Source organism: Gobio gobio, assembly GCF_949357685.1.
Source record: "Gobio gobio genome assembly, chromosome: 22".
Taxonomy (NCBI): Eukaryota; Metazoa; Chordata; class Actinopteri; order Cypriniformes; family Gobionidae; genus Gobio; species Gobio gobio.
In genome coordinates this window covers 82,625-140,716 of record NC_137118.1, presented here as the reverse complement: position 1 = coordinate 140,716, position 58,092 = coordinate 82,625, and the positions used below count along the sequence as shown (strand labels likewise).

The window sequence follows — 58,092 nt, the reverse complement described above, 5'->3', positions numbered from 1 at the left end:
CCCCCACATACTCAAACCTCACCTACTCAAACCCCCACAAACTCAAACCCCACCTACTCAAACCCCCACATGCTCAAACCTCACCTACTCAAACCCCCACATGCTCAAACCTAACCTACTCAAACCCCCACAAGCTCAAACCTCACCTACTCAAACCCCCACATGCTCAAACCCCACCCACTCAAACCCCCACAAGCTCAAACCCCACCTACTCAAATCCCACCTACTCAAACCCCCACATGCTCAAACCTCACCTACTCAAACCCCCACATGCTCAAACCTCACCTACTCAAATCCCACCTACTCAAACCCCCACATGCTCAAACCTAACCTACTCAAACCCCCACAAACTCAAACCTCACCTATTCAAACCCCCACATACTCAAACCTCACCTACTCAAACCCCCACAAACTCAAACCCCACCTACTCAAACCCCCACATGCTCAAACCTCACCTACTCAAACCCCCACATGCTCAAACCTAACCTACTCAAACCCCCACAAGCTCAAACCTCACCTACTCAAACCCCCACATGCTCAAACCCCACCCACTCAAACCCCCACAAGCTCAAACCCCACCTACTCAAATCCCACCTACTCAAACCCCCACATGCTCAAACCTCACCTACTCAAACCCCCACATGCTCAAACCTCACCTACTCATACCCCCACATGCTCAAACCCCACCTACTCAAACCCCCACAAGCTCAAACCCCACCTACTCAGACCCCCACCTGCTCAAACCCCACCTACTCAAGCCCCCACAAGCTCAAACCCCACCTACTCAAATCCCCATATGCTCAAACCTCACCTACTCAACCCCCCCCCCCCCCCACATGCTATAACCTCACCTACTCAAACCCCACCTACTCAAACCCCCACATGCTCAAACCCCACCTACTCAAACCCCCACATTCTCAAACCCCACCTACTCAAACCCCACATGCTCAAACCTCACCTACTCAAACCCCCACATGCTCAAACCCCACCTACTCAAACCCCCACCTGCTCAAACACCACCTACTCAAACCCTCAACTACTCAAACCTCACCTACTAAAACCCCCACATGCTCAGACCTCACCTACTCGAACCCCCACATGCCCAAACCTCACCTACTCAAACCCTCACATGCTCAAACCCCACCTAATCAAACCTCACTTACTCAAACCCCCACATGCTCAAACCTCACCTACTCAAACCCCCACATGCTCAACCCCCACATGCTCAAACCTCACATGCTCAAACCCCACCTACTCAAACCCTACCTAATCAAACCTCACCTACTCAAACCCCCACATGCTCAAACCTCACCTACTCAACCCCCCACATGCTCAAACCTCACCTACTCAAACCCCCACCTACTCAAACCTCACCTACGCAACCCCCCACATGCTCAAACCTCACCTACTCAAACCTCACCTACTTAAACCCCACCTACTCAAACCCCCACCTACTCAAACCCCCACATGCTCAAACCCCACCTAATCAAACCTCACCTACTCAAAACCCCACATGCTCAAACCTCACCTACTCAAACCTCACCTACTCAAACCCCACCTACTCAAACCCCCACATGCTCAAACCTCACCTACTCAAACCCCACCTACTCAAACCCCCACATGCTCAAACCTCACCTACTTAAACCCCAACATGCTCAAACCCCACCTACTCAAACCCCCACCTGCTCAAACACCACCTACTCAAACCCTCAACTACTCAAACCTCACCTACTAAAACCCCCACATGCTCAGACCTCACCTACTCAAACCCCCACATGCGCAAACCCCACCTAATCAAACCTCACCTACTCAAACCCCCACATGCTCAGACCTCACCTACTCAAACCCCCACATGCTCAAACCTCACCTACTCGAACCCCCACATGCCCAAACCTCACCTACTCAAACCCCCACATGCTCAAACCCCACCTAAAAAAACCTCACCTACTCAAACCCCCACATGCTCAAACCTCACCTACTCAAACCCCCACATGCTAAACCCCCACATGCTCAAACCTCACCTACTCAAACCCCACATGCCCAAACCTCACCTACTCAAACCCCCACATGCTCAAACCCCACCTAAACAAACCTCACCTACTCAAACCCCCACATGATCAAACCTCACCTACTCAAACCCCCACATGCCCAAACCTCACCTACTCAAACCCCCACATGCCCAAACCTCACCCACTCAAACCCCCACATGCTCAAACCCCACCTAAACAAACCTCACCTACTCAAACCCCCACATGCTCAAACCTCACCTACTCAAACCCCCACATGCCCAAACCTCACCTACTCAAACCCCCACATGCCCAAACCTCACCTACTCAAACCCCCACATGCTCAAACCCCACCTAAACAAACCTCACCTACTCAAACCCCCACATGCTCAACCCCCACATGCTCAAACCTCACCTACTCAAACCCTACCTACTCAAACCCCCACATGCTCAAACCTCACCTAATCAAACCTCACCTACTCAAACCCCCACATGCTCAAACCTCACCTACGCAACCCCCCACATGCTCAAACCTCACCTACTCAAACCTCACCTACTCAAACCCCCACATGCTCAAACCCCACCTTCTCAAACCCCCACCTGCTCAAACACCACCTACTCAAACCCTCACCTACTAAAACCCCCACATGCCCAAACCCCACCTAATCAAACCTCACCTACTCAAACCCCCACATGCCCAAACCCCACCTACTCAAACCCCACCTAATCAAACCTCACCTACCAAAACACCCACATGCTCAAACCTCACCTACTCAAACCCCCACATGCTCAAACCTCACCTACTCAAACCCCCACATGCTCAAACCCCACCTAATCAAACCTCACCTACTCAAACCCTCACATGCTCAAACCTCACCTACTCAAACCCCACCTACTCAAACCCCCACATGCTCAAACCTCACCTACTCAAACCCCACCTACTCAAACCCCCACATGCTCAAACCTCACCTACTCAAACCCCCACATGCTCAAACCTCACCTACTCAAACCCCACCTACTCAAACCTCACCTACTCAAACCCCCACATGCTCAAATCCCACCTATTCAAACTCCACCTACTCAAACCCCCACATACTCAAACCCCCACATGCTCAAACCTCACCTACTCAAACCCCACCTACTCTAACCCCACCTACTCAAACCCTCACCTACCCCACCTGAAGTGTGGGTGGAACAACTCAAACTGACGTAAAAGCTGAAGCGGTTATTACACATTCCACTGTAATAAAAGCTGTGCTGTGAAAAGCTGCCTTTCCTGTTAGTCGATGTTCCAATGTAAAGAGATAAACCGCACCACAGGAGCCACAGAAACTTCTGTCTGTGAAGAATATACAAATGTATTATTTATAAAAAAACATGAAGTGTCTTAAAATAGCGTTCATATTCTCTGCTGTTGACTCTGCCGGTGTGCTTAAGATATGCATTAAATACATGTGTACTGAAAAACATGATTATTATAATCATCATTTATAATGTATTTTTTAAATAGAGTTGATATGCAGCTGTGCCGGCGGGGACGTGTATTACCTGTGCGCGGAGGCTGGGCGTGTGTGTGTGTGTGTGTGTGTGTGTGTGTGAGTGTGTGTGTGTGAGGCTGGGTGGTGCTCATAACTCAGTGTTCTCTCATACACTGCTCCACACAGACTAACCTGACCGTCCAGGCACTAACACACTCCTGAAGGCTTTCGGACAGGTTTCACAGAAACTCTTCCTCATGGGTCGTGTGTGTGCCGGTCATGATGTGAAGCTCAGGCTGTCCACAAGGTACGTGTGTGTGTGTGTGAGTGTGTGTGTGTGTGTGTGTGTGTGTGTGTGTGTGTGTGAGTGTGGACTGGTAATCCCTACATTATGGGGACAAAATGTCCCCACAAAGATGGCAATTTCCGAAATCCTCGTCCTTGTGGGGACATTTTTTGGTCCCCATGAGGAAAACATCCTATAAATCAGACTAAGTGATGTTTTTTCAAAATGTAAAAATGCAGAATGTCTCCTGTGATGGGTAGGGGCAGTGTGTGTGTGTGTGTGTGTGTGATGGGTAGGTTTAGGGGCAGGGGCAGTGTGTGTGTGTGTGTGTGTGTGATGGGTAGGTTTAGGGGCAGGGGCAGTGTAGGGGGATAGAATATACGGTGTGTAGGGTATAAAAACCATTACGCCTTTGGAAAGTCCCCATAAAACATGAAAACCCAACATGTGTGTGTGTGTGTGTGTGTGTGTGATGGGTAGGGTTAGGGGCAGGGGCAGTGTGTGTGTGTGTGTGTGTGTGTGTGTGTGATGGGTAGGTTTAGGGGCAGGGGCAGTGTGTGTGTGTGTGTGTGTGTGTGTGTGTGTGTGTGTGTGTGTGTGTGTGTGTGTGTGATGGGTAGGTTTAGGGGCAGGGGCAGTGTGTGTGTGTGTGTGTGTGTGTGTGTGTGTGTGTGTGTGTGTGTGTGTGTGTGTGTGTGTGTGTGTGTGTGTGTGTGTGTGTGTGTGTGTGTGTGTGTGTGTGTGTGTGTGTGTGATGGGTAGGTTTAGGGGCAGGGGCAGTGTAGGGGGATAGAATATACGGTGTGTAGGGTATAAAAACCATTACGCCTTTGGAAAGTCCCCATAAAACATGAAAACCCAACATGTGTGTGTGTGTGTGTGTGTCCGTGAGAGAATTCATGTGGAAAATATTGTGTGTTCATTTAATGATTGAGCTGAAAAAAGAGCGTCTGGCTTATAGTTAACTGGTTTACACATGTAGGAGAGTTACTAGGATATTTGAATTAGGTTATTCAATATCTTTATTGTTAATTACAGGTGTCCGTAATAAAGTTGAGATTTCAGTATAAATTATAATACATTGTATTTTATTAATGTTATTATTATTGTTGATATAAAGTTAAATGAAGTAGTTTCATAATCAAAACAGTCCATATTAAAAACAGCATAACATTAATTTCCATGGTAGGAATAAAAATAATCATCAGAATCCTGTCAAATATATATCATATTCAATGTACACTAACTTTTTTGAAAGAGATTATTACTTTAATTCAGACCAAAATTGAAGTGACAGTATTATGTTACAAAATATTTATATTTCAAATAAAAGCTGTCTTTTGAACATTGTAATGATGATCTATTTAAGATTCCTACAAAACATGTCAGCAGCTCAACTGTCCAACTCTGATCATAATCATAACTGTGTGTTGATCATCAGCTCCTCAAATGAGGATGATGAGTGAAGGGTCATGTGACACTGAAGACTGGAGTAATGATGATAAATTCAGCTTTGATCACAGGAATAAATCACACTTTACTATATATTTACATAGAGAACAGCTGATCTACAACCCCAAATCAGAAAAAGTTGGGACAGTATGGAAAACGCAAAAAAGAAAAGAAAAAAAAAAGTGATTTCTAAATTTACTTTGACTTGTATTTCATTGCAGACAATATGAACACAAAATATTTAATGTTTTGTCTGGTCAACTTCATGTCATTTGTAAATATGGATCCTTTCCTGTCATTCAGACCTGCAACACATTTCAAAAAAAGTTGGGACAGGAGCAATTTAGGGCTAGTAATGAGGTAAAATGGTTAAATAATGATGTGATTTGAAACAGGTGATGTCAACAGGTGATTGTAATTATGATTTGGTACAAAAGCAGCATCCAAGAAAGGTCTAATCCTTTAGGAGCAAAGATGGGCCGAGGATCGCCAGTTTGCCAACAAACACGTGAGAAAATTATTGAAATGTTTAAAAACAATGTTCCTCAAAGAAAGATAGGAAGAGATTTGGATATTTCACATTCAACAGTGCATAACATAATTAAAAGATTCAAGGAATCTGGAGGAATTTCAGTGCGTTAAGGACAAGGGCGCAAGCCTAAGCTGAACAACCGTGATCTCCGATCCCTCAGGCGGCACTGCATCAAGAATCGTCATCATCTAGAAGCCATATCACCACATGGGCTCAGGACTACTTTGGCAAACCTTTGTCAAGTACCACAATACGTAGTTACATCCACAAATGCCAGTTAAAACTGTACTGTGGCAAAAGGAAGCCCTATGTTAACAGTGTCCAGAAGCGCCGTCGACTTCTCTGGGCTCGAGGCATCTGGGATGGACCATCACACAGTGGAAACGTGTACTGTGGTCAGATGAAGCAGTATTTCAGGTATTTTTTGGGAGGAATGGACGCTGTGTGCTCCGGACCAAAGAAGAAAAGGATCATCCAGACTGTTACCAGCAACAAGTCCAAAAGCCAGGGTCTGTCATGGTATGGGGTTGTGTCAGTGCCCTTGGCAAAGGTAACTTGCACTTCTGTGAAGGCTCCATTAATGCTGAAAAGTACATCGAGATTTTGGAGCATAATATGCTGCCTTCAAGAAGACATCTTTTCCAGGGACGTCCATGCATATTTCAACAAGACAATGCAAAAGCACATTCTGCACACATTCTGCAGTCCTGTCTGCGGAGGAAGAGGGTTCGGGTACTTGACTGGCCTGCCTCAGTCCCGACCTGTCTCCAACAGAGAATGTGGACAACGAAGACCCCGAACTGTTGCCCACCTTAAGACTTGTTTGCAGGAAGAATGGGACAAAATTACACCTGAAACACTTCATCACTTGGTGTCTTCAGTCCCTAAACGTCTTTTAAGTGTTGTGAAAAGGAATGGCAACATTACAAAGTGGTAAATGCTTTACTGTCCCAACTTTTTTTGAAATGTGTTGCAGGTCTGAATGACAGGAAAGGATGCATATTTACAAATGACATGAAGTTGACCAGACAAAACATGAAATATTTTGTGTTCATATTGTCTGCAATGAAATACAAGTCAAAGTAAATTTAGAAATCACTTCTTTTTTTTTTTTTTTTGCGTTTTCCATACTGTCCCAACTTTTTCTGATTTGGGGTTGTACACTGTGTGTGTGTGTGTGTGTGTGTGTGTGTGTACAGCTGATCTACATTGTGTGTGTGTGTGTGTGTGTGTGTGTGTGTACAGCTGATCTACATTGTGTGTGTGTGTGTGTGTGTACAGCTGATCTACACTGGAGTGTGTGTGTGTGTGTGTGTACAGCTGATCTACACTGGAGGAATATTTCACTGATGTACAAAATATGTATCATTATTTAGAACTTTTTAGAGTCAGATTTTAAACACTGCGCCAAAAAAAGAAGAAAAAGTTTTGTTATTAATTTACTCTTCATCAATAATCAGTCATTTCCTCCCAAAGGCGAATCTGTGATAACATTCACGTTTCTTTACTGTACGTTAGATCTGCTCAGCTGTGTGTAACTGCACACACACACTATTGATTTTACACGTTTCTTTACATTTTATTCATTTGGCAGACGCTTTTATCCAAAGCCCTTATTACAGGGACAATCCCCCTGGAGCAACATGGAGTAAAGAGCCTTGCTCAAGGACACACTAATGGTGACCGCTGGGATTGAACCAGCAACCTTCTGCATATTAGTTCAGTGGTTTAACCCACTGGACCACCATCTCTCTTTACTGTACTTTAGATCGGCTCAGCTGTGTGTAACTGCACACACACACACTATTGATTTTACACGTTTCTTTACTGTACATTAGGTCGGCTCAGCTGTGTGTAACTGCACACACACACACACACACACACACACACACACACACACACACACACACACACACACTATTGATTTTACACGTTTCTTTACTGTACTTTAGATCGGCTCAGCTGTGTGTAACTGCACACACACACAGTATTGATTTTACACGTTTCTTTACTGTACTTTAGATCGGCTCAGCTGTGTGTAACCGCACACACACACACACACACACACACACACACACACACACACACACACACACACACACACACACACACTATTGATTTTACACGTTTCTTTACTGTACTTTAGATCGGCTCAGCTGTGTGTAACTGCACACACACACACTATTGATTTTACACGTTTCTTTACTGTACTTTAGATCGGCTCAGCTGTAAAAAGCACACACACACACACACACACACACACACACACTATTGATTTTACACGTTTCTTTACTGTACATTAGATCGGCTCAGCTGTGTGTAACTGCACACACACACACTATTGATTTTACACGTTTCTTTACTGTACTTTAGATCGGCTCAGCTGTGTGTAACTGCACACACACACACTATTGATTTTACACGTTTCTTTACTGTACGTTAGATCGGCTCAGCTGTGTGTAGCTGCACACACACACACACACACACACACACACACTATTGATTTTACACGTTTCTTTACTGTACATTAGATCGGCTCAGCTGTGTGTAACTGCACACACACACACTATTGATTTTACACTGAAAGCTCCAGATAAAGCAGGAAAAGGTTAAGCCAATGTTTGTGACTGTTCTGTTGGTTTAGTCTTGTGGATTTACGAAATCAATGTAAAAGTGAAAGTGTGACATCACTACAGCTAGATTTTGTAAATGTTGTTATGTTTGAGTCATGTCTCTGCGTGTGATGGCGTGTGTGTTGTTTGTGTGTGTTTCAGACGGTGGGGATGGAGCTCCGGCCTATGGTTCCTCCTGCTCCTGCTGGCCCATCCAGGTAAAGTCTCACACCTGGGCTCATTGTTCAGGGATTGTCCTCCTGTTTGCTCACCTATTATGTCACAATACTAACTCACATGAGACTTTATAGAACAAAGGTAAAACGTCTGTTTGCACAGTGTGGTAACATTAAACAATGGCTTGAGTAACTTCTAATGGAGAGCCACTGGTCTTCTGCACCTGGACCAAAAGAAAAAGAGAACCAAAAATCTCATTTCGTAGACATTTATTATTAGTTATCTGTTAACCTCTCGGTGGAAGAAATATGACAAGAATTGTTCACATGATCCGATTACCTTGAAATACTGCAGATCTGTAAATATTTCCAATTCATTTTACATCATCATGTTTTTGGCTGCAGATTTGTTTTTAAATCCTAACATTTTATTTCCAGGTTTTGAATCCTAACCCATTATAACCCATATATTAACATATTTCCCCTGTGTATTGAGGCTGTGTGTAAGCAGCAGTTTGTGTATCAGTCTCTCCTTGTGTAAAGAGGAACATCTCAGAAATATTGTTCTCTGTTCCTGTAATGGGAGTTGTATCTGAGTCACTTAAAATATGGGCTGTGATCGCTTTTAAACACAATAGCGTCCCTGAACCGACTATACAAACACAGCTCAGTCAACCTGCTCGACACGTCTGGCAGAAAACAAAAGCCAATCTCAGCCTACATACGTGTATAGTGTCATGAGAGAAATGGACAATGAAATCTTATTCTCTCTCTCTCTCTCTCTCTCTCTGTCATAACGTGATATGTTGTAAGGATATATTTGATGTGATTGAATGTTTTCTGTATTTTCCCTACAGTAACGTCGAACTCGACAGCAAACACTGAAGGAACCACGACTAACATGACCAGCGCTGATTTATCTACAACTCAAAGCAACTTAATGACAACACCATCAACAATAACTGGGCTAAATACCACAACAACGACAGAAACTTCAGCCACATCTTCTAACATAAGCACGACAATCCCAGCAACGGCTCTTACGACGAAATTACACAGCGCTGACAACCAAACTACAGAAACCACACCATACACATCCACAGAAAACACAACCTCTTCAGAAACCACACCATACACGTCCACAGAAAACACAACCTCTTCTAAAACCACACCATACACGTCCACAGAAAACACAACCTCTTCTGAAACCACACCATACACGTCCACAGAAAACACAACCTCTTCTGAAACCACACCATACACGTCCACAGAAAACACAACCTCTTCTAAAACCCCACCATACACGTCCACAGAAAACACAACCTCTTCTGAAACCACCACTAACTCCACTGCATTCACAACAACAGTAAGTATAGACCATTATTAGCAGTGTAATGTGTAATGTACTGTATGTGATCAGACACCATATTAATAGACTCATCCCCAATATCATCTTCAAGGCCGAACCATCATCCTCTGCCTCCACAAATGACACAACAGCCCTAACCCAATGGCCTGGCCCCAGCGGGACTGGTGAGCTCTATCTCTGTGTGCCAAACCAGTTTCTTTCTGTCTTATTTTACTCTTTTATCTAATCTTAAATTATTCTGGTCACAGCACCCACAGTGTGTAACGTTTCTCAAAGCTGTTTAAATGGTAAATATTACAATTCCAACAAACATAATGGCAAATTTTTTCTGTTAAATGGAAGGAATATAATGTGTGACTGACTCTTTTTGTCTCAGCATTTTACTGGATGACTGTAGAGGTGACCGGAACATCCCAAAGTGAAGAGAACATCAAAGCACAGGTGCATTCATCAAGGGTTATTGAATTATTGATTTATTTTTTATTTTTTATTTTTTTTGCCTGGTTTCACAGATATCATTACAGTTTTCTGTCATTCTTTGAAAAGCAGTAATTTAACTATTCTATTCTATTACAACCCCAAATCAGAAAAAGTTGGGACAGTATGGAAAACGCAAATAAATAAAAAAAGAAGTGATTTCTAAATTTACTTTGACTTCATTGCAGACAATATGAACACAAAATATTTCATGTTTTGTCTGGTCAACTTCATGTCATTTGTAAATATGCATCCTTTCCTGTCATTCAGACCTGCAACACATTTCAAAAAAAGTTGGGACAGTAAAGCATTTACCACTTTGTAATGTTGCCATTCCTTTTCACAACACTTAAAAGACGTTTAGGGACTGAAGACACCAAGTGATGAAGTGTTTCGGGTGTAATTTTGTCCCATTCTTCCTGCAAACAAGTCTTAAGGTGGGCAACAGTTCGGGGTCTTCGTTGTCCACATTCTCTATTGGAGACAGGTCGGGACTGAGGCAGGCCAGTCAAGTACCCGAACCCTCTTCCTCCGCAGACAGGACTGCAGAATGTGTGCAGAATGTGCTTTTGCATTGTCTTGTTGAAATATGCATGGACGTCCCTGGAAAAGATGTCTTCTTGAAGGCAGCATATTATGCTCCAAAATCTCGATGTACTTTTCAGCATTAATGGAGCCTTCACAGAAGTGCAAGTTACCTTTGCCAAGGGCACTGACACAACCCCATACCATGACAGACCCTGGCTTTTGGACTTGTTGCTGGTAACAGTCTGGATGATCCTTTTCTTCTTTGGTCCGGAGCACACGGCGTCCATTCCTCCCAAAAAATACCTGAAATACTGCTTCATCTGACCACAGTACACGTTTCCACTGTGTGATGGTCCATCCCAGATGCCTCGAGCCCAGAGAAGTCGACGGCGCTTCTGGACACTGTTAACATAGGGCTTCCTTTTGCCACAGTACAGTTTTAACTGGCATTTGTGGATGTAACTACGTATTGTGGTACTTGACAAAGGTTTGCCAAAGTAGTCCTGAGCCCATGTGGTGATATGGCTTCTAGATGATGACGATTCTTGATGCAGTGCCGCCTGAGGGATCGGAGATCACGGTTGTTCAGCTTAGGCTTGCGCCCTTGTCCTTAACGCACTGAAATTCCTCCAGATTCCTTGAATCTTTTAATTATGTTATGCACTGTTGAATGTGAAATATCCAAATCTCTTCCTATCTTTCTTTGAGGAACATTGTTTTTAAACATTTCAATAATTTTCTCACGCATTTGTTGGCAAACTGGCGATCCTCGGCCCATCTTTGCTCCTAAAGGATTAGACCTTTCTTGGATGCTGCTTTTGTACCAAATCATAATTACAATCACCTGTTGACATCACCTGTTTCAAATCACATCATTATTTAACCATTTTACCTCATTACTAGCCCTAAATTGCTCCTGTCCCAACTTTTTTTGAAATGTGTTGCAGGTCTGAATGACAGGAAAGGATGCATATTTACAAATGACATGAAGTTGACCAGACAAAACATGAAATATTTTGTGTTCATATTGTCTGCAATGAAATGCAAGTCAAAGTAAATTTAGAAATCACTTCTTTTTTTTAATTTGCGTTTTCCATACTGTCCCAACTTTTTCTGATTTGGGGTTGTAGTTATATTAATAACTTTTATCATCTGCAATGTGTTTTTCAGCTTGAGGAGCTTTTCAAAAATAAACTCAATGTGTGTAAAGAAGCGGATCCAACATCCCTGAGCAGCTTCACTGACACACCTGTGCTTTACACCAGCCCCAGGTACAGTGACCTCACGGACACACACACACACACACACACACACACACGCACATACACACACGCGCGCACACACACACACACACACACACACACACACACACACACACACACACACACACACACACACACACACACACACACACACCTGTGCTTTACACCAGCCCAGGTACAGTGACCTCACGGAGACACACACACACACACACACACACACACACACATTGGATTACTTTCTTTAACTATGTATTTTATCATCATGCATTACCGGCTGTCACAAAGAGAATTCCTGCATTTAGCGGGGATGTTTAAAGAGCTTTCGGGTGCCATTATCTGGTCGATTCACACACACAGGCCAAGAGTGACGCCAGCTTTACTGTACTCTTACTGACCCTCCTTCTGTCTGTCCTGCAGTCCAGTCTCAGGAAACCTCAGCCTGTTTGAAGTAAGTGCTGAATCAGACGCTATTTCATCAGATCTCATATAATAGACACACATAACATTTACTCTTATTTTCCACTATTAGGCCTTGGAGCTCACATGTGATTCAAAAAACATCACAAAGTCAGTATCAATTGCTTTTGTCCTGCATATCCCTCCTCTCTGAGCAATAGCTTGTGCTTGTGCTGCTCTAATGCTGTGTTTTCCGCCAGGCTGACTCCGTGCGGTGTTCTCGTGAAGCTGAGAGCTCCAGTGGATGTGTGCTGCGTCAGGAACACTGTGATGAACTCCAGCTTCAGCGTCCTGGGACTCATCCGACGAGTGGGTCCGTACACTCAGCAATGCTGGCCTTTTAATACCAATACTAATTATTATATGTCAAGTTTTTGATATATATATACATATAGAATTTTTCCATCTTTTAAAAGGTTGACAAACTGATATAGTGTGATTGTTTTAGTGTAGAAATGGACTTGGTGTTAAGACTTAATGACTTAATAAAACGGAAATGATGTTTCTTACTGATGTTTCCCTTCCCTTCCCTTCCCTTCCCTTCCCTTCCCTTCCCTTCCCTTCCCTTCCCTTCCCTTCCCTTCCCTTCCCTTCCCTTCCCTTCCCTTCCCTTCCCTTCCCTTCCCTTCCCTTCCCTTCCCTTCCCTTCCCTTCCCTTCCCTTCCCTTCCCTTCCCTTCCCTTCCCTTCCCTTCCCTTCCCTTCCCTTCCCTTCCCTTCCCTTCCCTTCCCTTCCCTTCCCTTCCCTTCCCTTCCCTTCCCTTCCCTTCCCTTCTGGGTATAAATGAAGGGGACTTGACTTGACATGACTTCACTATTTGCTTACAAGAAGAGGACAAAAAATGGGAAGATGCCTGTGGACGAACAAAACTTCCTTAAAAAATAGTCTTAAAAATAGCAACAGTAGCGCCAATCACTTGTCTAGCGCAGACATTTGACGTCATCGGCTGCGCACCTAAACAAAATGGTCGCCGCCCTTTGTCCAATATATAAAACGATGTGGTTTTTTTAAAATAATGTAAATCTTTCATGGGTTTTCTACTACATATTTCAGTAAGAGACTTATCTGAACACCAGGGGTTCCCTTCTCTACTACAAATAAATTGTACTATTTTAAAATCACACAATGTAAAAGATATGAGTATTTGAGTGAGATGGATGTGTTTTTGGGCAGGTGTGTGTGGAGATAACATGACACTCATCTCAGCTGGACAATATGACAAATGCAACCAATCGGTCAAACTGGAGGAGTGTGGAACAGCATCACTGAACATCTCGTGGTAAGGGTCGGGGTCAGGATCAGGGTACAGCCTATATTTTTTAAATGAAAAATTTTATATCCTGTGTCATTTTATTGTAATTATTTTCATAGCGGAAACAGAACCAATGTGATGTTCCCGTTTCACACCAGCGCTGCGGAGGACTGTCCTCGCACACGTAAGGGTTTATCCTCTGATAAACCGCCGTGTTCTTCAGAGTCATTACATTCAAACGCTCAGAAATGTTTTTCATTATTCTTCTGATTATTTATGCTCATGAAATACTAGGCATTTATGATCTTTTGTGTGTCATGATTTATTACGTTGTCTTTTGTTTGTCCCTAAAGCAACGGCAGCGTGTAATTGTTCTTCACACTGCAATGGCTCGGGTAAGACCGGTTTATCATGTAAAGAGTAACTGCTCATAAGCCATAAGGTCAAAGGTTATATTTACACGTCTTCCTCTGTTTCAGATTTTTACTATTACAGTAACATTACTTTGATTGGTGTAACGGAAGGCTATGAACTTGTAAGTAACACGTCTAGTGTTGGATTCTGATGTCTTGAGTCACATCTTGATTTGTCATAGTATTCAGTTTTTTATTTGTCAACAGATTTCAAAGCTTTTGAAGGACTGGGCATGCCAGAACACGTCGTGAGTTTCACTAATCTTACTGTATATTTTTCCTTTCAAATAAAAATGTAAATTTTTTTGCCAGATTATATAATCCAAGCTAATTTACGGTGCATTATCTGTGTGTGTGTGTGTGTGTGTGTGTGTGTGTGTTCCCTGATAATCGAACCCACGACCTTAGCACAATAATATAGTACTTTAACACTCCTCTTTCTCTTCTCCATTTTAGATCTGTTTGTAACATTACACAAACGTTCTTAGGTCACATTCAGGTAAGATCAATAATGAAAGCTGTGTTCAGTCCTGGAATGGTTCAGATCTCCTAACTATTTGTCATTTTGATTCCTGTAGAACTGGAACGTGACTTGTAAACACGAGTATGTTGAGTCTCATTACAGAATTATGTTTTATTAAAGTTAGTTTTTAAGTTGCCAGGTGGTTAATGTACTGCTCCTTCTTCTCCAGAGTGTGTAGAGTTATAGTTCAACTGGACACAGACATGGACTTGTGTGATATTACCACGGCTATAAACTCCATCTTAGAATCACAAAAAAACATTTCTTTCTTTGTCGGAGTTGTGAGCAGATTGGGTAAGTGTCTTCTGTAAACATACTTATATAAATCTAATGTGTATATGAATATATCTGATGATATGGTTATGTTGATTTTCAGCAATCTGCTATAATACTTCATATCCTTTACAACAAACGCTCAGATGGGAGCCGTCTCTGAGTAGAAACTTCAGTTCTGAAGACTTCTGCATGGACCCAAACAGAGAAAACTTTGATGGGTTCTGGTTAGTAGAGATACCTCAGTGCTTGTCTTTGCATATAATGTGTCATATATGTGAGTTTATGAAAATGTGTTATTTGTTTTATACATATAATATAGTAATATACCAGTAATATACATCCTACACACACATACATGTAACATTGTACACATGCACATTGTGTATAATCTAAAAGGGTTAAAACATTTTTGTGAACAATGCTTTTTATTTATTATCCATTGCTCAGCTCAGAGGGCAGTACAGTCATTCCCCTGGACGGCAGGTGTAATGTCTCTATAACGCCTTTCCAAAACACCACCACAACTCCTCCATCACTCTCAAACACAACCTCCACAAACTCCACCAACTCCACCAACTCCACCACCGCCACACCGGCGTCAGCGTCTGGGAACGGAACCACCTCACCGGCAAATGCAACCACCGCAGGTACTTCAGCACAACAGGATGTGTGTGTGTGTGTGTGTGTGTGTGTGTGTGAGAGAGTGTGTGTGTGTGTGTGTGTGTGTGTGTGAGTGTGTGAGTTTGTGTGTGTGTGAGTGTGTGTGTGTGAGTTTGTGTGTTCATGTGTGTGCGTGTGTGCATGTGTGTGCATGCTTGTTTGTGTTAGTGAGTGTGAGAGTGTGTGAAAGAGTATGTGTGAGTGTGTGTGTGTGAGAGAGAGATTGCATTCTTTTATACACAGTCTATTTTTAGAACATGAAGTTTTTTATTATATACTTTGTGACATTATTGTAATGGCATAAGCCAAATTTGATGCTAAATAAATAAATGTAAAAAAAATATTATTATACATTTAATATACAATATATATTTTATTATTATGTAAATATAGTTATATAGGTTATAATTGTTGTATATGAATACATATTTCTTCATGAAGAAAATGACATTTTTGTGGCATTATTGTAATGAGATCACTGACAGGTTCAAGAGAGAGTCCTAAAATGGCTGTGTGTCTTTCCTCTTGGATCAGGGACAGTGGATGCCGATGGCCTGTTGGGTCTGAGCGCGAACGCCTCCTCTCTGAACGCCTCTCAGGTGGAGCGGATCATTCTACAGCTGGAGGCGCTTCTGTCTGGACCCAATGTCAGCCTGGCTGTGGCAAACACGTCCGTCAAGATCGTCAACAACCTCCTCGACGTTCCTGTCGCTGTAATCAGACCCTTCTCAAAGAGGTCAGAAGAGTCTTTTATTAGGATATAACAATAAAAGAGTTGAGTGAAGTCTTATAATGTCAACCTAGAAAATACAGTTTACCTAAATTATTGACTTGTTGTTTAGCGGCTCATAGAATACAGTAATAATATGCCTGTGGTCACTGTAGGGTCATTGGGATTGTGGACGCAGTGGGTCTTAAACTGGTGGTGTCAGAGACGAGTCAGTCTGTACTTTCCCAGTCACTCGCTCTGGCGGTGAAGAAAGTCAACGGGACCAACTTTCAGGAGACGTCCTTCTCCATCATAGATTCATCTAGCCTGCAGGTGACATCATTCCTTCTGATTCTTCTGAGGGTTCTGTGTGACTTTCTTTCATATTTACCATGGCCATATTTACAACACTACACAAATGAAGCGACAATAAATGTTGACGAGTAAAATGTTTTGTTCAAAGTACCCGATTTGGTCATGCTGTGTTTGCGTTGCAGATTCGAAGTAGCCCTGTCCCAGAGACTGAGGACGTTGTGGTCAGGGTTGTGTCCAGTCCTCTGGGTTCAGTCGTCCTCCCAGCGTCCCTCACGCAGAACCTCACCATAGACCAGCAGCAGCTCGCCTCCAGAGTCCAGTTCAACTTCTTCCAGAAGGACACCTTCTTCCAGGTCTGGGACTGAGCAATGCTTCTGATTTAAACTGGTTTGCTTTCTATTAAACCGACTGCCTCATATCTGAACCGCTGATGGTGAAGAGTGAACATAAACAATCTGCGGCAAAGTCTCGCTAGCAAATCTCAGAACAACATCTGCTTGTGTGACTCTAGCTACATAGGAAGCTTTAATTCAGCTGAACAATAACTGAACCATATCTGAACAATATCTGATCAATATCTGAACAATATCTGAACAATATCTGAACAATAACTGATCAATATCTGATCAATATCTGAACAATATCTGAACAATATCTAAACAATATCTGATCAATATCTGAACAATATCTGAACAATATCTGAACAATATCTGAACAATATCTGAATCAATCTCTGAACAATAGCTGAACAATATCTGAACAATATCTGAACAATATCCGAACAATATCTGATCAATATCTGAACAATATCTGAACAATATCTGAATCAATATCTGAACAATAGCTGAACAATATCTGAACAATATCTGAATCAATATCTGAACAATATCTAAACAATATCTGATCAATATCTGAACAATATCTGAACAATATCTGATCAATATCTGAACAATATCTGAACAATATCTGAATCAATATCTGAACAATATCTAAACAATATCTGATCAATATCTGAACAATATCTGAACAATATCTGAACGATTTCTGAACAAAATCTGAATCAATATCTGAACAATATCTGAACAATAATTGAACAATAGCTGAACAATAGCTGAACAATATCTAAACAATAACTGAACAATATCTGAACAATAACTGAACAATATCTGAACAATATCTGAACAATATCTGAATCAATATCTGAACAATATCTGATCAATATCTGAACAATATCTGAACAATATCTGAATCAATATCTGAACAATAGCTGAACAATATCTGAACAATATCTGAATCAATATCTGAACAATATCTAAACAATATCTGATCAATATCTGAACAATATCTGAACAATATCTGAACGATTTCTGAACAAAATCTGAATCAATATCTGAACAATATCTGAACAATAATTGAACAATAGCTGAACAATAGCTGAACAATATCTAAACAATAACTGAACAATATCTGAACAATAACTGAACAATATCTGAACAATATCTGAACAATATCTGAATCAATATCTGAACAATATCTGAACAATAATTGAACAATAGCTGAACAATAGCTGAACAATATCTAAACAATAACTGACCAATATCTGAACAATATCTGACCAATATCTGAACAATATCTGAACAATATCTGACCAATATCTGAACAATATCTGAACAATATCTGATCAATATCTGAACAATATCTGAACAATATCTGAACAATATCTGAACAATAACTGAACAATATCTGAACAATATCTGAATCAATATCTGAACAATATCTGAACAATAATTGAACAATAGCTGAACAATAGCTGAACAATATCTAAACAATATCTGAACAATATCTGACCAATATCTGAACAATATCTGAACAATATCTGAACAATATCTGACCAATATCTGAACAATATCTGAACAATATCTGAACAATATCTGAACAATATCTGAACAATATCTGAACGATATCTGACCAATATCTGAACAATATCTGAACAATATCTGAACAATATCTGAACAATATCTGAACAATATCTGAACAATATCTGAACAATATCTGACCAATATCTGAACAATATCTGAACAATATCTGACCAATATCTGACCAATATCTGAACAATATCTGAACAATATCTGAACGATATCTGAACGATATCTGACCAATATCTGAACAATATCTGAACAATATCTGACCAATATCTGACCAATATCTGAACAATATCTGAACAATATCTGAACAATATCTGAACAATATCTGACCAATATCTGACCAATATCTGAACAATATCTGAACAATATCTGAACAATATCTGAACAATATCTGAACAATATCTGAACGATATCTGACCAATATCTGACCAATATCTGAACAATATCTGACCAATATCTGACCAATATCTGAACAATATCTGAACAATATCTGAACGATATCTGAACAATATCTGAACAATATCTGAACTCTTTCTGTGTTTCTCTCTAATCCAGGACGCATTACTGGGAAGGCGTAAACTCAACAGTGGGATTCTGGGTAGCAGTGTGTCTAACCTGAGCGTCTCTGGTCTCCAGAAGGAAGTGCTGATAACCCTGAGGAACACGGAGCCCATTCCGGTAAACATTAATAACATTCATGAAATAATCATCTAACAATCACAATAGCTCCTGGAGATCCTTCTTTGACTCTATCCCAAGATTCATTGCACGCCAGATTAGACAAAATTAAACAAAATGCCGGATTACACTTTAAAATGTAAGTATTGTTGCTCAAAAATCGAACAATACTGTTAAAAACACCAACCTTGAAATCTGTTCAAATGTTGAGGCTCTACTCTATTCCCATCGGAAAGACATTTATCTCCAATAAAAACTGAGAGCATTCGAGAAGTGGATATAAAGCGCTTAACGTGTGTTTAATAATGAAGGGTTTATCGGTTTAGGGTTAGGGAGGGCTTTATTTTCCCAATCAGGCGGCATCCATTTTGATAAATATAACCAATTTACAGTGTTATTATTGCACACCGTTTAATGTACAACAACACCTACCTATAAAGAGCATCTAATTATTATTTACACTTATTGAAAAGCTATTTTCCCGGTTAACAGCGCTCAGTCCTCCACGGCTCAGCTAATAACAGATTTACACTTCAATACGATGTTGTTTGCTCGTCTTACTCTCTCTTTCTTCCTCCACAGGCTAACTATGAAGCTGCGTGTGTATTCTGGGACTTCAGCTTCAATGGTATAAGTGTGTGTTAGTGTTCAGAATGGTCTGGTGTGGTATGTTCTGTTCTGAGTGTGTTTGCGGGTCTGCAGGTGGTGCGGGCGGCTGGAGTGGCTCTGGGTGTCGAGTGCTCAACTCTTCCGCCATGGAGACCCAGTGTGCCTGCAATCATCTCACCAGCTTCGGCATTCTGCTGGTCAGTCACAGCTCCAGCTATCACTCAACACTTCCTGGGGTTTAGATTCTTTGGGATGCCATAACTGTGTTTGGTTCTTGCCTGACAGGACATTTCTAAGACGTCCATTCCTCCGGAGCATCTCAACATCCTGACGTACATCACATACATCGGCTGTGGCGTCTCGGCCATCTTCCTGTCCGCCACCCTGCTCACCTACCTGGCCTTTGGGTTCGATTTCACTGCCCCTTCACTTTCATGTTCGGTCTTGTGTTTGAATGATTTCATGCTTTACATAAGACCTGCAATATAGACTCCCACTAATAATATTTCATTAATATTTGAGTAAGAATTCTGCTTTTATTCTATTGTCACAATTCAAAAGAACAGCATCTATTTCAGTCTTTACCGTCACTTTTTAATGCATCCTTGCTCAATGATTGATTTTGACCACACTTTTGAAAGGTACTGTCTAAAAGATAACATCTTAATCTCTACAGTAAACTGCGCAAAGACATCCCGTCTAAGATCCTCATCCAGCTGTGTGTGGCCCTGCTGCTGCTCAACCTGGTCTTCCTGTTGGACGCCTGGCTGGCTCTGTTCCCAGATGCCGTGGGTCTTTGCATCTCCACTGCTTTTTTCCTGCACTATTTCCTTCTGGCGTCTTTCACCTGGATGGCACTGGAGGCCGTCCACATGTACCTGGCCCTCGTGAAGGTGTTCAACACCTACATCTCCCGCTTTATGGTGAAGATCGGATTCGCTGGATGGGGTACGTGACTGGTCCGTTTCTTTCGTTTCATCAGCACAAGTTTTGAAGGCTGCTTTGTTCAGATTGTTTTGTCCGTCTGACATATGGCATCATATTTATTTCCTTTAAAGGCATTCCTCTCATCATAGTCATAATTGTCATCGCTGTTAACAAAGACAACTACGGCCTTGTGTCATACGGGAGGTATGCAGACGGAACAACAGATGATTTGTGAGTAACAATTCCTATATTTTTTTGGTATAAATTATATATTTATTATTTTGCTAACACTTTACAACAAGGTTTCCTTAATGGACATGAACAAACAATGAACTGCACTTCTACAGCATTTATTAATCTTTGTTAATGTCATTGTCAACATTTACTAATACATTAGTAAAATTAAAAGTTGTATTTGTCAACATTAGTTAATGCACTGTGAACGAACATGAACAGCTGGAGTTTTATTAACTAACTTGAACAAAGATGAACAAATACAGGAACACATGTACTGCTCATGTTAGTAAATACATTAACTAATGAGGCCTTACTGTAAAAGGTTACCATTAGTTTAGTGTTAAATCAACCCTCCTCTTCCAGCCTAAGGAAACCTTACAGTTTTCTATGTTTTCCCTTCAGTTGCTGGATAAGAAACGACACTGTGTTCTATGTTGCCGTGGTGGCGTACTTCTGCGTGGTGTTCCTGGTGAACTTCACCATGTTTATCGTGGTGATGATCCAGCTGTGCCGCATTAAGAAGCAGAACCCTCACAATGTGCAGAACCGCAGCGGCTGGCAGGAGCTGCGCAGCGTCGCCGGACTCACCGTTCTCCTGGGCCTCACCTGGGGCTTCGCTTTCTTCGCCTGGGGTCCTGTTCACCTGGCCTTCATGTACCTGTTTGCTATTTTTAACACTTTACAAGGTTGGTCTCAATTTGCCATTTACCATTCCACAATTACTTTCTTAATACATACCCCTGGTATTATTCTGCTCGATTTATCTTTCTTTCTTATTTATCTTAATTATTTTCTTTAAGTAAAAAAGAAAAGTGAATAGTGCATTTTCAAAATCTTGTATCAAAATATATGAACTTTCTCCACTTCTGAAGTGACTTTACAGCCAGTGGCTTTTAAAATGTGGCCTGGGGAAAAAGTGTCATTAAAAAATTTGAGGGGAAAAAAGATTTGGAATGTCAAAGATAACCACAAAACTGCAATACAAATATATTTTAATTAAATTAAAAATGTTTCCCTTTAGGTTTATGCATCTAACATTAATATTGGAAATAAAAAATATACACTTAATAAAAATTCAATATTTTGCAGATTCTATTTTTATTTAATTTAATGTTTTTTAATTCATTCATTGATTTCATCAGTTTGAATGACTTTATCTCTGTAATTGTATTTTAATTGAATGTTCATCATCATTACTCCAGTCTTCTGTTTCACATGATCCTTCAGAAATCATTCTCATATGCTTAACTGGTTAGTTCCGCCAAAAGTGAAAACTCACCCTCGTGTTTCAAAACTATAAGACTTTCATTCATCTTTGAAACACAAATGAAGATATTTTTTATGAAATCTGAGCGATTTCTGTCCCTCCATTGACAGTCCACATTTGAAAGAGATCGTAAAACTAATTCATATGATTCATGTAGAAGAGAAGGGACTTGATCGCTTTATGTGATGAACAGATTTGATTTAGGCTTTTATTCACATATAAACACTGATCAGTGAACATAAACAGATGCTCAGAGTGTGGGTGTGAACTGATGTGTGTGTGTGTGTGTGTGTGTGTGTGTGTGTGTGTGTGTGTTTGTGAGTGTGAACTGATGTGTTTGTGAGTGTGAACTGAAGTGTGTGAGTGTGAACTGACGTGTGTGTTTGAGTGTGAACTGATGTGTGTGAGTGTGAACTGACGTGTGTGTTTGAGTGTGAACTGATGTGTGTGTGAGTGTGAACTGACGTGTGTGTGAGTGTGAACTGATGTGTGTGTGAGTGTGAACTGACGTGTGTGTGAGTGTGAACTGATGACGTGTGTGTGAGTGTGAACTGACGTGTGTGTGAGTGTGAACTGACGTGTTTGTGAGTGTGAACTGATGTGTGTGTGAGTTTGAACTGATGTGTGTGAACTGATGTGTGTGTGAGTGTGAACTGACGTGTGTGAGTGTGAACTGATGTGTGTGTGAGTGTGAACTGATGTGTGTGAGTGTGAACTGATGTGTGTGTGAGTGTGAACTGACGTGTGTGAGTGTGAACTGATGTGTGTGAGTGTGAACTGATGTGTGTGTGAGTTTGAACTGACGTGTGTGAGTGTGAACTGATGTGTGTGTAAGTGTGAACTGATGTGTGTGAGTGTGAACTGACGTGTGTGTGAGAGTGAATTGATGTGTGTGAGTCTGAACTGATGTGTGTGAGTGTGAACTGACGTGTGTGTGAGTGTGAACTGACATGTGTGTGTGAGTGTGAACTGATGTGTGTGTGTGTGTGAGTGTGAACTGATGTGTGTGAGTGTGAACTGATGTGTGGGTGAGTATGAACTGATGTGTGTGAGTGTGAACTGATGTGTGTGAGTGTGAACTGACGTGTGTGAGTGTGAATTGATGTGTGTGAGTGTGAACTGACGTGTGTGAGTGTGAACTGACGTGTGTGTGTGTGTGTGTGAACTGATGTGTGTGTGAGTGTGTGTGTGTGTGTGAACTGATGTGTGTGAGTGGGCATGTTTTTGTGAAATATCAGGACACAAATGTGTATAATGACATGGGTATGACACAGGTATTACAAAAAGAGGGTGAAATATGAGGACGTTCCCCATGTCCTCACTTTTCAAAATGCTTATAAATCACACAGAATTAGGTTTTTTTCACAGAAAGTGAACTGCACAGTCTCCTGTGAGGGTTAGGTTTAGGGGCAGGGGCAGTGTGTGTGTGTGTGTGTGTGTGTGTGTGTGTGTGTGTGTGTGTGTGTGTGTGAACTGATGTGTGTGTGTGTGTGTGTGTGTGTGTGTGTGTGTGTGTGTGTGTGTGTGTGTGTGTGTGTGTGTGTGTGTGTGTGTGTGTGTGTGTGTGTGTGTGTGTGTGTGTGTGTGTGTGTGTGTGTGTGTGTGTGTGTGTGTGTGTGTGTGTGTGTGTGTGTGTGTGTGTGTGTGTGTGAACTGATGTGTGTGAGTGTGAACTTACGTGTGTGTGAGTGTGAACTGACGTGTGTGAGTGTGAACTGAGGTGTGTGTAAGTGTGAACTGATGTGTGTGAGTGTGAACTGACGTGTGTGTGAGTGTGAACTGATGTGTGTGTGAGTGTGTACTGACGTGTGTGAGTGTGAACTGAGGTGTGTGTAAGTGTGAACTGATGTGTGTGAGTGTGAACTGACGTGTGTGTGAGTGTGAACTGATGTGTGTGTGAGTGTGTACTGACGTGTGTGTGTGTGAGTGTGAACTGACGTGTGTGAGTGTCAACTGATGTGTGTGAGTGTGAACTGATGTGTGTGAGTCTGAACTGATGTGTGTGAGTGTGAACTGACGTGTGTGTGTGAGTGTGAACTGACGTGTGTGTGAGTGTGAACTGACGTGTGTGTAAGTGTGAACTGATGTGTGTGAGTGTGAACTGACGTGTGTGTGAGTGTGAACTGATGTGTGTGTGAGTGTGAACTGACGTGTGTGAGTGTGAACTGAGGTGTGTGTAAGTGTGAACTGATGTGTGTGAGTGTGAACTGACGTGTGTGTGAGTGTGAACTGATGTGTGTGTGAGTGTGTACTGACGTGTGTGTGTGTGAGTGTGAACTGACGTGTGTGAGTGTGAACTGATGTGTGTGAGTGTGAACTGATGTGTGTGAGTCTGAACTGATGTGTGTGAGTGTGAACTGACGTGTGTGTGTGAGTGTGAACTGACGTGTGTGTGAGTGTGTACTGACGTGTGTGTCTGTGAGTGTGAACTGACGTGTGTGAGTGTGAACTGATATGTGTGTGTGAACTGACTTGTGTGTGTGTGTGTGAACTGATGTGTGTGTGTGTGTGTGTGTGTGAGTGTGAACTGATGTGTGTGAGTGTGAACTGACGTGTGTGTGAGTGTGAACTGATGTGTGGGTGAGTATGAACTGATGTGTGTGAGTGTGAACTGATGTGTGTGAGTGTGAACTGACGTGTGTGAGTGTGAATTGATGTGTGTGAGTGTGAACTGACGTGTGTGAGTGTGAACTGACGTGTGTGTGTGTGTGTGTGAACTGATGTGTGTGTGAGTGTGTGTGTGTGTGTGAACTGATGTGTGTGAGTGGGCATGTTTTTGTGAAATATCAGGACACAAATGTGTATAATGACATGGGTATGACACAGGTATTACAAAAAGAGGGTGAAATATGAGGACGTTCCCCATGTCCTCACTTTTCAAAATGCTTATAAATCACACAGAATTAGGTTTTTTTCACAGAAAGTGAACTGCACAGTCTCCTGTGAGGGTTAGGTTTAGGGGCAGGGGCAGTGTGTGTGTGTGTGTGTGTGTGTGTGTGTGTGTGTGTGAACTGATGTGTGTGTGTGTGTGTGTGTGTGTGTGTGTGTGTGTGTGTGTGTGTGTGTGTGTGTGTGTGTGTGTGTGTGTGTGTGTGTGAACTGATGTGTGTGAGTGTGAACTTACGTGTGTGTGAGTGTGAACTGACGTGTGTGAGTGTGAACTGAGGTGTGTGTAAGTGTGAACTGATGTGTGTGAGTGTGAACTGACGTGTGTGTGAGTGTGAACTGATGTGTGTGTGAGTGTGTACTGACGTGTGTGAGTGTGAACTGAGGTGTGTGTAAGTGTGAACTGATGTGTGTGAGTGTGAACTGACGTGTGTGTGAGTGTGAACTGATGTGTGTGTGAGTGTGTACTGACGTGTGTGTGTGTGAGTGTGAACTGACGTGTGTGAGTGTCAACTGATGTGTGTGAGTGTGAACTGATGTGTGTGAGTCTGAACTGATGTGTGTGAGTGTGAACTGACGTGTGTGTGTGAGTGTGAACTGACGTGTGTGTGAGTGTGAACTGACGTGTGTGTAAGTGTGAACTGATGTGTGTGAGTGTGAACTGACGTGTGTGTGAGTGTGAACTGATGTGTGTGTGAGTGTGAACTGACGTGTGTGAGTGTGAACTGAGGTGTGTGTAAGTGTGAACTGATGTGTGTGAGTGTGAACTGACGTGTGTGTGAGTGTGAACTGATGTGTGTGTGAGTGTGTACTGACGTGTGTGTGTGTGAGTGTGAACTGACGTGTGTGAGTGTGAACTGATGTGTGTGAGTGTGAACTGATGTGTGTGAGTCTGAACTGATGTGTGTGAGTGTGAACTGACGTGTGTGTGTGAGTGTGAACTGACGTGTGTGTGAGTGTGTACTGACGTGTGTGTCTGTGAGTGTGAACTGACGTGTGTGAGTGTGAACTGATATGTGTGTGTGAACTGACTTGTGTGTGTGTGTGTGAACTGATGTGTGTGTGTGTGTGTGTGTGTGAGTGTGAACTGATGTGTGTGAGTGTGAACTGACGTGTGTGTGAGTGTGAACTGACGTGTGTGTGAGTGTGTACTGACGTGTGTGTGTGTGAGTGTGAACTGACGTGTGTGAGTGTGAACTGACGTGTGTGAGTGTGAACTGATATGTGTGAGTGTGAACGGACGTGTGTGTGAGAGTGTGAACTGACGTGTGTGAGTGGGAACTGATGTGTGTGTGAGTGTGAACTGATGTGTGTAAATGTGAACTGATGTGTGTGAGTGGGAACTGATGTGTGTGTGAGTGTGAACTGACGTGTGTGTGAGTGTTAACTGACGTATGTGTGAGTGTGAACTGATATGTGTGAGTGTGAACTGACGTGTGTGTGAGTGTGAACTGACGTATGTGTGAGTGTGAACTGACATGTGTGTGAGAGTGTGAACTGACGTGTGTGTGAGTGTGAACGGACGTGTGTGTGAGAGTGTGAACTGATGTGTGTGAGTGTGAACTGACGTGTGTGTGAGTGTGAACTGATGTGTGTGTGAGTGTGAACTGACGTGTGTGTGAGTGTGAACTGACGTGTGTGTGTGAGTGTGAACTGACGTGTGTGTGAGAGTGTGAACTGATGTGTGTGAGTGTGAACTGACGTGTGTGTGAGAGTGTGAACTGACGTGTGTGTGAGAGTGTGAACTGATGTGTGTGTGAGTGTGAACTGACGTGTGTGTGAGTGTGAACTGACGTGTGTGTGAGTGTGAACTGACGTGTGTACTGACGTGTGTGTGAGTGTGAACTGACGTGTGTGTGAGTGTGAACTGACGTGTGTACTGACGTGTGTGTGAGTGTGAACTGACGTGTGTGTGAGTGTGAACTGACGTGTGTGTGAGTGTGAACTGATTGTGGACTCATATTATCAGGTGACATGTGTCAGGGTTTATTGTTAGCGTGTTTCTGATGGAATGTACCCTTCCCTTCGCAGGATTATTCATCTTTGTTTTCCATTGTGCAATGAAAGAGAACGTCAGACGACAGTGGAGGACATACCTGTGCTGCGGCCGACTGAGACTGTCTGAAAACTCAGGTGCGAGGCCTTTGTAAGCTCATGTCTGCTTTGCTCTTATGTGGCGTATTTCTCTGATCGCCGCCCTTTTCTCCTTTACGCAACAGAATGGAGTCGCACAGCAACTCAGAAGATAAACAAAGCCTTGAAGGAAAAGACTTCATTCCACTCAACGAATTCTAACAATTCTAGGCTGTCGTTCCTGAATCATGACAGTTTGGCATCTGATGTGCCCATGGGCATCTGTGAGTATTACCTGCTGTGTTAATGATCGTTCTGACCTGCAATTCCCATTTGAAACAGCAGGTGATGCTATCTGATCTTTAAATGGTAGCACAACACTCTTCCACTTCCTGTTTTAATCTTTCTGTTTTCAGCTTGATTTACGTTTAATCTTGATGAACGTTTAAACGTTAATAGTTTAATTGTAAATCTTAATATGGATCAATATTTATACAGTTGCCAGATCAGATTGAAAGTGTTTTATTGTGAAAGATGTGCAAAATTTGATATTTTTGTCTGTAATCGCAGGCAACCCGATGGACGACAGGACCATCCGTGCAGCAGAAGAGCCCATCCCAGGTTCTGACGTGGTATTGAATGAGATCAATGACCAGTACCGGGGTCAAAGGCCATACTGAATAAACTGACCCCAGCCGGTATGAGTGTGTGTTTGTGTGTGTGTCGTATGGTCTAACGAGACACTATATTTCAATTCTGTTTTAAGTAAAGTATTGTGTGTTGTATATACAACAGAAAAGATAAATATATCTTCAAATGAAGCACTTTAATCAATGCAATTCATTAATGAAGCCACTGTCCCATAAATCCTGCAAAAACACATCCCATGGTTTGGGTTAGAATCGGCCAATTGTGTATGAAATTAATTTATACTGTTATGGTTCAATGAAATATTATTTAATGTATCTGTGAGTCTGGAATATTCAGTTCATGTATGGTTGTCATGTATGTCATATGTATTTTAATTTTTATATTTTCATATCTTTTCAAAATAATTCATTTTACACTTATGAGTATAAAAAAAGATATGCAAGTTGTGGAGTGATTTTAAGACGTTTATAGTGTTACTAAAGATTTCTGTTTAAAATAAATGCTGTTCTTTTGAACGTTCTGTTCAACTGAGAATCGGTTTCCACAAAACTGTTTTCAACACTGATAATAACCATAACTGTGTGTTGATCATCAGATCCTCATATGAGAATAATAAGTGAAGGATCATGTGACACTGAAGACTGGAGTAATGATGATATGACATTAAAATATATAATAAAATTGTAAACAGTTATTTTAAATTGTAATATTTTATAAAATTATGGTTTTTACTGTATTTTTGACCAAATAAATGAACATAAGATACTTTTTTCTCTACCATCCCCAAACTTTTGAACGGTCGTGTAAATGTTATGGCTAACTGTGATTGGTCCCGTTACATGTCACTTCCTGTTCAAGTGGGCGGTTCTAGAGAGTCAAAAGTCTTACAATACAAGACTAGGACTAGCAGGAGGATTATTTGATTTATTTTATTCACATGTCCATATAATTATTAAGCATATAAAGCAGGTTGCCTTGGTTTCCACATGGGGTGTCTTGAGAAAGAGCCCCGCGTCGAGTAGATGATGAAGCTGAAGTAGATGAAGCTGATGAAGCTGAAGTAGATGAAGCTGAAGGAGCTCATAAGAAAAGCCGTTTGTACAGGATATCCTCGAATGAGATGAACGCTCCTTGTGTTTATTTATGCCAAAAGACGTTCCTTCAGTGCTATAAGGAATACAAAATGTTTAAAACAGTTTTTCCTTCTTCTCCGAAAGCCTTTCATCAACAGGTTCACTCTGTCAGGTCACTTGTGCTTATTGGTCGTTTGTCCAGATGTCCTGCGCAGTAACTGTAGCTCATCCTGGACCCAGTAATCAAGAGTAGATACACCAGTAGATGATGTTGAAGAGAAGATACGCCACTGGGAAGAGGATTCTGGAGTACGAGTCAATCATGTAGCTGTTGCTCATGATGAACCTGAGGTTCTGGCCCACTGACCGCTTCCTCCACAGTCTCGTGCCTTCGGTGGGCGGCGGCTCGGTGGACGAGGCCCGGGCCGGGATGGTCCGTGTGGTGCTGGGTGTGGCGGGGAGCTCGGGGAACGGAGACACGTCCATGTCATCGTGAAAGCAGCCGTCGTAGGCCATGGCCTGGCTGGCATTGTAGGAAACCGGAAGCTTTGGGAGGAAGCAAAAGAGAATTTCTCGCTCATTAGACTAATGCCATTTGAAACCCATTTGATTTGAGTTGTAACAAAATAAATTAGTTTGGGTTTACCTTCAACCATTGCAAGAAGCTTTCAAAATCTCTAAATCATTTTAATTTTGTTAATAAAATTGAAAATAAAAATAAATGTATTTATATAATTTATGAATTAGTACATTTTATAATAATTATGGACCCACTTTATATAAGGTGGCCTTAACTACTATGTACTTACATCAAAACATAAGTACAATGTACTTACTGTGTTCATATTGTATTGCAAATCATCTTTGCTGATATTGAGGTGGGATAGGGATAGAGTTAAGGACAGGTGTGGTGGTGTGGGTCAGTTTAAGGGTAGAGTTAAGGACAGGTGTGGTGGTGTGGGTTAGTTTAAGGGTAGAGTTAAGGACAGGTGTGGTGGTGTGGGTAAGTTTAAGGGTAGGGTTAGGGACAGGTGTGGTGGTGTGGGTCAGTTTAAGGGTAGAGTTAAGGACAGGTGTGGTGGTGTGGGTAAGTTTAAGGGTAGGGTTAGGGACAGGTGTGGTGGTGTGGGTAAGTTTAAGGGTAGAGTTAAGGACAGGTGTGGTGGTATGGGTAAGTTTAAGGGTAGGGTTAGGGACAGGTGTGGTGGTGTGGGTCAGTTTAAGGGTAGAGTTAAGGACAGGTGTGGTGGTGTGGGTAAGTTTAAGGGTAGGGTTAGGGACAGGTGTGGTGGTGTGGGTCAGTTTAAGGGTAGAGTTAAGGACAGGTGTGGTGGTGTGGGTAAGTTTAAGGGTAGGGTTAGGGACAGGTGTGGTGGTGTGGGTCAGTTTAAGGGTAGAGTTAAGGACAGGTGTGGTGGTGTGGGTAAGTTTAAGGGTAGGGTTAGGGACAGGTGTGGTGGTGTGGGTAAGTTTAAGGGTAGAGTTAGGGACAGGTGTGGGGGTGTGGGTCAGTTTAAGGGTAGGGTTAGGGACAGGTGTGGTAGTGTGGGTCAGTTTAAGGGTAGAGTTAGGGACAGGTGTGGTGGTGTGGGTAAGTTTAAGGGTAGAGTTAAGGACAGGTGTGGTGGTGTGGGTAAGTTTAAGGGTAGGGTTAGGGACAGGTGTGGGTTAGTTTAAGGGTAGGGTTAGGGACAGGTGTGGTGGTGTGGGTAAGTTTAAGGGTAGAGTTAAGGACAGGTGTGGTGGTGTGGGTAAGTTTAAGGGTAGGGTTAGGGACAGGTGTGGTGGTGTGGGTAAGTTTAAGGGTAGAGTTAAGGACAGGTGTGGTAGTGTGGGTCAGTTTAAGGGTAGAGTTAGGGACAGGTGTGGTGGTGTGGGTAAGTTTAAGGGTAGAGTTAAGGACAGGTGTGGTGGTGTGGGTAAGTTTAAGGGTAGGGTTAGGGACAGGTGTGGTGGTGTGGGTAAGTTTAAGGGTAGAGTTAAGGACAGGTGTGGTAGTGTGGGTAAGTTTAAGGGTAGGCTTAGGGACAGGTGTGGTGGTGTGGGTAAGTTTAAGGGTAGGGTTAGGGACAGGTGTGGTGGTGTGGGTCAGTTTAAGGGCAGAGTTAGGGACAGGTGTGGGGGTGTGGGTCAGTTTAAGGGTAGGGTTAGGGACAGGTGTGGTGGTGTGGGTGAGTTTAAGGGTAGAGTTAGGGACAGGTGTGGTGGTGTGGGTAAGTTTAAGGGTAGAGTTAGGGACAGGTGTGGTGGTGTGGGTGAGTTTAAGGGTAGGGTTAGGGACAGGTGTGTTGGTGTGGGTCAGTTTAAGGGTAGGGTTAGGGACAGGTGTGGTGGTGTGGGTAAGTTTAAGGGTAGGGTTAGGGACAGGTGTGGTGGTGTGGGTAAGTTTAAGGGTAGAGTTAGGGACAGGTGTGTTGATATGGGTGAGTTTAAGGGTAGGGTTAGGGACAGGTGTGGTGGTGTGGGCGAGTTTAAGGGTAGGGTTAGGGACAGGTGTGGTGGTGTGGGCGAGTTTAAGGGTAGAGTTAAGGACAGGTGTGGTGGTGTGGGCGAGTTTAAGGGTAGGGTTAGGGACAGGTGTGGTGATATGGGTAAGTTTAAGGGTAGAGTTAGGGACAGGTGTGGTGGTGTGGGCGAGTTTAAGGGTAGGGTTAGGGACAGGTGTGGTGGTGTGGGCGAGTTTAAGGGTAGAGTTAAGGACAGGTGTGGTGGTGTGGGTAAGTTTAAGGGTAGGGTTAGGGACAGGTGTGGTGATATGGGTAAGTTTAAGGGTAGAGTTAAGGACAGGTGTGGTGGTGTGGGTAAGTTTAAGGGTAGGGTTAGGGACAGGTGTGGTGATATGGGTAAGTTTAAGGGTAGAGTTAGGGACAGGTGTGGTGGTGTGGGCGAGTTTAAGGGTAGGGTTAGGGACAGGTGTGGTGGTGTGGGCGAGTTTAAGGGTAGAGTTAAGGACAGGTGTGGTGGTGTGGGCGAGTTTAAGGGTAGGGTTAGGGACAGGTGTGGTGATATGGGTAAGTTTAAGGGTAGAGTTAGGGACAGGTGTGGTGGTGTGGGCGAGTTTAAGGGTAGGGTTAGGGACAGGTGTGGTGGTGTGGGCGAGTTTAAGGGTAGAGTTAAGGACAGGTGTGGTGGTGTGGGTAAGTTTAAGGGTAGGGTTAGGGACAGGTGTGGTGATATGGGTAAGTTTAAGGGTAGAGTTAAGGACAGGTGTGGTGGTGTGGGTAAGTTTAAGGGTAGGGTTAGGGACAGGTGTGGTGGTATAGGTAAGTTTAAGGGTAGAGTTAGGGACAGGTGTGGTGGTGTGGGTAAGTTTAAGGGTAGAGTTAGGGACCGGTGTGGGGGTGTGGGTCAGTTTAAGGGTAGAGTTAGGGACAGGTGTGGTGGTGTGGGTGAGTTTAAGGGTAGGGTTAGGGACAGGTGTGGTGGTGTGGGTCAGTTTAAGGGTAGGGTTAGGGACAGGTGTGGTGGTGTGGGTGACTTTAAGGGTAGGGTTAGGGACAGGTGTGGTGGTGTGGGTAAGTTTAAGGGTAGGGTTAGGGACAGGTGTGGTGGTGTGGGTAAGTTTAAGGGTAGGGCTAGGGACAGGTGTGGTGGTATGGGTAAGTTTAAGGGTAGGGTTAGGGACAGGTGTGGTGGTATGGGTAAGTTTAAGGGTAGGGTTAGGGACAGGTGTGGTGGTATGGGTAAGTTTAAGGGTAGGGTTAGGGACAGGTGTGGTGGTGTGGGTAAGTTTAAGGGTAGGGTTAGGGACAGGTGTGGTGGTATGGGTAAGTTTAAGGGTAGGGTTAGGGACAGGTGTGGTGGTATGGGTAAGTTTAAGGGTAGGGTTAGGGACAGGTGTGTTGATATGGGTAAGTTTAAGGGTAGGGTTTGGTATAAGGGAAGTGTCAACTGTGTAATTACAAATGTAATTACAGAAATTAATTACAGATGTAATTAAATGCAGGTATTTTAAAAAATGTAAGTACAATGTAAAAACATGTATTAACACAAAAAGTGCAATGTATCAAATTATTAGTTAAAGTGTTAGTACATAGTAGTTAAGGCCATCTCTATATACCCTAACCCTAACAACATGTATTCTTATTTCTGTGCCATAGTTATTATATTGATTAATAATAGATAGTTAGCTAATCTGTGTGCATTGCATATGTGCATTTTTGAAATGCATAACATGTACAAATCAATTTAAATTGTAATGTAGATGCATTTTCTGTGCAGCTGCTTTGAAACGATATGTATCGTGAAAAGCGCTATAAAAACTAAATTTTAATTGAATTGAATTGCAGGCCACCTAATATAAAGTGGGTCTGTAATTATTATTATAATAGTATTTTGACAGAAACAATAATAATTTACCAGAATCGTTAGCAAGGTAAAGTTTTGTTAGGCCAATTAAATTGTTTTAATTTTGTTAATAAAATTAAAAAATAAACAAATATATATTTATGAATATATACTTGTATTATAATTATTATTATATAGTAATTATATTATAGTTTATTATTTATATTTAATATATTATTGTTGTATAGTATTAATCCTTTAATTTTGTTAGTAAAATTATAAATAAATGTATTTATAGTATTATTTTGTATTAAAATTGTATATTTTATTGATTTGAAAATCTATTTTTAATTTTTTAATATTAAAATTCAATAAAATATATATATTTTTAAATTTAGTTAATAAAGTGAAAAATAAAAATGTTAATGTAAATATTATATTATGAATTAATAATTGTATTATTATTATTATTAATTATTATTATTATTATTATTATTATTATTATTATTATTATTATTATTATTATTATTATTATTATTATTATTATAGTATTTTGCCAGAAACTTATGGTTACCATGGTAAAATGTTGTTAGGCCAATGAAATTGATTTAATTTCTTGATAAAATTATAAATAAAAAACAAATATTCAAATACCCTAACCCTAACCCTAACCCTAACCCTTATATTATCTTATTTATGAAGTAATATTATTGTTATTATAGTATTTTGGCAGAAACTATGGTAAACTTTTGTTAGCCCAATGAATTTGTGTTGCCTCAAAATGACCACAGGGGGCGACGTGTAACCTAAACGTGAATATTCAGTCCGGCTCACAGTTAGCCGATCAGTGTGTGACCCTGACCTTTCCTTTCTGCAGTTTCTTCATCTCCTCCACCGTAGTGAAGTAGTTCACGGCCGCATATTCGATGACCGACAGGAAAACAAAGAGGAAACTGGCCCAAAGGTAGATGTCCACCGCCTTCACATAAGACACCTGAGGCATTGATGCGGAGACGCCCGTTATTATAGTGGACATGGTCAACACGGTGGTGATTCCTGCAGGAGACCGAAGGAAAGAGAAGCGGTTCATGCTAACAGCCGTGACATGGTAAGAGGAAGTTCAAAAGTTCAAGCAAACACTGTTTCCATTTATTACACATGAGCCCCCAGATTCTGGATGGCCAAACCGTGTGTGAGGAAACGAGAGTGTGAGAAATGCCTGACATTCAGGTCGTGGGTTTTCTGAAGTAGTCACAGTTCTCCGGAAGAACACAGTGTGAGAAATCCTTCCATCCTGTTTCTAACCGCAGTATTGTGACTCTACGGGCATGTGCTGTGATGGCACTGACGTGTGTGTGTGTGTGTGTGTGTGTGTGTGTGTGTGTGTGTGTGTGTGTGTGTGTGTGTGTGTGTGTGTGTGTGTGTGTGAAAAGAGCAGCTCCTGGCTGTGTGTGTAACGCCTGCTGGCCTGAGTATCAAGGTATTTTAATTCTGTTCTCTCTAAACCGGTTTGTGCTTGTTATAACCAGAGAGCCCAATAAAACACACACAGCTCATTACAGATCCACCTGGAGCGATCTTACACAAACTGATCTAACCCGTTCAGCAGAACTCATAAACACAATGTAGTTGTTTTGATTGGTTGCTAATGGAGAGGATTTTACCTAGAGAGACACGAGCCGGGACAGCTCTCCTGTCGATCCAGAAGGACACCCAGGAGAGCATGACCATTAGCATTGTGGGAAAGTACGTCTGCAGCATGAAGAAAAATATGTGTCTCCTGAGGATGAAGTTTATGTACAGCCTGTTATACCAGCCTGATAGAAACAGAGAGTACAGGACATTTACAACACACACGGAGAACAAGGAAGACAGATATTACACATGACGTTTCCACAGCGCTGGGTGTCCAAACTCGGCCCTGGAGGGTTCAGCTCCAACTGTAGTAGCAAGACCTGGAAGATCAGGTTCAGGTGTGTGTGACTGCGGTCAGAGCTGAACTGGACCGGACTGGACACCCCTGACATACAAGAACCCTTTACGTCTTCTTTTAATAATCTAAAGAACCTTTTCCACTATCAACAAACTTTTGTCCAATAGAAACATTCCATATATGTTTAAGATTCTTTATGAAACAAACAAACAAACATGCGTTTCTTGAAACTTGGAATGTTTCACAATAGAAATGTGTGACCAGACTTTTGTCGGCTGAGGCTGATCTTTGACCCACAGCGTTTTCATGGAATATCAGGGATTATTACTTTTTTATATAAACACACTACTATTCAAAAGTCTGAGGTCAATATTCAAACGAAAGAAGCATTTTATGCTCACCAGGCTACATTTATTTGATCAAAAATATAATACAAATACTAAAACTAATATTAGTGAAATAGGGTTTTCTATTTTAAAATGTAGTTAGTCTTCAGTGTCACATGATCCTTCTCATATGAGGATTTGATGCTCAAGAGACATTTATGATTATTATCAGTGTTGCTTAATAATGTTGTGGAAACTTTTGAAATAGATTTTTCGTAACAATTTAAAAGTCTCGACTCACTTTGATCGGTTGATGCACCCTTGCTGATTAAAAATGTTAATTTCCTTAGAACACTAACCTTACCTACCGTGAACTTTTGAACAGTAGTGCATATTCACCAAAACTGAATTTACTGTTTTATATTAAAATCTAAAACATCTAAAATAACTTTTTGCATCCAATATCTACGATTAGAAATCAAAGGCTAAAGAAGGGGTTTCAGCCCAGAATGCTGGGATGTGTCATTCCCTGGGCTCTCTGTTGGTTGTCTGTGATAAAGCACATGGTCTACGGTCATGAAAGCATGCAGGAGGAAGTGAAGCAGACGTACCGGTGCTGCTGTAGAAGGCTAGCCCGTAGGAAGGGTGGAATTCTTCAATAAAAAACTGCGAGAGTGCAATCTCGTCAGTCCTTAATGAATCGTTCCCATTCTTCCAATAGAGCATGAGGTCGTTCTCATTGTACGCGTCTTCAAGAGAGCAGAGAAACGAGGGAAGGGGAGTCGCGATGAGTGAGACAGAAACTCTCTGTGAAGAGACATGGACGCCAGCCTCAGGGGAGAAAACACAGAGCACCATAACCCGGCTCCGTCCTCGCTCCTCTGAGGCTCAGGCCCATGCCGGTCTGTGTGCTGTGTGTGAGAGACTGTGTGCACGTCTGTTATATCTGCAACAATGAAGCCTGTATTACATATGACTGTTGGCAGAAGGGTAATATGACAGACCACTGCAAGCCAGAAACAGTGCCCGTTCCGGAAGTGTTTTTCCATTCGTTTCTCCTGTAGGGATTTAGAAGCCATGAACCAAACCAACCGGCTACCACAACACTACAAACTTTGATTTAAAGCAAAAAAGACAAAAATACAAAGGCACAGGACTGTGTACCTAACCAGAACTACAATCCCATGAAGCATTGCGAACTGCAAAATCAAATGAAAAACAATGGAGAAATATAAAACTATGCATTCAAAAAGGTTGATGTATATAAACAACCCCAAATCAGAAAAAGTTGGGACAGTATAGAAAACGCAAAAAAAAAAGAAGAAGTGACTTTGACTTGTATTTCATTGCAGACAATATGAACACAAAATATTTCATGTTTTGTCTGGTCAACTTCATGTCATTTGTAAATATGCATCCTTTCCTGTCATTCAGACCTGCAACACATTTCAAAAAAAGTTGGGACAGGAGCAGTTTAGGGCTAGTAATGAGGTAAAATGGTTAAATAATGATGTGATTTGAAACAGGTGATGTCAACAGGTGATTGTAATTATGATTTGGTACAAAAGCAGCATCCAAGAAAGGTCTAATTTCAACATTACAAAGTGGTAAATGCTTTACTGTCCCAACTTTTTTTGAAATGTGTTGCAGGTCTGAATGACAGGAAAGGATGCATATTTACAAATGACATGAAGTTGACCAGACAAAACATGAAATATTTTGTGTTCATATTGTCTGCAATGAAATACAAGTCAAAGTAAATTTAGAAATCACTTCTTTTTTTTTATTTGCTTTTTCCATACTGTCCCAACTTTTTCTGAATTGGGGTTGTATGTATATATATATATATATATATATATATATATATATATATATATATATATATATTGGAATATGTAAATATTTTGAGAGAGTAGAGAGATTTGATGCTTCATGGGAGTGGGCGGGGCTAAAGAGATCTTTAGATTGGTGGAATTTTCAGTCCAGCGTCATGGGTGATGTAGTTTTCCACCACATATTCAGCTGTTAAACACGGTTATTGTTGAATAATGCGGGCTGACGGCTTCAACAGAAGCAAATGCTACAGATCACTAACCCATGCTCACAGTAGGGCTGTCCTTAAAGGGTTATGAGTTATTATCAGTTTCCCTGTGGAGAAATGAATGGAGCTTTTACTTCTGGAACAACTGCTGCACTCTATTGTAGAAGTTGTTCACCCAAAAATGAAAAATCATGTCGTTCCAAACATGTAGGATGTTCTTTTGTCCATTTCACACATCGTTTTCATGAATATTTATGCTGCTCTTTTGACATATAATGGTAACACTTTATTTCGATGGTCCCTTTTGAACATTCTGTTGACTATAAGTAACTTTGCTACTACATGTCAACTAACTCTCACTAGAGTATTAGTAGACCATCTGCTTAATATCTGCTAACTATTTATTGTGATGGTCCTCCAACAGACATTACACTGACTATAAGTAACTTTGCAACTACATGTCAACTTATTCTAACCCTAACCCTACCAGTCTACTAATACATTACTAATATTCTATTGAGAGTTAGTAGACATCTAGGTGCAACGCTCCTTATAGTCAACAGAATGTTCAAAAGGGACCATCAAAATAAAGTGTAACCCATATAATGAGAGAATATAGTGACCAACCAGAGGTTGTCAAGCTACAAATGTGTTTGAAAGAAGTTTCTTATACTCAAGGCTGCATTTGTTTGGTCAAAAACACACTACAATAATATTAATATTTTAAAACAGTAATAGTTTAAAATAGTAAAGTGTGATTTATTCCTGTGATCAAAGCTGAATTTCTCATCATTACTCCAGTCTTCAGTGTCACATGACCCTTCACTCATTCTCATATGAGGATCTGATGATCAACACACAGTTATGATTATTATTAGTGTTGAACAGTTGAGCTGCTTCATATTTCTGTGGAAACTGTGATTTTTTTTAATGATTCTTTGATGAATGGAAAGTTAAAAAAACAGCATTTATTTGAAATAGAATCTTTACTCACATTTGATCAAATGGACGTGTTCTTGTTGGATTGGATAATTCATTTCTCAATGACTTAATTTCAAGCAGTGTGAACATTCATTCTTCTTTTGTTTTTTACAGAAGTTTTGGAACAAAATGATGACAGATTTTTTGTTTTTTGGGTGAACTGTCTCTTAAACTAACAGTAATTAATGATATATGTACAGATATGCTGAGAGCGTATGGCTTGGACTAAGGATTTGCTTGTAGTTTGTTGACAGTATCCCTGCTCAGTGTACATACACACACACATATACACACACACACTCGTACTCACAGCTCTCCAGCTCGAGAGAGCAGTTCTGTGTGTCCAGAGGAAACCTGCTGAAGTCCATCGAGCAGAGAGCCGTCACTGTGATCCTGCAATCATGCCAGGAAAGCCCAATCACTTACAAACAGACTGAAAATGTCCCTTTATAATTGAGACATGTGATATTGTGCTTTGCAAAACATCAAATTATAGAAACAATTGAGATGAATAGAAGTGAAAACTGATCCTGTATGTGCATGAACTGGCTCGGACACACCTGACCAAGTCTATACTTGCAGTGCACGCTGGGACTTCTTGGAAAGAAAATCTTGTCCAAGTATTCGGAAGTATTTAAAAGAAAAACACACCTTACTCGACAGGTAAAGGTAACAAAGGGAATTTGATCGCACACAAATTAACCAGTATGACTTTCTCCTGTGGAACACAAAAGTATATTGTGATCAGTGTTGATACCCTAACTAAACTAAAACTATTAAAATATTTTTGTTAATTGAAATAATGCTGAAATGAAATAAATATAAACATTATATTAAAATTCTTGACTAAATACAGAAATGAATTGAACACAAAACAAAAACGAGAACAAAAACAAGAACTCTAATAGTATATAAACAATAATAAAATAATTTTTTTATTCCAACCTCATCAATAAAAATATTGGAAATTCTAAGCAGCTTTTCCTGAAGCCGAAGTCTTCTTCATCCACTGAAACCACAGTGGAGCGATGCAACAGCTTCATTGACTTTTTTAGATCTAAAGTCAATAGCATCCGCTCTTCAATATCTGGCTCTTCCTCCCTGTCTTCCCCGTCCTCCAACCCCCCCGGCCGGGAGATTACCATTCCTTTCACACTTCACTGAGGTTCAGCAGAGCCACGTTGAGCAAACCATCAAAAAAATTAAGCCATCCACCTGCACCTTACATCCAATCCCGACTGTTCGGCTCAAGTAATTCATTCCCATTGTCAGCCCAATCTTCACCCAGTTTGTTAATCTCTCTCTCAAAACTGGTTTCGTCCCTCTTGCACTTACAGCTGCTGTCATCCGTCCAATACTCAAGAAACCAACCCTAGACCCGGTGGTCTTGGAAAATTACAGGTCGATCTCCAACCTCACCTTTCTGTCAAAGGTTCTAGAGAAGGAAGCTGCCACAACCATCTAAAACACAACAACCTATTTGAGATATTTCAATCAGGCTTTGGCGCGGCCTACAGCACCGAAACAGCTCAGGGTGACAAATTACCTTCTTATGACAGCTGATTCAGGATCACCATCACTGCTCATTCTCCTCGACCTAACAGCGGCATTCGACACAGTGGACCGTACCATCCTCCGGGATCACCTCCACAACGCAGTTGGATTGTCGGGAGCAGCACTGCAGTGGTTTCAGCCTTACCTTACTGGCAGGACTGAGCGTGTTATACTGGGAGAATGTGAGTCCAGTCTGCTCCCTGTTACATGTGGTGTCCCACAGGGGTCGGTTCTTGGCCCAATCTTATTCATTCTTTACATGCTTCCCCTCGGTCCTGTCATCAGCAGACATGGACTATCCTTTCATTGTTATGCTGATGACATGCAACTTTATACCAAAACTGCCCCAAGCCCCACCATAGCCCTGTCCCGACTCACCACATGTCTTGAGGAGATAAAGGCATGGATGAAAAACAACTTCCTCCAGCTGAACTCCAGTAAAACTGAGGCACTACTTGTTGGCACCCCTCATCAGATCCCCTCCTCTCCCATATCCCAGCTCATCTTTGATGGCCAGGTCATCACTTTCTCCTCCTCAGTCACAAACCTTGGGGTTCGGTTTGACCCGCAGCTGACCTTCAATGACCACATTAAACACATTTGCAAAACCTTCTTCCACCACCTTCGAAACATCTCCAAACTCTGTCGCCTTCTAACCCTTCCAGATGCAGAGAAACTTGCTCATGACTTTATCTCCACCAGGCTGAACTACTGCAACAGACTCTTCATTAGGATTTCTGGCAGAAATATCCAGAAGCTACAATACATCCAGAACAGCGCTGCCAGAGTCCTAATGAGAGTCCGTAAATATGATCACATAACTCCCATTCTACAATCGCTGCACTGGCTCCCTGTGTCATCCCGGATCGACTACAAAATCCTCCTGCTCACACATAAATGCATCACCGGACATGCACCACCATATCTTCAAGAACTCATCACTTTGAAATCTTCCACCCGCACCCTTAGATCATCAGGCCACCTGCTTCTTCAGGTCCCCACCACCAGGCTTCCCACCATGGGGGACCGAGCTTTCTGCTCTGCTGCACCGTGGCTTTGGAACCACTTCCCGAGTGAGCTGAGAGCAGGACAGAGCCTAGACACGTTTAAAGCAGAACTGAAGACTTTTCTATTCAGAAAGGCTTTTATGTGTTGATTGTTTTTATTATTCTGTAATTTACTTGTTTTTAGTCATTTTCCTGTGTAGCATACAAAAGTGCGTTATAAATTATTATTATTAAAGTAGCACTGATTTTAATTGGTATTAATAATAATAATAATAATAATAATAATAATAATAATTTGTTACATTTTATTATTATTTTTTTATTATTATTCACAGCATCCACCTGGATGATGCGACGGCAGCCATAGTGCGCCAGAACGCCCACCACACACCAGTTTATGGTGGAGAGGAGACAGAGTGATGAAGCCAATCAGTATATGGGGATGATTAGGAGGCCATGATGGAGAGGGCCAATGGGCAAATTTGGCCAGGATGCCGGGGTTGCACCCCTACTCTGTATATGAATGGGATTTTTAATGACCACAGAGAGTCAGGACCTCGGTTTAACATCTCATCCGAAGGACGGTACTTGTTACAGTATGGTGTCCCCATCACTATACTGGGGTGTTAGGACCCACACAGACCACAGGGTGAGCGCCCCCTGCTGGCCTCACTAACACCTCTACCAGCAGCAACCTAGTTTTCCTAGTTTGTCTCCCATCCAGGTACTGACCAGGCTCAGCCCTGCTTAGCTTCAGTGGGAAACCAGTCTTGGGCTACAGGGTGATATGGCTGCTGTTATATTCACTATAACAACAGCAACATTATCCCAAATTATTCTGTTCTCACCAAACAAAAGTTCAGTCCAGTGTGTGTGAGCGGATTCAACTGCTTCACTGACGAGAACGAGCCCGAAAAACTATTTTTTTTCATGAGTCAGATCCCAAGCTCCCACTGACTCAAGTATTCAATCATAGTGGTTCTCCAGTTAAACACTCACCGAAGAGGAAGATTCTCACTGAATAACTACTGAGATCCTTACACTAATCTGCTGGTGTAGGACTTCAGAAGTAGGACTAACCCTAACGGTGTGAAAATGTGTTCCACAGAAAAAAGAAAGTCTTACAGGTTTGGAATGACATAAGTTAATTGTGACAGATTTTTCATATTTGGATGAACTGCCCTGAACACATCTTATTTCCTTTCTAGTGAAATCTTCAAACGCAGGGAAATGCCTCAGGGCAATCGCTAGTTTCACAGCTCTTGTAAAAACATCTGTTCTCAGGAAAGGATTAGGGTTAGGTTAGTGTCTTCATGCGGTACCTGACGCTGTAAAGAATGTTTCCATCTGGATAGACTCTGAGCATGATGTTTTCCATGGTGGTGTCGTGAATGAAAGAACGCTTGGAGTGAACAAAGAAGACGTCTGGCACCCAGATCTTTTTCACCAGCCGAGCATCAAATGTTCGGCTTTTGTTATTGCTGGAGGGGAAGGCCAGCCTGTCGTCCTGCCAGTAATGTCTGAGGTACAAGGTCATGGTAAAGTCCTATGCCCACAAAAGACATGAAAACGATTTTGCCAGTTTGCATTAGCCACTCCTTTATACTTTGAATGTCACTGTGTAGATTATGCCAGTTGCCAAACTTTTGTTTTCACTATATAATTCTCACACTTTCTTTGTGCCAATTTGCCACTTAGGAAAAATAAAATAAAATAAAAATGAACATGTGGATTAGCATGCTATTCTGCACTCGTTCATAGTCTTTGTTGCGTGATGAATTTGACCTTTGCCCTCTACCTCAGTTGTGAATCCAATCTGTTTAAATGGTTGAGGATTTAAGCTTTGATGTATGACTAGCACTGGGAGTTGAGGGTATGCAGAGCAGGTTAAAGGTTAAAAGTAATTTATAAAAGAGCAGACACTTACCATATTGACCTCTGAAATGCTGTCAATGCTCTCCACCTGCACGTCGATGCCCACTGGAATAGCAGAACCTAGGCACAGTGTCAAAAACAGAAAACATCACACATAGAATAAAGACAAAAACACAAAATGATCAAATTGACAAATGTCTCAATTGCGTCTCCAAGAGTGTAATGATGCTAAATGGTGACTTTTAATCTGCTGCTTCTCATTTTTCTGCTGAGAAAAAAGTTTCAGAAGAGATCTCAACAATGTCTCATTATATATGTGTACATGTGTACACCCTAACCCTAACCCTAACCCTAACCCTAAGTCAGTTTGAACCCAACAATTTCTCATCTAATTCGTCCAACATCAAAAGATGTGAGCATTGCTATTCAGATTGGCTTTTTACCTCTACAGGTTTGGGAACTGAACCTGATTCTTATTCAGAATCGGTTCCATAAAAAAATACTGTAAGCGACTGAGTTTCATATGTTACCATTCAGTGCAAAACATACAGCAGGACCAGTGACGTCTGATTCACGTCATGAGCTAATGACTCTTACGAGCTGGTTCTTTGAGTGAATCAAAACATACAACATGACCAGTGACATCTGATTCACGTCATGAGCTAATAACTCTTACGAGCTGGTTCTTTAAGTGAATCAAAACATGTAGCGTGACCAGTGACATCTGATTCACATCATGAGCTAATGACTCTTACGAGCTGGTTCTTTTAGTGAATCAAAACATGTAGCGTGACCAGTGACATCTGATTCACGTCATGAGCTAATGAGTCTTACGAGCTGGTTCTTTAAGTGAATCAAAACATACAGCGTGACCAGTGACATCTGATTTACGTCATGAGCTAATGACTCTTACGAGCTGGTTCTTTAAGTGAATCAAAACATACAGCAGGACCAGTGACATCTGATTCACGTCATGAGCTAATGATTCTTACGAGCTGGTTCTTTGAGTGAATCAAAACATACAGCGTGACCAGTGACGTCTGTTTCACGTCATGAGCTAATGACTCTTACGAGCTGGTTCTTTAAGTGAATCAAAACATACAGCGTGACCAGTGACATCTGATTCACGTCATGAGCTAATGATTCTTACGAGCTGGTTCTTTGAGTGAATCAAAGCATACAGCGTGACCAGTGACGTCTGTTTCACGTCATGAGCTAATGACTCTTACGAGCTGGTTCTTTAAGTGAATCAAAACATACAGCGTGACCAGTGACATCTGATTCACGTCATGAGCTAATGACTCTTACGAGCTGGTTCTTTAAGTGAATCAAAACATACAGCATGACCAGTGACCTTCTGGAACCATCGGGTTCTTGACCTCCCTGACTAAGGCCTTCTCCCCCGATCGCTCAGTTTGGCCAGGTGGCAGCTCTAGGAGTCCTGGTGGTTTTAAACTTCTTCATGTATGAATGATGGATGATTGGTCTCACATGCCAACACAACTGCAATTGTTTTCCAAATATTCCATCTTCAAATTCAAAAGAATCATTAATGTAACCTTGAAGAATCAATACATTCTTTTTAGTCCATTTCAGATAACCATCTATTTACTTCTGAAACCAGTGGAGGCAGTAAGCAAATCAAATTAGTAAATATTTGTGAGAGCAAATTTGCATTGTCATAGCAGAGTGACATGACAAACTTGTGTTTAACTATCATTGCATTCATGCTATCTGAACACTGTAAAACCTAACAGTTGCATGTACTAAATAAAAATGAGTTCACTGCACTCAAATATTACTGAATGTTATGTGGACACAATGACTGAAACAGAACTCAAACTGAATGAGTTATAGAACATTTCTAGTTCCCAGCATGATAATTGGATAATAATTGTATAGTTAATTGATTAAATAAGTGATAATTGTGCATTAGTGATGAACACCTGATGATAATGAGCAGAATCACTGAAGGAAAGGGAAACACAAGAACTACAGCTGACTTCAGCCACAGCTTTATATGAAATCAACTGAAGATAAAAGGCATTAAATCTCTAAAGATCTCATCAGAGGAGAATTAAACAACTCCACAAACAGCATTACCAACCAGACTGATTTTATTTCTGTAATTTCTGTCATATTGAAAATAATAGTTTTGTTTGAAGTCGCCGTGATGGTGATCAGTGTTTGCTTTAGTTGGGCTCTTGACCCTTGACTCTTAAACATTACTTTTTCTCTGGCTGCTTTAACTTTGTGTTTACGAAGCACATTTGTTATGGTAAGAAAAACCAAGAGAAAATGTGATCAGGTGGTGTTAGTTGTTTTTAGCTGATGATATTATCATTATGTAGTGACTGAATCACTGATCTCATTCAGAGTCTAATGCTTTGCTTATAGTGTTATTATTTTTTGTATTATTCATAATAGAAGCCATGTGATTCTACAGCACAAAATGCAGGACGATTGTGGTAATTGAAGAATAAGCAGGATTTAAATAAATAAAATTAGTGCAGTAAAGGTTTTAATCTACAGCGTTACTTAGACACACACAGACATCAAGAATCCGTGTGTAGGGCTGAAACGATTCATCAAGTTACTAGATTAACTCGATTACAAAAATTCCTTGTGGCAAAAATTCTGCCTCGAAGCCTCGTTAAATACCTATGACGCGCACTATACGTGCAGGGATCTGACTCACACTTTTTTTTTTTTAACGGATGCTTCACCTAAAATGCACCGCAATGCAAGTGATGCAAGCCAAATGCAGCGTTCTATTGAAAATTAATGTATGTATTACTGCCGTACCAAACTGCAATGAAGCAACTGGTCTGACTGGGGCATCACTCTTCCTCACGCACACACACACACACACACACACACACACACACACACACACACACACACACACACACACACACACACACACACACACACACATGTCTGGTTCACTATCTTTGTGGGGATTTTCCATAGACGTAATGGTTTTTATACCGTACATAGGCCTACTGTACATTCTATCCCCCTACACTGCCCCTGCCCCTAAACCTACCCATCACAGAAGACATTCTGCATTTTTACATTTTCAAAAAAACATAATTTAGTATGTTTATGAATCCATTTACATTGTGTAGGTGATGTCAGGTTTTACTATCCTTGTGGGGACATTTGGTCCCCACATGGTAATATAAACAAACACACACGCAAGGTTACCATAGCAAATAGGCTCACCCCAGAAATGATATATTATTTGTTAGTAGCCTAATGGTAAATGCTGCAGGTGTAGAAATCTACATAAAACAGATATTTACTTTGATGTACAGGATGAAACCTGTTGTGCATATTAATAAATTAAATTGCTTTTCCTCTTCATTTTCGTTATGCATTAATTGTTTTGGTTGTTTAAAAACACACACAAAAAAATGTTTATCCGATTAATCGATTAATCGATTGATTAAGTGCTAGATTAATCAATTACAAAAAGAATCGATAGCTGCAGCCCTAAATCCGTGTATGAATCTCTACAATCCACAAAAAATACAAAAAATATTCAGATAAACAGATCAACTCTGAACATAAAACAAGTTACAAAAACATCACAACAAAAGCAGCAAAAGTAAAAGCAAATAGTAAGAATCAAAGAAAATTTGTCACAATTCATATGCATAATTTATTCATGCTGCAATGCATGCTGGGACCCATGGGGGAGTTTTGATCGGTGGTACCCAGCATGCATTGCAGCATGAATCTTTTCATTGATTGTCACCATTGTTGAGATTCATACGCTGATTCTTGATGTCTCTGTGTGTCTAAGTAATGCTGTAGATTAAAACCTTTTGAGCACTACATGATTTTAAAATCTTGTATATTATTCTATTACCACAACAGTGCTGGATCTCGTGCTGTTGAGTCAGGTATAGCCACCATTATGAATAATACAAAATTAACAACACAATACCGCTATAACCAGAGCATTAGACTCTGAATGACAGATAAATGATGGTTATACCAACATCAATGAATAGCCAACACCACCTAATCACATTTGCTCTTGGCATTCCTTACCATAACAAATGTGCTTTATATACACACAGTTAAAGAAGCCAAAGAAAAACGAATGTAAAAGAGTCAATGGTCAAGAGCCCAACTAAAGCAAACACTGAACACATCATGGTGGCAATGAAGCTATTATTTTAATTTCACGAGTTCGTTTACCCATATACTCTTTAGCTGATAAGATTTTTAAGCGTATTTGGCTTGCTGTCCGCGGTGGAGGGGCTCGAGGAAGCCGCTTCCACTCAAGCTTAGATTTACCCCCCAGGGACTACTAGTGCTAGGAAGAAGAGAAAGGTAAACATGAATGTAAGTAGGTGGAGTTGGGGAGGTGGAGGGATGCAAACGACTGATGCCTGAAGGAGGTAGGAGGCTGCTTATATGCTTAGCAGTTGATTGAAAGATTAGATGGGTTCACTCCTCCCGAATTTGCGTTTGTGTACGTTGCTAATTGAAAGATTACATGGGTTCACTCCTCCCGAAATTATGTTTTGAACTTCACTAAAACAGAAATTGCAGAATTGAAAAGTTAGTCTGGTTAGTAATGTGTGAATCTAGTAATGCTGTTTGTGGAGTTGTTTAATCCTCCTTAGATCTTCAGAGATTTAATGTCTTCTTTTATCTTCAGTTGATTTCATCTAAGGCTGTGGCTCAAGTCAGTTGTAGTTCTTGGGTGCTTCTCAATATCCCTCCTCGTTTTCTCGCTCCTCAATCCTCCATCCTCCATCCTCCATCTTATGACCTGGAACCGACCGAGCTCAGCCATCTTGTAGGACATCTCAATTCTCTAATTGCATCGCGAGGAGGCGAGGATCGAGGAGTGAGGATCGAGGAGTGAGGAGGCTTCCTGAGGAGTCATGAGCGAGGACACATGGGTGTATCCTTTTAGGAAGTGTTTTATCGACTAAACTTGACGCACGTATTAATTCTCCTCCCCCTTCACATCTTGCCACAATTGCAGAATTATATCAAAGCACAAGAAAATGAAAGAAACAAACTGTAATACCATAAACAACAAATATAAAGCAGTTAATAACAGGGAATAAATAGTTGTTATTAATAACTGGTAATATTAAATAAAATATGGACAAATGTGGTATTTTGTAGGGGTTGAAACTATTACAATATAAATAGTGATCTCTAATGTTCAAGAATCCTGATGTGCAAACTAAATCCAGCGGTGTAGAGTCATCTTTATTTGATGACGCTTTGAAGTGACGCTAAAGGGAGCGAGGATATATCATTTCACTTGATTCAATTCCTCCGTCCACGCGTCTTTTCCTTGTGTCCTTCCCTCGCATCCTGAAAGGGTGGAGATAAGACGCGAGGAAAGGAAGCTAGGAAAGGAAACGAGGATGCACAAATAAGAATTGAGAAGTACCCCTTGTGTTTCTTTACTTCAGTGATTCTGCTCATTATCATAAGGTGTTCATCACTAATGCTCAATCATCACTTAATTAATCACTTAATTTCTTGATTGCAATGAGTGTCTTCTTTTAGTGAACTAAATTGAAATAAGTTCAAAATACTCATGACTGTTGTTTTCCAAAATTAAAAGAATTAAGGTAATCAGTGTCCTCAAATTTAATGAGTTAGCTTAACTTACTAGATTTGATTTTGTGTGTGCTATTGTGAGCTAGCAGTAACTGCAAGCACTCCGAGTTCATTTCAAATTTGTATTTTCAGCTGTTTTACTCAATATAGGGAAGTTTCAGCTATATCAAGTATTTGAATGCAGTGTAAAGTTTAATTGTATATTAAGAAAAATCCTTGTTTTAGTGGACTTAAGTAAAATAAGTGCAGAGTTATCATAACTATTGTTTTTTTATAAACCTAAATGGTTTGAGGTAATCAGTGTCCTCAAATGAAATGAGTTAGCTGAACTTGTTGGGTTTTACAGTGAATTAGGCACTCTGCTGTGAATCTTGTGTCAGCAGCTTTTCTTCAACGAATTGAGCATCAACACATCAATCTCTCAGTTCTACCTAGAGATCCAACACATCTGCAGCACGTTGAACAAACACATGGAGACCAGTTGCATTCTTTCATAGAGTCATAGAACAGAAGTATCATCACTGAACCATTTCTGCAAAAACATCTGAATATCAGATTTGACCACAGACCTTATTTAAGTCATTAATCGAAAACTGCTATGAGAAATTCCAGAGCTCAAAAATGCACATTTACTTTCAGACAACAAACTAAACAGGTCAAATAGTATAAATGATATAGGACATTTTATTGACTAACATTGAGAAATGGTATATTGTGTAAATCGTGACAAATGTTAAAATGGTCGTCATCAGCCAAATAAAATCTGAAAAGAGATGTTAAGCTTCTACAAACAGAGACTTAACTCAGCGCACATGAGTCTGTGTGATTATCAGCCTCTCACTGTTTTCACAGAACGTTCCCTAATCTGGACTAAAATAAAGCTCCATCTCAGTCTTCATATGTAGGGATTACCGCACAAAATAACAAAAAAGCACCATGGTACTAACCATTTTTTTGACATATACCACGGTTTTCTTTTAAGTACCTTGGAGTGCCATGTAAACACTGTTGTAAATTATTCAGTGACATGCTAATAATTAAGTGGAACTTCAACAACATCAAGATTTTAAATTGAAATTAATATATTTGATATACACTTAAAAAATGGTTCCATTAAGAACCTTTAACATCCATTGAACCAAAGGGTCTTTATAAATGGAAAAAGGTTCTTTCGATTATGATTATTAAAATGTTCTTTACACAAAAAAATTATGGTTCTTTTTAGAACTGTTCACTGAAAGGTTCTTTGAGGAACCAAAAATGGTTCTTCTATTGCATCACAGTGAAAACCCCGTTTTGGAGCCTTTATTTTTAATAGTGTATAAAAAAAGTGTGTTTTAGGCGCTGTACCCAGTTGTGATGTACTGCTCTGAGATGCGAAGGTTGAGGATCCAAACGTAGATTTATTAAAGGGTAATTCACACTCGAAGTCAACAAATAGGCAAGAGGTCATAACAGGTAGAGATAGGCAAACGGGTAATCCACGGAACAGGCAAGAAATCCAAAACCAGAGACATGAAACCAGGGAAAACGCTCAGAACTGCAGTGTGAACAAAACAAGACTTCGCCATGAATGACTGAGATAACCAGGTTATATAGGTTGAGGTAAACAGGGTAATGAGACACTGGTGCATGTAATCAGGGATTATGAGGAGCAGTGAGTTATGGGAAATGTAGTTAGTGGTGATATGGTAATAGTCTGAGGTGGAGTGCCCTCTGTTCTGGCCACTCATTTACACGACAACAGCGTTTTGGGGGCCTGAAAATGCAAGCTTTTGAAAACGATGGCTTTACCGTCTCCATGTAAAGAAACGCAAATCTGGGCAAATTCCAAACAGAAGTGAGCCCTATGCCCTACTCCCTTCAAAGGGCAGACAGCGCAGTGTCCATCAGCTGATTAGCTGCTCTTACTACAGAAATGTCTTATTATTGCTGTTAAGCCAACTGTTGAAAATTGATTAACATTTTATACAAAAAAAGTGTTTCTAATATGCGTTATATGTGTGAGTGAGTGTATATCTCTGTTCTCAACTTTAACTTGCCGTCTCATCTTTGGACCCTGCATTACCTAACACATTTCTTACCTATGAAACTTATTTAAACATAACATGACACAAATTTGTGAAATATATTACGAATAAATCAAAATGGCGTGAATTGTTCTGTTTGTAAGTTAATTCGAACTCTCCTGCCATCTAGCTTTAAAATGAATCATGAGTATTCGCTGGGTCACATGACCATAAATAATCAAATTACTTCCTTGAAGTGACCATCCAATGCTATCTCACAACCAATTCATACGTATTTTACGAGGTGGTTAATTTGTACGATTTGACTAATTAGTCAGTTAGGGTTAGAGGCGGGGTAAGGGGTAGGTCATTGATACGAATCAGCCATTTTGCAAAGTATGTACGAATTGCCGTGAGATCGGGTCGGACCATCACACGTATCCTTCGCTAATGGCCTTGTGGAAGGGCCCTTCGTGAAGGGATCCAGTTGTTCACTTTCGTTTGGCACATCCCTACAAATGTCGTCCCCTTCCTGAAGTGCCCTTCAAGGGCCATTTGGAATTCACCCTCTGTGAAAATGGTGACGTTGTGCACATGCGTATAACACGGCATGCATAATACTGCTTTATAATACTGCTTTATAATACTGCTTTTTTAGGCCTTTTCACAGATCTGTGTGAATGGGGATAGTTTTGACAACGTTGTCGTCTGTTTTTAGTACATCGTTGTCGTGTAAGCACCCTAATATTGCATTTCATTTCAAAAGTCTATTTGGTGTGCAAAATTAAATTAAAAAATGTCTTGTTAATATTAAGGTCATACAATTACATGTATATTAATAACACAGCACAAGAAGTAGAAATGTAACAGTTTTAGATGATATCTACTGTCACACTGCACAAAAATGTCATGTCAACATGTGTATATATATATATATATATATATATATATATATATATATAGCGCATCAGTATATATAGCGCTTTTGCATGGTATAAGATCACATGATCATCATAATGTTTCAATGCTTATCAAAAACATTTCCAGAACATCACCTAAATGGACCCAAGATCAAGTATAGAACAGAAGGTCTCAGACGAATATTTGATTGGAAAAACAGCATGTTCTTATTATAAAAACAGCAACCTTTGGCTAGCCTGTAAGATTTAGCTACATTCTCAGAGACCGCCTGGAATAATAATCCAGATTACTGTGCATGAAACACATCTGTCCTCAGTGTATTGTCTGCTTGGCACTACTACCAATCTGGGTCAGAGTGTTTTTTCAGATTTGGAAGCACCGCATATGACATTCTAACCTACATTTTTGACAATCTCAGCGCCAGAGTCACATTCTGGTCATTTGCCCCACTGTGACTTTTAAAGCTCTTGACCTCTCTCTGTGAGGTATCTCTCAATGGACAGGACAATGGATGATATCTCTGTCGGCACGGCATGTTTCATACAAAGTAAGCAGCTTAAAATACATGTGAGAATGAGACATTTTCAGAGAATATAGTGTTATATATATTATTATTATTTTACAAAAAAAATGATCTATATAACCAAGAGAACATGATTTTCAACACACATTTATGGTCATTTCCTGCTGCTTACATAAATGTCTGTCATAGTGTGAAGTATGTAATTTCCATCAGCAGATTTTTGGTTAATCACATCATTGTTTCTTTCTTTTTTACCTCTCTCTGTCCCATCTGTGTCACGCCATGTTTTTGTGCCAGCTGTGCTGAATTAGGTTTCATTCCCAGTATCATTCAAATAAACCGGAAAGACCATGATATGAAGCTCAGTATATATATATGAAAGCAATAAGTATTTTGAGAACACAACCATCATTACCGATTTTGCAAAGCCAAAATTCATCAGTGGCTTTTGAAAAGAAAGGATTCCCTCACCTCCAAAACCAGGCCTCATGGCGAAATCGTGATCCTCGATTCGCAAGAGCTGCTCTGATTTAATCAGCAAAGACTTGGTGCTGTCAGACTTCTTCATTTTAAAATCTATTCGTCTGTTTGAAAGAAGACAAAATGGAAGACACACTGTAAAAAATGATTGTGATTTTAATGGTATTTTACTGTAAAAATGCTATGGTGAAAAACAGTTAATTGGTTAAAAGAAAATATCCGTACTATATACGGTGAATAACTGTAATAGATCTAACCTTACATTTCATTTCATTTTACAGTAAAATACCGTTAAATTTACAGTTTTTGAAAGTGAAAAAGAACAAGTCATTGTGTAATTTACAGTGAAAAACCCGTAAATTGATAATCCCAGAATTCCCAGCGTGACACTTCGCATTTGATGTATTTTCATTGCAATAACTATGTTTCTTCTTTGTTTTTACTAATCAGTTATGTACATTTTAAATGAATGTTTATTGCATTTTTTTAAATTTAAGTTTTACCATGATGGTGTTTAGTGTGTGTGTGAATGACTCTGAGCACCTTCTATATATTAGTATTGTCCTCTTAAAAGCTGCTTGTGATGAGCTTTGATTCATCACATGATTCTCATCTCCACTGTGATTGGTGGTTGTCCATATATATCAAAGACACATAACAGATATTAGTATTTCAATAGGTTGGTATTTTAACATTATTTCAGTTAATGAAATGTGGTTTTTTCACCGTAAATAGTTTACAGTGTAAAAATAATCATTACAATATAAAACTTTGAATTACATGGTTTTGAACTGTAAAAGAAAACATTTTTAAACCGTAATTATTACATTATAAACCTTTAAATTATATGGTGCTGTCCCTTAAAACCTAAAACGTTACTGCCGTATTTTTTATGGTAAAGTTCTGGCAACCACAGCTGCCGGTTTTTTACAGTAAATTTTACGGGGATTTTTTTTACAGTGCATATATTTATTTTGATGATGTAGCCGACAGCAAAAACATGCCTGTACACACAAGATCTTGGTTACATTTTGAGTATCTATCTATCTATCTATCTATCTATCTATCTATCTATCTATCTATCTATCTATCTATCTATCTATCTATCTATCTATCTATCTATCTATCTATCTATCTATCTATCTATCTATCTATCTATCTATCTATCTATCTATCTATCTATCTATCTATCTATCTATCTATCTATCTATCTATCTATCTATCTATCTATCTATCTATCTATCTATCTATCTATCTATCTATCTATCTATCTATCTATCTATCTATCTATCCGTCCGTCCGTCCGTCCGTCCGTCCGTCCGTCCGTCCGTCCATCCATCCATCGAATTAAAAAAAAAAACATTTTCTGAAAGTTTCTGCCACAAAGGGCACTGTTACCTGAGAATGAGCTCCGGATCAGCACTAAAAGACTAAATTACTACCCAGTGCTGTTTTTGTTTTTTACCTCACATACCCAGCTCAGCCTTGAGCTCTAATTACAGAGTTCTTTTATCCACAATTAATTATACCCTCAAACACACACAGCCCAACAACCCAAAGTGCAGGTCATGACACAGCACTTCAAATAAACCCTTACACGTCAATCCACAGGGACGAACCACAATAAATAAGACCAAGAGTGTAAACAGACTGACATGGGTATGTAAATGAAACAGAAAGGAACTGATTGATAATATACAAAGTGAAGTTCAAACAGAATCTAGGAGCTGAGGAAATGAGCGTAAGGAGCTAGCATAAGTATCCTCACCCTCCATGTTTGTGCCGTGTGTTTTCGCCCAGGTAGACGTCCTTGTGCCGGCGCTGGTTTTGCGTGTTGCTTCCTTTGAGCAGAGCGACGGGCCACAGCCAGGCCAGGCACATCAGCCTCAGTGTCGTGAGAGCAAAGTTCATGGCCGAGGCCTGAGCTCCAGGATCTGATGTGAGGAGAAACAGAGAGGCGGTGTGGGATCAGTCTAACGCTCTGGAGTTCCATAACCAGCATCCTTTCCATCTGGAAGTGCCGCCCATTCCGTCACAGTAACGACCCTTAGATCCACACTGGACAGCAAAAGCTACATGGTGCAATGTGAAATCCTCTGAGCTCCGCTTCTGTGCATGTGTGTTTGTGTATATGCCTGGCCGTCTGCGTTTCCCACCCTTCCTAAAGCCTGTCTGCTTTTCTGACATGGTGCTCTCCCTCCATCCCCCTCCCTCTGATTAAAACCAAATATCAATTTATTTCTATAATGACAAAGGAATGACGTTAATTCCTCCCTAATCTTCTTACACGCAGCTGCTGAAATCTTTCAGTAACCTATAAACTCTGTGGGAAGGGGAGGTGCATCACGAGCAGAGCTATCTCTACCATCAGGTCGGTTAAAAAAGCAACAAACCCTCTTTTTGAGAATAGTGGCCACTTAATTTCCCTTCAGAATCAATTCAGCATAAACTTAACATTGTTATCAGACTTATATGTGTTTACAGAGTCTTTTACAATTCAATGGCATTCTGAATAACCTCTAACTGCTGATGAAGCATAAGGTTTTTCTGTAATAGTGTCTCTGGCTGCCGTGCTGCTTTAGATGTGCAGACCATCAGGCTAATCTGACAGATCTTGCTCACTGTATGGAGGATTACAGTCATGGAGAAGATCAAGAGAGGATGGTGAGACAGAGGGAGACCAAACAGGGATGGGAGAGAACAAGGGAGGCTTACTTTGGAAGACTTACTTTGAAAATGGGGAAAAGAAGGTTTATTTTTATGATGTAACAGAAAGCAAAAAAATACCTCTACACATACCTGATCGATCCATCCATCCATCCATCTATCTATCTTTGTCCATATTGTCATGATTGCATCTCTCAGTTGCTGTGGATTTGTCGGCTGCACATCTCAAAGCTGCTCATCTGGACTGAGATCAGGGGCCCTATCTTGCACCCAGCGCAATTGACTTTGTACACCGACGCATGTGTCATTCCTATTTTGCACCCGCGCAAAGCGCGCTTTTCCCTCCACAGAAGCACGTCGCTAAACTAGTGAATGAACTTGCGCTCCCTGGGCGGTTCAGCGCAAAAAAGGAGGCGTGTTCCGGCGCAAACAATCCCTGGTGCTATTTTGCTGTTCCATTAAACAATTGCGCCACTGACCAGAAAAAACCTAGTCTAAAGTCAGTGGCGCGTTGCGCGTTGTTCATTATGCTATTTTAAGGGCGCATGCTTGACCATAATGTATAGCGTGCACAACGCGCATACACTTTGCTCATGTAATCTACACAGATGCAACAGTTATTTTTGCAAATCATAAATTGTTACACTAAAAAAATATTAACACATGAGATGACGGAAATCATTGTGGTGTGCCACGAAGATGTGAAAAAATAGGCATAAATCTAGCTTACAAATGATTCAGGCTAATTGTAATAATTAAGGATAAGACCTGTTTGCCCAATAGTGGCAAGACATATATGTATATAAGGACATCTGACAAATTGGTTTGTCCGTCAAGAACCAGGAAAAAAAATCGACTGAAAAACTGAAAAAACTGAAAGACTGAAAAAAAAAAGACTGTGAAATCACCTTTACCATAATGTACAACATTACAACTTCACTTCTCTGTCTTTCACTGCTCTTACAAGAACATCAGTCTCCTCGGCTGTGAACCGCTCCTGGCGTCCGCCTGGTAAATACGCCATAATAATAGCTATCCATAATGGAACTTGCGCACCTGCTTTTAAAGGGAATGTTGGATGACGCTCGGATTGTTTTATTCACGTTACGCCCAAACCACACCTACGAATAATGAAGCTACTTCAGACCAACCCATTTTAGATTTGCGCCGGGCGCAAGAGCCATTTATCCCACCGGGAAAATAGCAACAGCGCCGAGACCCGCCCACAAAGTTACTTGCGCTTCGCGCTTTGACACTTGCGTTTCAGATCGTTAAAATAGGGCCCCAGGTGACTGGAGGCCGTTTGAGTTTAGTCAACTCATTGTCATGTTCAAGAAACCAGTCTGAGAGGATTAGAGACATGGCGTGTTATCCTGCTGGAAGTGGCCATCAGAAGATGCTTCACTGTGGTCATAAAGGGATGGACATGGTCAGAAACAATACTCAGGTCGGCAGTGGCATTTAAACAATGCTCAACTGATACTATAGGGATCCCAAAGTGTGCTAAGAATATATCCACACCATTACACCAGCAGCAGCTGAACCGCTGATGGATGGACCCATGCTTTCATGTGGTTTACATCAAATTCTGACCTTACCATCTGAACGTTTCAGCAGAAATCGAGACTCATCAGAACAGGCAATGACTTCCAGTATTCTATTGTCCAGTTTTGGAGAGCCTGTGTGAGCCTCAGTTTACTGTTCTCAGCTGACAGGAGTGGCACAGGTGTGTGTTCTACTGCTGTAGTCCAACAGCTTCAAGGTTGGATGTGTTGTGCGTTCAGAGATGCTCTTCTGCAGACATCGGTTGTAATGAGTGGTTATTTGAGTTAATGGTGCCTTTCTAATATGTTCACATTTTTGCATAAATTGACTTAATTTTTCCATACGTCATGTCTCATATTTTATCTCATGCATGTTTAATGACAGTGTTGTGTCCTTGGAAATCAACCAACTTTTGGAAAAAATAAATTGGTCATGGAAAAATCGTTAGACATTGTGGAAATGACGAAAAAATTTATATAATTTATATAAATAATTTCCACACAATAAAAAATAATGACAAGTTAATAGAATATAATTAAATATAACTTAATTATCATATAAAATATAATACATACTAATTATTTTAAAATTATTTTTACACAATAAATTAGAATGGCTTATGATTATAAATAATAATTTGAAAAAAGAAATTTATTTCCTTATAGATTGTTATATTTTTAGATTGAAAACAAATAAGCACATGATAAAAGTATCCAATAGTTGTAATGATTGTCAGCAAAAAGAAAAAACAAGTTTAAATCTATTATTTGTAATAAAAATCCTTCCCTGGGACATAAAAGTATGAGAGAAGGGATTTGAGGAGAGACAGTCAGAGTCTATGTATATAGAAAAGAATAATAAACAGTACTCCAACTAAATATCTGATAAAACATGGTGACAATCAATAATAAAATTGCATCCAGCAGAACAGTAATCCCAGACCAGTAACATGCTCCTCTAATCCAGGATTAGAGTCTGATTGAGGGCACAGAAGAGTGGAGGCATCTAAGGGAGTCGTGCACGTGCCTCGCTGCATCTGAGGAAGCTCTTCTTTTACGCTGAACGAGGATCATCCTTCCCTATTCAGATCATTAATCATTATAAGAAGGATATAAAAAGCTGCTCCAACGTCACAGCCAAAGGGTAATTTCCATAATCACCCATCTTCATACAAATTCCATAAACATCCTCCTGTGGCCAAATACTGTATGACAGGAGAGCTAATACTGTT

General features: G+C 40.7%; 2 protein-coding genes across 4 annotated transcripts; one reads left to right on the top strand and one right to left on the bottom strand.

Annotated features, from left to right (window-relative positions):
• Positions 1 to 9,482: 9,482 nt before the first annotated feature.
• LOC307119139 (adhesion G-protein coupled receptor G2) lies at positions 9,483 to 28,820 on the top strand (the record flags this gene model as incomplete). Its single annotated transcript, XM_079805218.1, has 24 exons — positions 9,483 to 9,908; positions 10,003 to 10,075; positions 10,160 to 10,198; positions 10,288 to 10,352; positions 12,087 to 12,187; positions 12,835 to 12,947; positions 13,808 to 13,913; positions 14,006 to 14,070; positions 14,240 to 14,281; positions 15,199 to 15,322; positions 15,546 to 15,745; positions 16,293 to 16,494; positions 16,644 to 16,800; positions 16,965 to 17,135; positions 19,263 to 19,385; positions 19,968 to 20,013; positions 20,088 to 20,191; positions 20,280 to 20,401; positions 20,671 to 20,942; positions 21,053 to 21,152; positions 21,561 to 21,844; positions 27,343 to 27,444; positions 27,531 to 27,668; positions 27,955 to 28,820. The coding sequence occupies 24 exons, from the start codon at positions 9,483 to 9,485 to the stop codon at positions 28,062 to 28,064; spliced, it is 3,285 nt and encodes a 1,094-aa protein (XP_079661344.1). The 3' UTR covers positions 28,065 to 28,820.
• A 121-nt stretch (positions 28,821 to 28,941) lies between these two features.
• gabrr3a (gamma-aminobutyric acid type A receptor subunit rho3a) lies at positions 28,942 to 54,868 on the bottom strand. Of its 3 annotated transcripts, XM_079804383.1 has the most exons (9): positions 54,418 to 54,868; positions 52,641 to 52,753; positions 43,165 to 43,232; positions 42,560 to 42,783; positions 38,987 to 39,069; positions 36,266 to 36,403; positions 35,060 to 35,212; positions 34,258 to 34,451; positions 28,942 to 29,654 (listed from the first exon to the last, which is right to left on the bottom strand). In XM_079804383.1, the coding sequence occupies exons 1-9, from the start codon at positions 54,558 to 54,560 to the stop codon at positions 29,352 to 29,354; spliced, it is 1,419 nt and encodes a 472-aa protein (XP_079660509.1). In that variant the 5' UTR covers positions 54,561 to 54,868; the 3' UTR covers positions 28,942 to 29,351. The 3 variants fall into 3 exon arrangements, with proteins under 3 accessions (XP_079660509.1, XP_079660510.1, XP_079660511.1); XM_079804384.1 differs by lacking the exon at positions 36,266 to 36,403; XM_079804385.1 differs by lacking the exon at positions 52,641 to 52,753 and having other exon boundaries at positions 54,418 to 54,861.
• Positions 54,869 to 58,092: the final 3,224 nt, after the last annotated feature.

Bases quoted from the DNA above. Each gene is read 5' to 3' on its own strand.
- gabrr3a (XM_079804383.1), bottom strand. From the start codon at position 54,560: ATGAACTTTGCTCTCACGACACTGAGGCTGATGTGCCTGGCCTGGCTG. The intron at 52,754-54,417 runs GTGAGGATACTT...TCTTTCAAACAG, and splicing joins ACACGGCACAAACATGGAGG to ACGAATAGATTTTAAAATGA. The intron at 36,404-38,986 runs GTGAGTACGAGT...GCTCTCTTGAAG, and splicing joins CTCTCTCGAGCTGGAGAGCT to ACGCGTACAATGAGAACGAC.